Source organism: Pristiophorus japonicus, chromosome 12 (assembly GCF_044704955.1).
Source record: "Pristiophorus japonicus isolate sPriJap1 chromosome 12, sPriJap1.hap1, whole genome shotgun sequence".
NCBI classification, from domain to species: domain Eukaryota; kingdom Metazoa; phylum Chordata; class Chondrichthyes; family Pristiophoridae; genus Pristiophorus; species Pristiophorus japonicus.
This window is the reverse complement of record NC_091988.1, coordinates 28,243,495-28,315,583: the sequence shown is the minus strand read 5'-3', so window position 1 is coordinate 28,315,583 and position 72,089 is coordinate 28,243,495. Positions and strand designations below refer to the sequence as shown.

At 45.6% G+C, this 72,089-nt stretch overlaps 1 long non-coding RNA gene across 3 annotated transcripts; it reads right to left on the bottom strand.

Annotated features, from left to right (window-relative positions):
* Positions 1 to 27,816: 27,816 nt before the first annotated feature.
* LOC139277157 (uncharacterized) lies at positions 27,817 to 62,608 on the bottom strand. Of its 3 annotated transcripts, none has more exons than XR_011596043.1 (5): positions 62,566 to 62,608; positions 59,603 to 59,730; positions 45,951 to 46,043; positions 29,044 to 29,203; positions 27,817 to 28,756 (listed from the first exon to the last, which is right to left on the bottom strand). It is a non-coding gene; the product is annotated as an uncharacterized lncRNA (long non-coding RNA). The 3 variants fall into 3 exon arrangements; XR_011596044.1 differs by lacking the exon at positions 62,566 to 62,608 and adding an exon at positions 62,063 to 62,150; XR_011596042.1 differs by lacking the exon at positions 62,566 to 62,608 and adding an exon at positions 60,611 to 61,048.
* Positions 62,609 to 72,089: the final 9,481 nt, after the last annotated feature.

The window sequence follows — 72,089 nt, the reverse complement described above, 5'->3', positions numbered from 1 at the left end:
AAGAGGAGAAGAAGAAGAAAAGGAGAAGAAACACCATCACTTGATTTGACACTCCCAGCCACTAGCTCCTCAAGGTCAACTAGCAAGGCCATTGTGTCCCCCACTGAAAGTCAGCAGCCTTCCACCAGCCATGCTGCAGCCACTGGGATAGTACTGCATGAGATCAGCAGGATAGGCAAAGGCACACACAAGACAGTCACTATAGGGAATGCATAAAGGTGATGTATTGATTTCTTGATGTCATATTGGATGGATAGATTTTTATAGTTGGATTGGAAAGCTTGCTTTTATTTTAGCATTGTGGCCAAGAGGATGCTGTAATTGTCAGTAATAGAGGGAAGGTAAGGTGTGGGCCAAATGTTAAAAAGAGAATTGGGGTTGCGGTACAACAGCCAGATAATTTCATCCCAGATATCCCGGCCGGAAAGGGGCTATCTGGGTTGCATCCTTCCTTTTGCTTCTTCCTCTTCCCTCTGCAAGCAGGTTCTGTAAATCTTAAATAAAAGCATAAAATGCTGGAAATATTCAGCAGGTCAGGCAGCATCTCGAAGTTAGACATAAATTCTGTTTCGCTCTCCAGAAATTATGCCTGACCTGCTGAATATTTCCATCATTTTCTGTTTTCTCAGAAGTCTTCCTTTACCATCCAAGGCCTTGCAAGCATCCAGCAGCACTCCCTGCACACTTAAAAAAAGACATTTAACATGTATTGCACCAAGCCACTACTTAAATATTATTTTAAAAATCAAGTCTTAAAGCTTAAATGCAAACTTATCTGAAAGATGTGTGTGTCCCTTTAAGAGGTGCTGACAGCGCCTCTGTCAGTCTGCTGAATGCTGGGTTTTCATGGTAAGTTTAGGACCTAGCATTGATCTCAGCGCCATGGTCTAAGTTCGTTGAGGTGTTGTTAAGTCGGTGAGGCTCGCCAAATGACGTCACCATCTCTTAATTTACATTTCCAGGGCCAGCGCTGCTATGGGCAGTGCTAAGGCCAAAACCAAATTGGTGGCTGCCGAATCCCACGTCTCAGAAGGGGGCTAGAGAGATGGCCGCCATTTTTAAACAGGATCGCGGCAGTGACTCATGGCAGTAAGTGGCCCAATTTCCAGGCCTATATTTTCCCTCCTTTTACATTTTAATAAGTAATAATAGTTTTTACCTTTCCCAAATAATATCTGTAATCATTATGTTAAATGAGAAAATCTTGAAGCCTTCCCATGGCTAAACTGTACCTGAAAGAACTAAGGCCATAGAACGTATTCCCGACTAACTGGGACACCAAGGAGAATCATTGGCATTATAGATTAACAACATTAAGCAGTAGACAGAATACTCTGTATTTTATTTTTGTCATTTTTCTTCTGGGCTCGTATTGCTTTTGTTACAAGTTTATGGCAATGATTTTTTTGCAGCAATTGTTTTCCCTCCAACAATTCTATGTTCTAATTACAGCAAACATCTGTTGACTTTTTATCTTGCATCATAATTTCCAGCAATTCATTTTTTATAACATTTTGACAAATGAATTTCAGAAACCCATCAACATAGCTTAATTACACTCTGCTCCGTTTATTTGAATTGCAGTGTATTTTTGGATGATTTCAGAAATAGGCTGTATGATGGTTTTGAGCCTTCAAACCTCAGGCGTAATGAAAAATTCAAGAATGTATGCACTAATTTGTCTTGCGAAGCATAGCGCACATAAAATGGTGCAGGATATGGAAGAAAACATGTTTTCACTAGCTATTAATCAAAATGCATATTCAATTATATCTGCAACAAACACTCACTAGAATTTTATAATGTCAATGTTATCCTGAGTAGATCCTTAGTAATAGTATTAGCCGATGCATTAAGTGTGCCTGAAACACTCCGAGAGTAAATTAGAAATATTCTGTAACTCCTGACAGCTGATCTATTGTAAGATGAAGTAACAGCTTGCAATGAAGAGTATTTGTTTAGTTAACACTCTGATGAGAAAATGTCACAATTGCACCTCATCTGAGAATTATCTTTCTAAAGAACAACAGAAAATAAAGTAGGGGATAAATAATTTGAAAGCATGACAAGTAATCAAATAATTATGATTATAAACCTGCTTTTACTATTTTGTGTTACAAAATGTCAAAAGATGATTGAGTACCTGTATAGTGATTCATTTTGATTTGAGATTTTTGAGAAGGTTTGCAACTGAACAAAATAACAACAAAAGCAGCCGCATGGATTTGTGTCATGCCTTTAACTAAATAAAATGCCCTAAGGAATTTCATAGAGAAGGGAAATGAACCAAGCGATGGTAGAATAAGTAGCAGAGTTGGCTGAATGCACAGTCGAAAATACAGGTTTTGAGGTGACTGTTAAAAGCAGAGAGGGAAGTAGCAAGACAAACTGGGTTAGGGAGGGAATTCCAGAGGATAGTACTATGATGGCTGAAAATCATGCCACTGAGTGAGGAGTACTGGGAGGGTGCTACCAGGAACATAAGAGGTTGCAGTGGGAGCACAGGGCAGGCCCATGGACAGAATTGTAAATAAGGACAAGGATTTCAAATTTGGTGCACTGGAGGATAGAAACCCAGACGAGGTTGATGAAAACAAGGGAAGCAGGCATTTTTGCAGGACAGGATGAGCGTTTTCAACAAATTGAACTTTAGTTAGGGTGCAGCTTGGGATGCTGTTAAGGAGCACATTGAAAAGGTAACAAAAGCATACATAAAGATTTTAGTGGAGGTAAGGGTGGAGATGGGATGTAATGTGGAGGCGAATATATGTAGACATAATAATAAATTGGATAAGGGATTTGAAGCTCAGCTCAGGGTCAAACAGGGCACTTATACATTGGCTGGAGTTGACCTCAGTAAGTAACCAGATGGATTGAGTTTTCCTAGGATGATGTTCTGGTTTATCTAAGACATAATATAAGATAAGCACACTGAAAACGCAAAGCTGGTCATGGAATCAAGGATAATGCATGCAAGCAGGGTGTCATCAGCACACAAGTGGAAAGTGACTCTGTATATGTGGATAATGTTTCCATGAGGCATCATGCAAATGAGGAAGAGGGGAAGACCAAGGATGGAACCTTGGGTAATTCTGGAAGTGATAGTGTGATAGTGAGAGGAAATACCATTGCTGGAGATGAGCTGGTTCCTTTAAATTATTCATTCATAGAAATAATTGCAAACCAGAATGTTGGTGCATGTAGATCCTCGAATCAGTCTCCCTTCCCGCTAGGCTGCTCTGGTGTGGTCAGTGGCAGGAAGTGCCTCAGTGAAGCTCCACAAGTAAGGCACAGCTTAACAGCCACTCACCCAGGAGCCATGGTACTCGACATGATTGGGGATACTTCTGAAAGCACCAAGAACTATATGTGCGATACTGTGCTGGATTTTAGTTTACAAATTTCACCCGTATCAATAGAAATAAAACTAAGCGAGGATGATTCCCCCCACCCCACCCCACCACTGAGATAGGCCGCAGAGGGAAGACGATGAATGAGGATCAAGTGGTCAATCATTTGAACACTACTGACAGGTCAAGAACAGGGAGGAATAAAGCACCAGGATTGTAGTCATAGACCATGTAATTCATGCCGCTGACTAGGGTGATCTTGAACAGGGTAGATTGAAGGAATTTAAAAGGGAATTTTGGAAGAGGCACCAACACATTTAAGGATTTTGGAGAAGAAAGGGAGGTTAGAAATGGCATGGTAGTCAAAAAGAACAGAGAAATCAAGAGTGTTTTTTTTAAGGAAGAAGCTGATGATGTTTTCGAAGGAAAGGTGCAAGGTGACTGAGCAGAGATGCACTTTATGATGTCAGTGATCATTAGGGCAAAGGAAAGTAGTTGAGAGGAGATCTCCCTGGTGAGGGTGTTGGTTTGGGGCATGTGAAAGATTGGAGAGGGGTTGGGGGGAAGGTACAGAGTGATCTGAGTAAAGCCTCAGGTGAGGGCAGAGACTGGGAGGTGATAGCAAAGAGGAGAAAGCAGCTAAGGTGGCCACATGGTGGTTATCTTAGGAACAAAGAAGTCCATAATCTCATCTCGTAGGATTGGAGGTAAGACTGGAGTGAGGGCTAGGAGGTCAGAGGAATTGGTTGGTTGTTGCAAAAAAGATGCCCACGTCCCAGAACAATTTATTTTTTAAAGTTCCCCTCCAAGGCACACACCATCCTGACTTGGTGCCAATCCTTCATCGTTGGTTGGCAAAATCCTGGCACTCTCTCCCTAATAGCATTGTTGGAGCACCTTCACCATGACTTTCTCAAGGGCAACCAAGGATGGCCAATACAGCAATTCCCACATCCCAAGAATGATATTTTTAAAAGTTATAATTGAGAATGAATTAGAATCAATGCAAAAGGTGCATTACAACTATTCCATAACACTGGCATGCAATGACTTGCAATAATTGCATTGTAACATATAGCATGTAACAGAGAAAGTGCTAATGTTCTAGAATTGTTTGATGGAGCCAAGCAAAATCTGAACACTATCAGAGAGTACTGCACAGAGGGGTTCCTGGACTTCAAATGCAATGCTATTTTAAAATATCTTCATTTGCTAATACATTAACAGTATCAACAGCTGTAATCTTGTAAATCAAAATTTGTCATACAGCAGAAGTATAATATGTAATAAACAAATTTATGAAAAAGGAGCATGGTTCATCACACTGAAAATTATGCAAATAATTGGGAAATTGACTGCATTATAGTTCAGATCATTGTCAAAGTAAATATCCATCCTAACATAGGAAAAAGGCAAATGTGAGTCCTTTAATGAAGCTGCTTGTATCAGTTACTGAAGCATGTACTATATTTGATGGACAATAAAGTACTGACTTACCTATAAAATGCTACATGATTCATTTGAAGACTGTTAGGAATTTACAAGTATACTTTTTGCCTTGGGGTAACTTTAACATATATTTTTCCAAAATGAAGTCCCAGTTATTCTAAAAAAAGAGTTTCTGCAAAATGTACTTTATGATTCATGGTAACCATGTTATGCAGTGAACATAATGGGTTTATCAGTGTATTCATTGACCTGCTGCCTGATTACCATTTCAGAGTTCCAGCAGCCACAGTATCTTGCTTTTGTGCTTTTGTATTAGTTTATTTTACATGTCATGGACGGGCATCTCTGTGTGGAACAGCAACTCTGTAAATATTTTATTTATAATTAATGTGAAAGAGTTAAAATTTCAGCATTGTTATTAAAATGTTTCATTTTCCAAAGTATATTTTCTGTTAAAGCTAATTGTGAAAGAATCATGGTGATAAACATCACTGTTTTTGCTATATAAAAAAGGTATTATTGCTGAATTGAATTAAGTCACGGATCATTTATACATTATAATTGTTTGTGGCTGTCAATCACTCTGACTCTATTATACTGATACCATTACTGGATGTTCAGCATTTCAATTCATGTATTCAGTAGTGGCAGCCATTGCATTATGTGACACTAAAATAATGCAATGAATTGTGATAGGAAATCTCACCTTTCAAAGGTAGAGTTAATGGGAAAAAAAGCTCCACATGTACTATCACAAAGAAATATCATTAGATGAAAATACTGCCAATAGCTGAAATTATTTGACATGCAATTGCCACAATCTAGTATAGCCTTGTGGACAGTGGGATTCACAACTGTGGTTTATCCAAAGAATTTGGACATATTTTCAAGTGAATAAAACATGTTCATGAGGGAATCAAACGCTGTAGACATCGGGTAAATATTTCAATGGTGTTGAAGAGGTTTCTCTATGTGGCCGTTCCACTTTTAAGCACTCTTACTGCAGCCACAGATTCATGGTAAAACTCGTACATAAAAAAGAAATATTACCTTGGCATTTTCTGTACATTTATAAATCCTGATTATAAACCCACAGTTGCTCTGTACTATCCAACATGGCAGCAGACTGAGTCCCTGGCAATCTATTTAATATCTTTAAGTCTAAGGAGATTAAGTATAATCTTCAGATATCAGCTATTATTTGGAACTGCTATTTAGAACTATTGACAGTTTCATGACACTGGCGTCATGCTGCATATCAGGGTCACTGTCGGCAACAGCTTGGGCTGTCCTGAGCTTTTATTATCAATCACTCACCTTTTGATGGGACTTCAGTATCCATTCAGATCCTTACAAATGATTTTGATTACTTCTGAGCTGTTGAGGTCACCATCATTTGAGGAGAACCAACTTGTCCTGTAACTCCCATCTCTCTTTACTACCATAGGACCGGTGTCGTGTTGTGTTCGAGGAGAATACATGTAACAGATTGGCATCAGAGCGGTCAGTTATGCAAATGTCCACTTGCACTGGCATTTGCAACTCATGTTCTCATGTACTTCACACATTGCCCTAGAGCTTGAATGGGGGAAAAACAACATTGCTCTACAGATTATGGCACTTAATCTGAAAAACATTGTTCTTTGTAAATGTTTCTCTTCAATCTTAAATGTGGCATGGAAATATTTATAGCTTTTTCCTGCTATTAAGAAAAAAACAATTTTTAACAAAGGATATTATATCTGTGCAGAGTTTGATTGAAGTCTGCAGTGCTACTGCAGCCAGTGCAGGGGAAAAACATAGTGCAAGATCAACACTCAGAGGTGACCTCATTTACTCCTTTTACAATCCTATTCGCCATATAATGATCCTTGGGACCAGATTTACATAGACAGTGATGTGACCCAGTTCCAGAAAATTAGTATAACAGGATTGATATTGCACCACTTGATGCTATAACATCAGAAGAAGTCTTGCATTCCAAGGAAAGATGATGTGCCAATAACTTAGAAACACTGAGGAATGAAATGGGAAAACCGATGCTGAAACTTCACAATCCAATATGCTGCCGTCTTTGAGTCTTTCGGAATATGTGACTACTTCACACAATTGAAGTTTTGTTTTAATACAGTCTTTTCTTTAAAAAAAAGGAGGGAAAGAGAATGAATTAAAAAAATACTTTTCTTCAGATGTTGGCTTGCTTACAGTATAAAGGCATTCACCCACATGGAAATCTGAAGGACACTTCAAAAAGCTAATCTGGTTTTTATTTCCACAAGTAAAGTGATAAAAGAGCAAATGAGTTATGGACAGTGTAACCAGTGGAAATAAAATTGATATTGCAAGACTTCTGTGAAGTATTGGCCCGAACTTGCGGCCGTGATGATGGTGAACTGGCAGCCTTCGCCATCATGTGGCCTTTGAAACTGACCGCACCTTCAGGATTTAGCACATGCGCAGCCGAACACTGAAATCCTGAAGTTGCGGTCTGTCATTCACTGCTTCTCCACAGGCTGCTCTGTGGATCACCACCTCCCCGCCCCTCACCCCAGAGTCAGCAATCAGTGAAATCACTGATCTGACAAAAACTTCCCCTTTTCCAGACAAATATCACTGTGAGGAACCCCATAACAAGTAAGACCCATTCAAGTGAGGTGTAACTGGGTTTTTAACGGCGATATGAGCAGTAGCTACTGATAAACAACTGTTCTGGCCCTGAAAATATAATTTTATTTTGGTGGAATGTCAAATTTCTCCGTTGAGTTAAAAATTATTCGATTTTAAAATTAATTAAAAAATGTTAATCTTGTTTTTAAAGTTTGTTCATGATATTTCAGCTTCTACCTTAATTCCAATCTTTATTTCACTCTCTGTAATTTTTTTTTTTAAAGTGATTGATTATTAGTGCTTTCCTGGTTCCAAACAAATTCTGAGAATTCTGCAAGTGATTGGCTGCTTTGACGTTACAGCAGCTCACACGGGATTCCCACTAAACTATGTTGATTTCAACTGCACGTTGGCAAAGCTGAACTTTTCGCCACAGAGATCGCGAGATCTTTGTGGGAAGCTTACTTGTCAGCTTAAATGTCAGCTGTTGCTCAGTGGGTAGCGCACTCCAGGTGGGAGGGGCTAGGAGTGAGCAGGTGCTGCTGACTACTGCAGAAGTTGGAGTGAGTTTGTAAAAAGTTGATGGTTGGTTTTTGGATTGTTTTTTTTTCAGATTTTAGGGCCTTTTTGGCCCATCAACATCAGCCAGATGGCTGCTGAGGGGCCTACAGTGCCGGGCCTCTCAGAAGACAATGCTCTCAGGATGAATTTAATTAGGGGAGAAAAGATTTGGGCCGGTATCCCAGGAGGCTTGGAAAAGAAAACACGGTGGTGGTTCACTGCCAGGATAAGGAGCTATGAGCTTGGGATATCATCCAGGCAGTACATGAGGAATCCCATGAGAGAAGTTGCGTTGCTTGCTGACCAAAGCCCAATGTTGAATTCGAAGTGACGGTCAGTGGCCAAGAGGAGGTGGAAAGACTTTTATTGAGCCTGAAGGTTGGTGAGAAGTTCTTGGATGTATCTCTGCTGTATTCTGAAGAGGTGGTGATCTCATTCTCTTAAACCTGCCAATTTATGTTGATGTGCTGATAAAAAAGTTGGAGCTGTGGGACATTAAACTTTGCTCAGTAATAAAGAGGAGATACTGTCCAGGAACGCGGGTAGCCGATGGAACCCGGTATGTAAAGGTGGGGTTCCCAGAGGGGGTGAAGCAATTGCCCTACAGCATGAAATTCGAGACAATGGAAGGAGTGCAGTACTTCTGGATACTGCATGATAACCAGATGAAGGTTTGCTATTACTGTCTTGGACACGATCATCTAGTAAGAAACTGTCCAGACCTGTACTATAACTGTGGCGAGTCTGGACACATTGCTCGGAACTGCAGAGCAGAGAGAGCTGTGTGGTTTGTCACCTGCTGTCAGTGTGAGGCAGATGGAAGTGACAAGGTGATGGGAGAAGGAGCAGGTGATGTGAGTGGAGTGGCCAGACGAGCGGAGCAGGCGGAGGACACAGCTGACGAATGAAATGAGGAAAGAGCGCAAGAAGAGGCAGAAAATTGCGGAGCAGAAAACAGGATGATGATGGTGGAAAACACACCAAGTATGGTGGAAAAGGACAATGTCAGTGGAGGACATCACGGGTTAAGGACATAATATGGCTCACCTCTCCCTAAAGAATCAGGTGTCCGTGGGGGGTGCAGAGGCCGGAGCGGGGTGCAGGGTAAGTGTAAGTACACGAAAGAAAGAAGGGGAGTCATACATCTCGGGGAGCAGGAGGGGGCAAGAGGCAGGAGCCGTAAAGGTGCAGCAGGATGGGAGCGGGGAGACAAAGACTCCAAAATGGAGCAAGATGAGTGGAGATGCGCCATTATCCCAGAGAGAGAAGAAACGGAGAGCAAAGGTCAGCAGTGGAGGTGAGGCCAAAGAGAGTGGCACTGTTGGAGAAACCATGTTAGCAGGAAGACTCTCTAAGGGAGATTCTGTATCTGATGGGGAACATGTTTGGAGATTACAGAAGAGCGCGAGAGTGAAGAGTCAGAGGAGGATGGAGACATGGAATTAGGGGGTGGGGCGGCATCATGTGGAAAGGGAAAGGTTAGTGAGGGGCAGAAGGAGGGAGAAGGGGCAGCTCCGTGGCCTAAATGTAATGTTAGGAAGAGGCTGAAACTGCAGGGAAAGTTCAAACTGAAGGTGAAAAAGAGCCAGAGGTTGCAGGAGAAAGCAACAGCTGCCCAAAAAGTTGGGAAGGAGCATGACGGGGGGATTATCGGGCACACTTATTTTATTAGGAGCAACGATTATATTGGTCTCAATCAATATGAACGGACTGAGGGGGAGAAGAAATTACAGCAGTTGTTGCAGTGTTTTAAAGGCACTGACCTGTTGTGTCTGCAAGAAACATTTTGAGATGAGGATATACCAGAAAGTGTTCGGAAGGTTTGGAAGGGAGAAGTGTTTACAAGTTGCGCAAATAATAACGGTAGAGGGGTGGCTGTTTTAGTGAGTTCATCCACAAAAGAGAACGTTGCTTTGGTAGACAAGGACACTGAGGGGAGATTTTTATAGCTAAAGGTACAAATGGAGGAACTGAATTGTGATTTCTTTAATAGCTATGCGCCGAATGACCATTGCAAGCAGCGTGAGTTTTTCGGTGGCTATTCACAGAAGTGGCAGAGGCGGAAAACCCTTGTAAAGTGAGGGATTTTAATACATTTTTATCTCGGATGGACAATTCAGCTCAGATGATCTTTAAGAATGGTAACTGCACAGGTATGATTGTAAAAATGATGGCAAATTTAAATTTGAGAGACTTATGGAGGGATTGGCGCCCCATTAAAAGGGAGTTCTCCAGAAGAGGTTGTGTGAGTGATGTTTTAAAACAAAGCCGAACAGGTTTTGTTTTAATGCAGGAAGGGTTAAGTTCTGAGGTGATGGCGATTTATTATAAAAAAGTATTTTTAGTGACCACCCGGCTTTGGTTCTTAAAATTAGGAACAGCAGAGTTAAGAGGGGTGTGGATTTTAAATAATCAGCACCTGAAAGAAATTGCTTATAAAGAAGGGATTTGAAAGATAATAAAGAATGCTCAGAAGGTACCTTTATTCTTGAAAGAAAAATAGAATTTGGTGGGACAATTTCAAATATGTGGTAAAAGTTTTTTCGATATGTTATGGGAAAGAAAGAGCAACAGCGAATCGGCGTCGAGAAGAGAATATAAACAGAAGGTTTACAGATATCTGTAAAGCAGTTGACAGAGGGGATAAGGGAGCAGAGACTAAGTGGAAGGTTTTAAAGGAAGAGTGAGGATTATTGCACACTGAATAATGCAAGGGGACCATTTTCCGTGCAAAGGCGAAAGATGCATTGGAGGGAGAAAGATGCATTCGATATTTTCTAGAGCAAGAGAAGTTGTGACAAAGATTATCATTAATTGGAGAATTGAAGGTTGGGGAAAAGATCATTAATGAAAATGTGAAGATTATGGAGGCGGCTAGTAGCTTTTATCAAGAGTTACAGTAAACTCTCGTTTACTCGGATTGTTTGGGGATTTGGCAACTCCAGGTAAATGAATTTTCCGATAGGGCGAGTTTACATAAATCGCAAAAAAAACTAAAAGAAAAAACAATCACGTTTACCTTAGGACGGCATTACTTACCTCTCTGCAGTCAGTATAGGTTGGACCGCCCGTATTTACAAGCGGTCACTGCGGGGCGTACGGGTCGGGCAGGACTCAACCAAGGGCATTGCACACCAGCGCAGCACTTCCAGGTGGTACTGCTCAGTGCCGTCGCAAAACCGGCACCAGAGCCTCCCGCGGGGCGCCTACCCAGGAGACCTCACTGCCGTCATTGCCGCCCCTCCGGGACAGAAAATGGAACATGAAAAATCAGAAGATCCGCCCCATGGAGTGCTGGGTGGCTAATCATGATTCAGTAAGAAGGTAAGTACAATGTATAGTTTGCACAGCTTAAAGCAAGTAATAATGTTCATTGCTGCTTGGATTTGTTCTGTAGCCAATGATCCTCTCATTTTTGTTTAGTTGCCGAATCTCGCAATATTTGAAATTCCGTTACGGCGGGTTTTCCGTTACATTCGTATTCGGGTAAACGAGAGTTTACTGTGTATACAAAAGAAGACATTTCCAAATTGGCGATGGAGAAGGTTAGTGCTTTTATTGAAGAGGGTTTAAAGGAGGATGAGAGAAGCGTGTGTGACAAAGAAATAGGATTAGCAGAACTAAAAATAGCAATAAGTGGAATGAAGTGGGGAGGGGGGCAGAGCCCATGATCCGATGGACTAAGTGCAGAATTTTATAAAGAATTTTTAGAGATTTTAAGTCCATTGGTCTTAGAGGTTTTTAAAGAGATTAAAACTGAGGGAAGCTTGGCCCCTTCTATGAGGAGAGGTATCAGAAGCTTAGCTTATAAAAATAAAGGGGATAGAAGGGATCTGAAGAATTGGAGGCCCATCACATTATTAAATGTGGATTATAAGATCTTTGCCAGGGTTATGGCAAATTGTATGAAGGAGGTGATGCCGCAGATAGTTTCGCTCTCTCAGTCCTATGGAGTCATAGACCGGGACATCGATGACTCTGTGGTCTAAATCCGAGATGCAATAGAGCTTATGGAAGAGAGTGGGAGGGAAGCTTATGTGCTAAAAATAGATCAAGAGAAAGCCTTTGATACAGTCTCTCATGATTTTTTATTGATGGTTTTGGAAGCATTTGATTTGGGGAAAAATTCCATTTAGTGGATAAGGATTTTTTTTATTCATACATATTTAGCTGTATTAAATGTAATGTTTTTTATCGAAGTATTTTCCAATACAGAGATCAGTGAGGCAGGGTCGTCCCCTGTCCCCATTGTTGTACACATTGGTAGCAGAACCATTAGGTTACATGATGCGAAAGGAACAAGGTATAGTCGGGATTGCAGTTCCCAGTGTGTCGGTGATACACCAATATGCAGATGACACAACCTTAACATTGAGAGATGGTGAGTCAGTGAGGAAAGCTATGGGAGCGGTGGAGGAATATTGTAGAGCTTCAGGAGCCAGAGTGAATTATATTTGTTATGTCTCGAATAAAACACTGTGACTGAGTACTGTAGACGTGAGTGTGACCTTAGTCTCTTTATTTTAACTCTAGAGTGTTGGTACAGCATGGGAGACCTGCTTATATACAGTGCTCCCAAGGGGATGCTGGGATCCCTTGGGACTCCAACAGGTACGCCCTCTGGTGGCGGTAGAATGATGGTTACATAGTGTTGCAGACATAACATCACTCTCTCCTAAAGTCAATAGTGCATTGATTTACAGGGTGAGACGATCTGTTGCTTTCCGCTCCCTAGTTGATCGTCTCACCTGCAAGTGCAGGTGAGTTGGTTGGTTCTTCGCTGGGCTGCTGCATAGCTGGCCTTGCTGGGCTGCTGGGGATGATGAGTTCAGCTTCGTGGTCAACTGTGATGTCGGTTGCCACTTGTGTGTGTGTCAGAGGGTCGAAGTTGGTGGTGTCCTCTTCAGGTTGCTCGTGGCTCTCTGTAAATTGCAGTTTGGTTTGGTCCAAATGCTTTCTGCAAGTTAGTCCTTTTGCGAGTTTGACCTCAAACACCCTACTCCCTTCTTTGGCTACGACAGTGCCAGCAAGCCATTTGGGACCACGTCCATAGTTGAGTACAAATACAGGGTCATTGGCTTCAATATCGCGTGACAAATTTGCGCGATCATGGTACATGCTTTGTTGATGCCTCCTGCCCTCGACATGACCATGGAGATCAGGGTGGACTAGGGAGAGCCTTGTTTTGAGTGCCCGTTTCATGAGCAGTTCGGCAGGGGGAATCCCGGTGAGCGAGTGGGGTCTAGTGCAGTAGCTGAGCAGCGGGTCTGCAGGGAGCCTTTCGACACCCGTTTTAAGCTTTGCTTGATAGTTTGGACTGCCCGTTCTGCCTGGCCGTTGGATGTGGGCTTGAACGGGGCAGATGTGACGTGCTTGATCCCATTGTGGGGTCATGAATTTCTTGAATTCAGCGTTGGTGAAGCACAGCCCATTGTCGCTGACAAGGACATCAGGTAGTCCGTAATTGGCAAACATGGTTCGTAGGTTTTCGACGGTGGCAATGGATGTGCTTACAGACATTATTACACACTCAATCCATTTTGAATGGCATCCACAACAACCAAGAACATTTTGCCTAGAAGCGGGCCAGTGAAGTCAACGTGGATCCTAGACCACGGTTTGGAGGGCCATGACCACAAACTTAGCGGTGCCTCCCTGGGTGCATTGCTCAGTTGAGAGCAAGTGTTGCATTGGCGCACTCAAGACTCCAAATCTGAGTCGATGCCGGCCACAACACATGGGATCTGGCTATAGCTTTCATCATTACTATGCTTGAGTGGGTACTATATAGGTCACATATGAACATTTCCCTGCCTTTCTTGGGAAAAACCATGCGATTACTCCACAAAAGATAGTCCGCCTGTGTGGACATTTCGTCTTTGCACCGCTGGAACAGCTTGATCTCTTCATGCATCTCCGGTGGGACGCTGGACCAGCTCCCATGGAGGACACAGTTTTTACAAGGGTCAGTAAAGGATCCTGGCTGGTCCAGGTCCTGATTTGGCGGGCCGTAACGGGTGACTTTTCGTTTTCAAATGCATCCATCACCAAGAGCATGTCTGCAGGCTGCCATTTCCACCCCGGTGGTGGGCAATGGTAGCCGACTGAGACCATCAGCGCAGTTCTCTGTGCCTGACCTGTGGCGAATTACATAGTTATATGTAGACAGCGTGAGCGCCCATCTTTGGATGCGAGCAGAGGCATTGGTGTTAATACCTTTGCTTTCTGAGAATAGCGATATGAGCAGCTTATGGACAGTTTCTAACTCGAACTTAAGCCCAAACAGATACCGGTTCATTTTTTTTTACCCCATAAACGCATGCCAGAACTTCTTTTTCAATCATGCTGTAGGCCCTTTCGGTCTTGGACAAGCTCCTGGATGCATAAGCGACCGGTTGCAATGTTCCCGATTCATTTGCTTGCTGTAACACACACCCGATCCCGTACGATGATGCATCGCAAGCTAGCACTAAACGTTTACATAGGTCATACAGAACAAGCAGTTTGTTGGAACATAACAGATTTCTGGCTCTCTCAAAAGCAGTCTCTTGTGATTTCCCCCATACCCAGTCATCTCCCTTGTGTAGCAACATGTGTAGAGGTTCTAGCAAGGTGTTTAACCCGGGTAGGAAATTACCAAAATAATTGAGGAGTCACAGGAACGACCGCAGCTCCATCACGTTCTGTGGTCTCGGCGCGTTCTTAATGGTCTCCATCTTGGTGTCAGTGGGTCTGATGCCATCTTCCGCGATTCTTCTCCCTACAAACTCGACCTCTGGTGCCAGGAAAATACACTTCGAGCGTTTCAACCTGAGTCCCACACGATCTAGCTGACTTAGAACCTCTTCCAGATTTTGCAAGTGTTCAATGGTGTCCCGACCTGTGATCAATATGTCGTCCTGGAAAACCGCAGCGCACGAAACCGACTTTAGCAGCCTCTCCATGTTCCTTTGAAAAATAGCCGTGGCCGATCGAATCCCAAACGGGCATCTGTTATTGATGAACAGACCTTTCTGCGTGTTGATGCAGGTGAAGCCTTTCGAAGATTCCATTAGCTCCTGCTTCATGTAGGCTGAGGTCAGGTCCAACTTGGTGAACATCCTGTCAGCATCGCAAATAGGTCGTCGACCTTGGGTAGCAGGTACTGGTCCTGCAGCGAAAAATGGTTAATCGTTACTTTATGATCCCCATAAATTCTGACCGTGTCATTGCCCTTGAGAACTGGAACAATCAGACTGGCCCACTCGTTGAACTCAACCGGTGCGGTGATCCCCTCTCGTTGCAGCCTGTCCAGCTCGATCTTCACTTTCTCTCACATCATGTGTGGCATTGCCCGTGCCTTGTGGTGGATGGGTCGTGTGCCGGGAATCAAGTGGATCTGCACCTTCGCCCCAGAGAAATTTCCGATGCTTGGCTCAAACAACAACGGAAACTTGCTCAGAACCTGGGCACATGAGGCGTCGTAGATGAACAAAGGCACTCAGATGTCGTCCCAGTTCCAGTGGATTTTTCTCAGCCAGCTTCTGCTGAACAGTGTGGGACCATCTCCTGGTGCAATCCATAGTGGTAGTTCTTGCACTGCTCCATCGTAGGAGACTTTTACTGCTGCACTGCCAATTACAGGGATCAGCTCTTTCGTTACGTTTTCAGCTTGGTATGAATAGGGTTCAGCTTGGGCCTGTGTGCCTTGTTGCATCACAGCCTATTGAAGGCCTTTTTGCTCATAATGGACTGACTCGTGCCCTTGTCCAATTCCATGGACACTGGAATTCCGTTCAGTTCAACTTTTAACATGATCGGTGAACATTTTGTGGTGAAGGTGTGTACCCTGTACACTTCTGCCTCCTCGGTTTGAGTCTCTAGTTCAGTTTGATCCACCATGGTCCGATGTTCCTCTGCAAGGTGGTGGTTTGCAGGGTTTGCAGCTCGTCTGCACATTCGCTGGAGATATCCCATTGTTCCACAGCCTTTGCATGCATAGTGCTTGAAGCACCTCCGCAGCGCCAACAAGGTGTTAATTACCTCGTATTAGCTTTTGATGGCGGACTCTGGGTCATCTGAGGTCGTGCAGCTGCAGGCGTGTACGTTCTGCCATATGCATTCCTGCCTGAAAACGACGTTACCTTGTGTACAGTACTTGCCGAAACCTCGTTATGCTGCATTATTTGTTTGGTGTTATCGCTGATGGACATAAATGCCTGGGCTATTTATGGCTTTGCTCAGGTTCGGTGTTTCAACAGTCAATAATTTGCGAAGTATCATCATCATAGGCAGTCCCTCGGAATCGAGGAAGACTTGCTTCCATTTCCAAAGTGAGTTCTCTGGAGGCTGAAAAGTCCAATGCAAGAGCCACTGTCTCTGTCACAAGTTGGACAGACAATCGTCGAGGGAAGGGGTGGGTGGGGCTGGTTTGTCGCACGCTCCTTCCGCTGTCTGCGCCTGACCTCTTCACACACTTTGCGTTGAGACTTGAAGAACTCAACGCCCTCCCGGATGCACTTTCTCCACCTCGGGCGGTCTTCGGCCAGGATCTCCCAGGTGTCAGTGATGATGTCGCACTTTACCAGGGAGGCTTTGAGGGTGTCCTTGTAACGCTTCTGCTGCCCACCTTTGGCTCATTTACTATGAAGGAGCTCCGCATAGAGCATTTGCTTAGGGAGTCTCGTGTCTGGCATGCGAACTAAGTGGCCTGCCCAGCGAAGCTGATCAAATGTGGTCAGTGCTTCAATACTGGGGATGTTAGCCTGGATGCAGACTCTGATGTCGGTGTGCCTGTCCTCCCAGGGGATTTGCAGGATCTTGCGGAGAAATCATTGGTGATATAGCTCCAGCAACTTGAGGTGCCTCCTATACATGGTCCGTGCCTCAGATCCATACAGGAGGGCGGGTATTACTACAGCCCTGTAGACCATGAGCTTGGTGGTAGATTTGAGGGCCTGGTCTTCAAACACTCTTTTCCTCAGATGGCCGAAGACAACACCAGCGCACTGGAGGCGATGTTGAATTTCTGCATCAATGTCTGCCTTTGTTGATAAGAGGCTCCCGAGATATGGGAAATGGTCCACGTTGTCGAGGGCCGCACCATGAATCTTGATGATTGGAGGGCAGCGCTGTGCGACGGGAACAGGCTGGTGGAGGATCTTTGTCTTATGGATGTTAAGCGTAAGGCCCATGCTTTCATATGCCTCAGTGAATACATTGACTATATCCTGGAGTTCAGCCTCAGAATGTGCGCAGATGCAGGCATCGTCCACGTACTGCAGCTCAACGACAGAGGTTGGGGTGATCTTGGACCTGGCCTGGAGGCGGTGTAGGTTAAACAGCTTCCCACTGGTACTGTAGTTTAGTTCCACTCCAGTGGGGAGCTTGTTGATTGAGAAGTGGAGCATGGCAGCGTGGAAGATTGAGAAGAGGGTTGGAGCGATGACACAGCCCTGTTTGACCCAGGTCCGGACGTGAATTGGGTCTGCAATGGATCTGTTAGTAAGGATAACAGCCTGCATGTCATTGTGGAGCAGGCGAAGGATGTTGACAAACTTTTGAGGGCATCCGAAGCGGAGGAGGACGCTCCATAGACCCTCATGGTTGACAATGGCAAAGGCCTTTGTAAGATCGAAAAAGGTCATGTATAAGGGCTGGCGCTGCTCCTTGCAGTTTTCCTGCAACACTCGCGCTGCAAAGATCATGTCTGTTGTGCCCCGTAGGGGACGAAATCTGCACTGTCGCTCCGGGAGAAGTTCCTCAGCCACAGGGAGAAGACGGTTGAGGAGAACTCTAGTGAAAACCTTCCCAGTGGCTGATAGCAGGGGGATTCCTCTGTAGTTGCCGCAGTCGGACTTGTCCCCTTTTTAAAAAATGGTCACAATCACTGCGTCTCTGAGATCTCCCGGCATGCTCTCCCCCCTCCAGATGAGAGAGATGAGGTCATGTATCCGTGCCAACAGCGCCTCTCCGCCATACTTTAACGTCTCAGCAGGGACTCCATCTTCACCTTGTAATTCTTCAGCTGTTTTATGGCTTTGCCTACCTCGTGCAATGTTGGAGTTTCACTGAGTTGGTGGCGGGTTGCATGCTGCGAGATGGAGTCGAGAACACTCAAGTCAAAGGCAGAGTCTCGATTGAGGAGATCTTCAAAGTGTTCCTTCCATCGGGCCCTTGATGAGTGTTTCCCCGTTCTTGGCCAGGAGTGGGGTGGGGCCTTGGGAGTTTGGACCTTAGGTGGCCTTAACTGCGATGAAGAATCCTCGCAAATCATGGCTGTCGGCCAGTTATTGTATCTCCTGTGCTTTCTCCATCCACCACCTGTTCTTTAGGTCCCGGGTTTTTTGTTGGACCTAAGCCTTGAGCCGTCTATAATATTGTTTCACAGCTCCCGAGTTGGGTTGTTGTTTGAGGCTCAGAAATGCTTTGCACTTGCGATCTATTAGTTCTTCGATCTCCTGCAAAGGATAACCTCATGGCCAATGCCAAGCACAAAAAAGTCTCTTAGCATTTGCTCCAGGAATCCATCGAATTCACAATGTCCTGCAAGGCGCCTTAGATCAGCGATGTAGCTCGCCACTTCCTGGCCTTCAAACCGTTGACATGTGTAAAATCGATACCTTGCCATCAGAACGCTCTCCTTCGGATTTAGGTGCTCCCAGACCAGCGTACACAGTTCTTCATACGATTTGGTTGTTGGTTTCACCGGAGCGAGAAGATTCTTCATGAAGCCATAAGTTGTTGCCCCGCAGACGGTGAGGAGGATTGCCCTTCATTTGGCAGCATTCACGCTCCCTTCCAGCTCGTTGGCCGCGAAGTATTGGTTGAGTTGCTCCATGAAGGCCTCCCACCGTCCCTTTCTGAGAATTTTTCCAGGATACCAACAGTTCTCTGCATTTTCGCCTGATGGTTGGTTTGTTATCTCGTCGCCAGTTGTTATGTCTCGAATAAAGCACTGTGACTGAGTACTATAGAAGTGAATAAGTGTGACCTTAGTCTCTTTATTTTAACTCCAGAGTGTTGGTACAGCATGGGAGGCCTGCTTGTATACAGTGCTCCCAAGGGATGCTGGGATCCCTTCGGAGTCCAACAGATATGCCCTCTGGTGGCGGTAGAATGCTGGTTACATCGTGTTGCATACATAACAATATTAAGTCCCAATGTCTGGTTGCGGAAAGGAGTAGGGGGGACTGAATGGAGGAAAGCCCTTTTAACATAATGGAGGTTTTGGAATTTCTGGGGGTGCATATGGGGTGCAAGAAGGATAGGGATGAATTGGATCAATTAAATTGGGAACCGAAGGTTCGGAAAATAAAAAGATTTTTGGAAAATGTGAATAAAGGTGGTTGAAAGTTCAAGGAAGAGTGAGAGTGGTGTCTGCTCTCCTACTATCTAAACTATGATACCTATTGAATTTGGAGGATATTCCTGAGTGGGCGGAAAGGTCCATCCCAGAGGTTGTCAAGCCCCCTCAGTATCTTGTATGTTTCACCTCACATTCTTCTAAACTTCAATGAGTATAGGCCCAACCTGCTCAACCTATCATCATAAGTGAACCCCTTAAAAAGTGTGTAAGCACAACAGGAGGGATGAAGGAGTGACAAGAGTCTTTACAGTGAAGTGATCGGGGCCCAAGAGAGGCGTGAATCTGGGACCCAGAAGAGGCGAGGGCCCAGGGGCAGCACGGGCCAGCCCACTCTGTGATATCTGTGCACACTAGGTCCATGCAGCAGAGCTGGTCTCCAGTTAGTCTTGGGTAATCCTTGCCACTGGACCAAGACCTAACTCTGTCAAGCCCGTGTGGTGGCTGGTGTGCAACGGCCACCACACGTTAAAAAAATCCAAGGCATTTTCCACCCTTCACGATGTAATTCGGGATCTGGAACATTAGGTCCTTCATTGAAGCACCTGTGAACTCATCCCTTTTTGGCGTGGAAGCAAGTCATCCTCACTTCGAGGGACTGCCTATGATGATGATGTGCAGTTTATGCCCAAAGGTGCTGAGGAATTTTTAGAACAGCCCTTATTTTTGAACAGGTGGGTCAACATTGAAGGAGGGATATTATTTAATCAAGTTTTTATATATGCATTATATATGTGAAAGATGTATTATATGAGGTAATTAGTTGCCGAAAGCGGTGGTGAGGGATATGGTTGGGAGGAGGATCGGGAGGTAGAGGAAAAGGCAATTATGATCATGTATGAGAAGATTGTGCGGGCAATGCCACAGGATTAGATGGAAGAAATAAATTCACAAATCTCCCAAGGAGGTGTAATACGTCCTGCTTTTCCAAGCTGTCTGCTGGAGAAAGGGGAGGAGTTGGTCCAATTTGACAACTCGAGATTTCTATGGGATATTTAGAGAATGGAGATTCAAGACACCTGTTGGTCAGGAGTGTTGGCAGAGTATATGCCCACAGCTGGACTTCAGCAGGATTTGGAAGGGAGTTTGGGCCAATTTTAAATGTCCAGAGTGGATTGAACTGGATTTCAAATCGGCTCATAACTGGATTTTTACCACGATAGTCTTATGTAAGATTGGGCCAGTGTGTGGGACGTAGGATGAGACTCTGTCCCATTTGCTGGTGTTATGTCTGCAGTTAAAGGATTTTAAGTGCTATGTTCGACAGATGTGTGAGGTTTTCTTGCTGGGTGAGGATCGAAGAGCAAGAATGGGAATCCCGTGGGACTCAATTTTGAGATGGAGATTGCAGGAGAGTCTGTCCGAGTCCAGCGGAGCGACAATTAATTTAATGTTCAGTTTGGCTAGATTTGTGAATATGCAATGAAGGACTTCTCTATTTTTTAAGGGGAGGAGAATAAACCTAAAAGAGTATTTTAAGTATAAGTTAAACAATATTTTAGCTCTGTGGATGTTTTATTCAGAAAATAATTTAAAGATAGTATTTTATAATCAATTTGTAAAGTACAATAGATTAATATATGTTGCAGGAGACAAATTATACTTCAGGTATTAATGTTAATATGTGTTGGAGGAACAGCTGTGCAGAGGGGTGGAATGGATTTGTATAACACAATGAAATGATCACCATGTTGTTAATGTTCAATAAACATTCATTTTTTAAAAAGTGAGTAGCACACCTGCCTCTGAGTCAGAAGATTGTGAGTTCAAGTCCCACTCCAGGGACTTGAGCACATAAATCTAGGCTGACCCTCCAGTGCAGTGCTGATGGAGCGCTGCACTGTAGGAAGTGCTGTCTTTCAGATGAGACGTTAAACCGAGGCCCCGTCTGCTCTCTCAGGTGGACGTAAAAGATCCCATGACACTCTTTTGAAGAAGAGCAAGGGAGTTATCCCAATATTTATCTCTAAATCAACATAACCAGAAACAATTATCTTGTCATTACCACATTGCTATTTGTGGGAGCTTGCTGTGTGCAAATTGGCTGCCGTGTTTCCCACATTACAACAGTGACTATACTCCAAAAGTACTTCATTGGCTGTAAAGCGTTTTGAGTCGTCCAGTGGTTGTGAAAGGCGCTATATAAATGTAAGTCTTTCATTTTGCGAGTCCAGGGCGAACACCTTTGCTGACCACAAATTATGGGCCACTATATTTACAGCTCTTGTGCTTTGTATTTTACTTAAAAGAATTATCTGTACAATTTTTTTGACTGGGTAAGAAGAAAGATAAGTGATTTCACTGTTTTTGATCTTGTTTACTATTATGTCCTTGGATGCTCTGATAATGACACCACGAGGCAATGTGTTGTACTTGAACTGAAGTGACCTTAGTACTTTATTGATAACTCCAGAGTGAGGATCACACCTGGTGGCCTGCCTTTTATACTAGGCCAGGCACACCTGTACAGGTAACCTGCAAGTCTCCCACTACTGTGCCCTCTGGTGGCACACCTTGTGATAGTACAAACAGTAGGATACATGTAGGATACATGACATCACTCTCCCCCAAGCTTTTAGTGCAAGTGGCCTCTGCATTGACAATGCTCTGGGCTTAGCTCTACCTGGTTGACCCTTGGCATGTCGTTTCAATCTTGGGTGAGTGGTTGGTGTTTCGTTGGCAGTAGAGTGCTGGTGGTGCTGTTTGTGTGTGTCCCTGACCATTCCATTCTCCCCCCGCCCACATATAGATTATGCCGGACGCTCATTTCATTCATATACAGTCAAGTCCAGAAAAACAAGTTTGCATTACATTTGTGGTTCAGTTGTGAGATAAATACATTGCTCTTTCAGGCTCGTGGTGGTTTTTGCCATCAGGTACCTGAGAGGCAGAGCCGATCAGAGGCAGGGTATCAATACCAATGACAAAAATGCCCCGCAGCGCTTCGGTGAGGTGTTCGCCGAAATCACACGGTGCCGCCAGCCTCCTGAGGTCTGCAGCATATGTCGCAATTTCCTGGCCTTCGGGCCGTCGGTGGGTGTAGGATGCTCTCCTTGGGCTTGAGTTGCTCATGGATCAGTGTTATGAGCTCCACGTACGTCTTGGTCATTGTCTTCGCTGGTGTCAGCAAGTCCCTGACGAGGCCATAGACAGTGGGTCCACAACTGGTTAGCAGGATAGCTCTGCGCTTATCAGCAGTGTGGCCGGGTTGTCTCCTGCCAGGTTGTTTGCTGTGAAGAAATGGTCTAGCCTCTCCACAAAGGCGTCCCAATCATCACCATCGGCGAACTACTGCAACGTACCAAGGGTAGCCATTTTCACGTGAAAGTCCGTAATCTCATCGCCAATTGTTATGTCCTTGGATGCTCTGATAATGACTCTACGAGGCAATGTGTTGTACTTGAACTGTAGTGACCTTAGTCCTTTATTGATAACTCCAGAGTGAGGATCAGACCTGGTGGCCTGCCTTTTATACTAGGCCTGGCACACCTGTACAGGTAACCTACAAGTCTCCCACTGCTGTGCCCTCTGGTAGTACCAACAGTAGCCATGTAGGATACATGACATTTACATTGTGGTGCTAGTATATAATTCACAACATTGTTGGGTGAAAATTTTGTTTTTCCCTAATTGTAGTAAAATTCTAAGTGAGACGATAAAGAATGTATTTATGATTCACATAAATGATGAACAGAGGAAGTCTCCCAAGTGCCCTCACTTAGAAATTGAATGATGGACAATTCACAGTCAACAAAGGTATTGAGTAGGATCATTCAACAAGATGTACACCACTGGTGCCCATGAGCAGGGACAAGGAAGAGCAGCTCTTCCATGAGTTCTTCTGGGGTGGGGGGGTTGCACAATTTGTTTTAGTTTTATTTACATCATTTACCTGCAGGTACAGAGTCCCACTCCCTTGCTCTTTCCCCATAGCCCGGCAATTTTATTTCCTTTTCATGTGTTTCCTTTTTGAGAGTCGCTATTGAATCTGCTTCCAACACTCTTTCTGGCATTCCAAATCATAAAATGTTTCCTCATCTCCACCCACTAAAAATAAGATCATTCTTAATTGCATACCATATATGCTGTTTGTCTGGCCAACTAAAGCACAATATTGCAACTCAATGTGGTTTGGGATATCGAAAGGCCCGAAGAATAAAGGCCATATGCTAATGTGAAATCACCGGAACCCAGTGGATCACTTCTCAAAAAATTATATTTGGACAAAACAACATTGGAATTCTTCCATAAAATACCACAAGGAAGTTCTGCTTGTATTAATTGAGTGTAGCCCTTATTTGAGAACAGAAATGACAACTTTCAGAAGAAATCAGAAATTAAATGGCAAGTTACCACAATTGTTGTAAGCTTTCTCAAAATAACGTCCGGCAGCTCAGTCGTGTATAAACAAAATGGATAAAAATAGATTTGAAGAAGAAGACCATTGACATGATTTTTTTTAAGCTCTAGGAATGTATTTGCATTGATCAAATGTATGAAAAAATTAGTGTCAAAAATAATCACCAATGTAAAAATGAGAGACAGATGTTCAATAATTTTGGATTCTAGCCAACGCATCCAATTAACATGCTGTAAAGCCACTAGAATTCTTTGTTAAAGCATTCACTTGTGCTCACACAAGTGGAGAGAATCTAAAGGAAGAAATTAAGAAAACTACGCAGTGTCATGGAATAGACGTCCATAACATCATTGGACAAAGCATGGATGGTGCAGGAAAAATGCACGGAAAGCTCAAGACTCTGAAATCTTTGATTCAAGATAGCTCTAGACACCTGGTGTTCTTCACATCACTTTTCTTTAATTGTTGAGAAATGTATCAACGTCTAGCCACTGCTCAAAGATTTTTTTGATCTTCTAGAACAGTTATATGTATTGTTTTCCGCTCACAAGCGGCATCACAAATGAAATGAAAGCTTAAGCAAGCCAAATGCAAGCCGTTGTCTAAAGCAAGTCCAGAAAATGAAGTGGACTGGCAATGTGGCTGCAGTGACAATGATTTTACAGTGTTATGAGGAACTCATTGCGATGCTTCGAGTTCTTGTGGAAGAGAAAGGAATGGAGCCTGAAACAGTTGAGGGCACTAATGGTTTGAAAAAATGTCTTGGAGATATGGAAATAATCACAGCGATGATAATCTGCCAAAACCTATTCACAATATTATCACCAGTTACAATTTACTTACTAGGAATAGGAATTGATTTGGGGGTAGTTTCAGGTCCCATCAGTAATACCAGGAGCAGTAATATCAAAACCTTTATGATGACACATGCTGGAAAGTTGTAGAAAGAGCAATCCACGTTTTTATAAACAAACATGACATTGAAGTTTCGGCTCCAAAGAGAAACAGAAAATAAAAGCTATATTTCAAGAAGCTTGGTGTTGTTATACCAATTACTGATAAATTTTGGCGACTAAAGATTGACCTGTATTTCTGATCAGTTGACTTGCTTATAATGCAACTGAAAGGTCACTTCTCTGATCAGTGAAATGTGCTTCCTAATCTCAAACAATCCATTGAGAAACAAAAGAACAGAAATGGAGTCTGATGACCGCGAGCTGTGTATATAAAGATCTTACCATCAAAACATCAAATGGAAATTGATGTTTCATTCTCAAGCTGGATCAAATATGGGTTTATCAAACCAGTTAAGCTTGTCAGTCAACTCTCTGATGCAGAAACCAGGACACCCATGGAAATTGACACTAGTGCATCTGTGAGCGTAGTACCGGAATCGCTATATCGCGACAAGTTGAGTGATTTTCCGATGGAGAAGTTGAAGATAGAGCTGTGAGGTTACTCAGGAGAGCAAATCCCTGTGGTAGGACATATCGCCGTACCAGTGAAATACAAGCATCAGTTTCTAAGCTTGCCCCTCTCAGTAGTGGCAGGAGACAAGCCTGCCTTGATAGGTAGAAATTGGTTGGGATCACTGAAGCTAGATTCGAATGAGATTTTTCATGTTGAAATGAGATTTGCATTGAAAAATGATGTCATCAAGAAGTATCCGAAGGTGTTCTGTGAAACAAGCAGTCTGATCCAGGGCTTCATGGCGAGTATCAGAGAACAGAAGGATGCTAGGCCAGTTTACTGAAAGCCACATCCCGTACCATACGCACTCAAGGAGAAAGTTGAGCAAGAGCTCAAAAAAACTAGAAACTGAGACATTATTTCTAAGGTGGATCTAAGTAATTGGGCTACACCTATTGTTGTTGTACCTAAGTCAGATGGTAATACGGATGCTATATCCAGGTTGCCATTCCCATCACATGTTACACGTAATAGGGAAAAGTGTTTTATTTTTCATACATTGATGAACTGCCAGTCACAGCTGAAGAGATTGGTAGAGCAACCAAATGAGACCCAGTTATGTCAAAGATGTATGATTACATAGCAAATAGCTGGCCAATCCAGGTATCAGAGAAAGATATTCATCCATACTTCATTCGTAGGAATGAATTGTTAGTGGATAAAGATGGTATCATGTGGGGTGTAAGAATGGTTATCCCGAATAAGTTCAGATCCAAATTATTAGGAGATCTTCTTCATAACCAGCAACTGGGAATGTCCTTGACCAAGAGTTTTGAATGGTGGCTAGGTTTAGATAAAGATATAGAGTACATCATGAGTCAATATACAACATGCCAATTGGTAAGCAAGAAACCACCATCAGTACCATTATCAGCCATGGTGTGGCAAAGGTTACATGTAGATTTTGCTGAGCTAGGACAACAATTGTTCATTATGATTGATAGCCATTCAAAATGGTAGAGGTGCTTCCGATGTGGAAAATAAGAACGAGTAAAACGATCGACAATTTGCGAAGATTGTTTTCTTCATATGGCCTCCCAGCAGAAATTGTGTCTGATAATGGGTCGCAATTTTGTTCAGAAGAATTTGCATAGTTCATGAGCAGAAATAGTTCTACCGTACTACCTTCCTTCAAATGGTGCACAGAGCACAAAATCCAAAGAAATGGCATTTGTTGTTGGACCACAAATTGGTAAATTTTCTGATTACTTATCATAATACTCCTCATACAACTACTGGTAGAACATCAGCAGGGTTATTTCTCAAACGACAACCACAAAACCAGGTTCACGTTGTTAAAGCCAAACTTGGCACAGTCAGTAGAAGAGAAACAATTAAGACAGAAAGAGAATCATGATAGAGGTAGAATAAGAGAGAGAAGTATGCAATTGAATCAAAAGGTTAGAATGAAGAACCATCACCATAAATAGTTAAGGTGAGTACCAGGAAGAGTGGTGAAGATATATGGTTTTCGTACATATTTGAACAAGATATTTGATCATGGACAGGTTATGTTTGTTCACATTGATCATATTTTACCTACAGATGTGGAAGGAGCTGAAAGTTGGAATGATTCGATTATATCTGATGAGTCAGATAATCTTGTTACAAGTAGAGTACCAGTAGAAAATCCTATATCAGATGTACTAGAAACAAGTCAAAGAGAAAGCAAAATTTAAGTCTGAGTCCGAGTGAGGCAGACAAACAGTCTGAAGTTGTAGAGAGTTCAAATGTCGATCAAGGGCATCCCTTGGAGAAAAACTCTCCTCAGGCTCATCCTAGAATGAGTCTAAGCTTGACACCAAGTTTGGAAAGTTCTATTTGAGAGCGAACCTCTTCGAAACAGAAAGCCAGTGATTCAGTTTGATTGTAAATATGGCAAAAAAAGTCCATGGGCTAGAACCTCCACTTTTTTTGTATGCTTAACACCCACTTAACGCCCATTTTACCGCTAAAATGACATATAACGGCCATTTGGCACAAAATGGAAACTGACGGGCTTTTTTAGGAGACTTATTGCCGAGCGTTACTTTCCCCATGTGCTTAATGCCGGAAAAAATATTATAGCCTGCCCACTTTTTTTGGGCGGAATCAGCAGAATGGGCGAAATCAACACCAATAATATCGATGAGTGTTACTTTCCGCATGTAATTAACACCAAGATTCAATATGAATGCCCGCCCACTGTTTTTTATCGTAAAGAGCATATTTACCCAAACTAGCGGCCATGGAGATCGCCCGTCGTCAATTTCACTACCTCGCACACCTATCACCCAGAATATTGCTCGCTCAAAAAATCACCCACACAAAGTGGAACTAACCGGAATGAATGCCAGCAGTGTGGCTGGCATTTGTTAAATCTCACTCTTACATGAGGAGCTGATATCGGAAAGATTTGCCTGAAAGAGCGCTGATGTGAGTGACAACGCTGACACACTGCTGTGTGTGAGCAGCTCAGACATCAATGGTGCCCTTCACCTTGGTGCTAGTTAAAGTTTACGTTGATTGAGGTTAAGTTGTATTTAACCCTTTCATGGTAAGGAATCACCAGTGTGTAATGGTCCAGCTATCTGAGACAATGCGCAACAAGGTTATGTTCAATAACAAAAGTTTAATACCAACATTGGTGTGAAATCATAAGTATCACAGCCAATAACACCCAATCCCCGCCCACATCCCACTTTTTCCACTATTGACATAAATCACATGTTCAACTTGTCCAGCAACACAGAATACAAAGGCAAAGCAGGAGTGTGGTCCCCAGCCCCCAGACATTGCAACAAATTGCATACACCCAGATGGAGATATAACACAGCCATCACCTGCGCACATGCACCTAACTTTCCTCCCCCCTCTCCTTCTCCCCACCTCTACCCATTCCCCTCTTCGCTCTACGGCGCCTGGCCGAGGAGCTCCTCAGGCGGTACCTCATTGGGGGGATGAAGACAGCTGCAGTCGTTACACGGGTACGGGAGCGGGGGCTGCCGAGGGGGCAACATTCTCTGATGCAGAAGCAGGATCTTGGTCCTTGCTCTCATCTGTCGTTCGCAGTGGTGGTGTGGAACCTAGGGGTGGAGTGCCGCATTCGGGGACCACTGGGAGGCCTGTGGCAGCAGTGTTCCTGGCTATCGCATCCAGGGACTCCGCCATGCGTGGAATGTACTCGGTCATGGTGGCCAGCTGTCGGGATATGACCCCTAATGCTTCGATGAGCTGGTCATCAAGGTCTACAGTCCTCCTGGACAACTGTATCATCTCTCCGCTGTCATGTCGTGCTCGTGTAACAGACCTGCCACGCCCATGAGGCCTCAGCGGGGTCGGCGCCATCCTGGGGACAAATGGTGTGCCCTGTGGAGAGGAGCTTGGGGCCGGTACCTCCAGAGTGGAAGCGGGAATGACCGAAGGACCACTAGATGGCCTTGGGGTGGAATTGCTTCTGGAGCGTGGTGATGCAGGGTCTTCAAAGTTCGCGCTCTCAGCCATCGAGAACAGACCCAGCGGATTGACGGACGAGAATCGGAGCTCCTCAGCACCAGATGTAGTAGGATCGTCTGCTGACTCCTGCCCCACCTTCTGGCCTCTGTGGTCTTGCCTAGGGCCGTGCTTCTGGCTGAGCTGCAAAACACAAATGAGGTTATTAGAGGAGAAGGGGGTGCTAGGGTGACAAGGTGAGTCCAGCGCTACACACAGCATATGCACAACAAAAGCACCACCACTCTCAAAATCATCGCAGACATCACATTTCATGACCATCAACACATTGTGCATTGCAATGATTTTCATTAGGCCAGCATTATTTCTACGAAACTTTTAAAAAACATCTATCATATATGATTGTTCGGATATGAGTGGGTGTGGCATCTATAGACTTTACATGATGCAATGATGTAAGTTTTACTCACGTGGCATCACTTCAGAATCTGCAGATGCATCCGTGGCGATCCGCGGGTGCTTCCCCACGAGTGTGAGCACTCTTTCCTATATCTCAGTGATGTCGCTGGTGACTGGTGGCCCCCCCATCATTGATAGATTCTTCACGGACCTCATCGTTGATAGCTTCTTCTGTAAAAGGTGACAGGACGACATGGCATGAGATCATTGCTGATATCATTGCTAGGTACTGTCACAGAGACTGATACAACAAACAATCGACAGATGTAATCATGATTATTATGATTATTATCATTCTTTACCTAAAGACGTACACCGTGACCGCAGGCTTTGAGTAAAACATTCCCGCTAAAAGTGCAAGACCTCACATCTACTGATAGTCACTCATGACTGTTACAAATCAAATTATATAAATATCTAAGTACATGTAAATCAATGTAATATTTACTTTTGCGGATCCTACAAGGTCGTTCCATCGTTTGCGGCATTGGTTGCTGTCACGCACCTCGTTGGCCGCCGACGAGACCACCTCTGCTATCTCGGTCCATATCCTCTGGTAGGCCTTTGGGGTGGGCTTTCCACGCCCTCCCTGTGTCAAATCACCCCAGCGTAACTTGACCTCCTGCAGGAGGGAGGCATTTGCCTCGTCCGAGAACCTCCTGGCTCTTTTGCAGCCTCCAATGTGCTCCTCTCGCACCTCACTGCTCTCTCCAGCATCAGCCTCCACAGAGTGCTGTGATGCCTCCTCCCCTCTTTCCATTATATAGGGAAAATTCAGTCAAATATGTGGCTGGTAACAGCTAATTTTTGTTTGCTTACTGGCTGTGAAGCTTTAAAGTCTTCCTCCTTCCTCCCAAAGCAGCCATACCACACCCAGCCACACCTTCATTCCCTCTGAGCTCCCTCTCTCTCTGTCTCCTCTTCTGCGCATGTCATGGTGACCCTTGACCTCCTGAATCGCGGGAATCGATGTTGCCATGCCGTTGTTAAGGACGGCCACACTTTACGGCAGAAGGTCAAAAAAATTTAACGCTACCGCCCATTTGATATCGCTCGCGGTAATGCCCATTTTCAAAAATGTAAACTAGGTGTTTTGAGAATGGGTGAGAATCTGCCAATCTGAAAATCCTTTTTTAACATCCATGCTGGAAATAACGCCCATTTTTGGGCAATGAGCACAAAAATGGAGGTTCTAGCCCCATATCTTTTATGTATAACCATGCAAGTTATGTATAATGATTATTTTGTTATAATTACTTCTTCATTAAGGAGGGAGAAGTGTAATATAGTTGATTACTGCTACACCTAGTGGACTATAGTGGTAATGCAGCTGCTGATGTATAATAATAAAAGGGTCATGTGTAGATCACCTGACCCTTTCAGTAGAGCCATCTTGTAGTCTGTGCATTTATTATGTCATAAAGAAGATATCACAAGAGCAAATCTTTAGGGCCTCAAAGTTCAAACTTTTAGCGTCGGCCATTATGACCAGTTTTAAAGAATCGTGGAATATGGCCGCCGCCAAATTGGGCAGGTTGGCAACACTGCCGTTGCCTGCGCTCACCGCAATTATTTTAATTACCAGATGCGTGATGTCACGACACACGGTCAGCGATTTTGGACATTGCCACTCCTCTCACTGCCCTCTCCAAAGCACGCCCATGCGTGTAGCTGTTAACAGCATGTAGAGCCAGGAAAAGGTGGCGGTGAGCTATAACCTATACAGTAAACAGCTGCTGGGATAACTGGTAACAATGGAGAGCGCAGACTATGTAATTGAGTGAAAAATGCTTCCAATGAGAGGCATCAAGTCTCCCCCTGGTCAGTCGAACATTACAGGTGGTAAATACCTTTAAAATAAACCGTACTGTACGACAGTTATAAGTATCTCAGAAAAAATAAATCAAAACTGCATTTCTTTCCATTTTATAAATTGGGTTTTCTAGTTTAGGAACTGATGAAATAATATGCAAAGCTTTGAAGTTTCTTTTTAAAAGGCCAAGGGCGGGAACCTCCACTTTTGTGCTTTTTGCCCCAAAATGGGCGTTATTTCCGGCATGGGCATTAAAAAATGTTTTTCAGATCGCCGGCTTCTCGCCCATTCTCAAAACACCTAGTTTACATTTTTGAAAATGGGTGTTACTGCGAGCGATATCGAATGGACGGTAGCGTAAAATCTTTTTGACCTTTTGCCGTAAAGTGTGGCCGTCCTTAGCAACGGCTTGATTCCCGCGATTCAGGAGGTCAAGGGTCATCATGACATGCGCAGAAGAGGAGACAGAGAGAGAGGGAGCTCAGATGCACTGGAAGCATGTGTGGCTGTGGTGTGTTCTTGTCTGGCTGTTGTGGGAGGAACGACGGAGATTCACCAGTCGGAAAAAACTTACTAAACACCATGAATATAGTTGGCACTGAGTTTTTGTCCAACAAATAAGATATAACATGGAAGGGATGGAGGAGGCCCTAGAGCTGGTAGCCAGGAACACTGGTGGCAGAGGGCTCCCAGTGGTCCCAGAGCGCCGCACTGCACCCCAAGGTGCCGCACCCCCATTGCCAACCTCACATGAGAGCCAGGAGCGACATCTTGCTTCTGGCTCGGAGCACGTTCCCACCTCGGGACCGTCCTCTCCCGTATCTGTCCAAGCAGCGGTTCGGCCATCGCCCCCCACCCCCCCGCAATGAAGCAACGCCTGAGGACCTCCTTGGCCAGGTGGCTTGGAGTCAGGAGGGGGAGGGGAAGGGGTAGAGGTGGGGAGGAGAAGCGGGGTGTGAGTGGGGGGGGAGGGGAAAGGGTTGGCTTGCACAGGAATACTGATGATTTCAGACTAATGTTTGGTTTAAATGTTTTTTATTTAACAAAACCTTGTAGCTCATTGGCTCAGATAGCTGCACCATTACATGCTAGTGATTCCTTTACATCAAAAGGTATAATCACAATTAACTTCAAACAACTTAAACTTTAACAGTCATCAAAGTGATGCCCACCATTGATGTATGACCTGCACACCCAGTACTGTGTCAGCCTTGTAAATAACACCAACGTTCCTTCAGGCAAAGCGATCATTGATGAGCTCCTGATGTAAGGCTCTTGCAGCTATCATGCCACCATGGGCCCTTTCATGCAGTCTACAGGGGTCGGGGGCATGGCTTCAGCATCAGCCTGATTGTCTGGGCCGATGTCAGCGTCCGCCTCCTTGTCCTCCTCTTCCTCTCTCTGGTGAGGTGGACTGTCAGACTCATCAGGCAATTCTTGTCCCCGCCCCAGTAGCCAAGTTGTGTAGCATGGAGCACACCACCACGAATTGAGCTACGTGCTCAGGGTGGTATTGGAGCTCGCCTCCTGAGTGGTCCAGGCATCTAAAGCGTTGCTTCAGCACTCCAATGGTTTTCTCCATGATATTGCGAGTTGCTCTGGCTCTCGTTGTATTGCCTCTCGGCCTTGGTGTGGATGGCGGCAATTAAGGACGGTTCTCCTCACCGTTTGTGGGTCAATAATTTATGGCCTTATCAAAAATCTACACTCACTGACTCGACCAATGGATAAGACTTACGATGAATTGTGTACACTGGTTCGGAATCACTTTAAACCAAAGGAAAGCATCACCATGGCGAGATATAATTTCTACATGCACAATCGCTCCGAGGGCCAGGACGTGGCGGAATTTGTCGCTGACCTGAGACGTCTCGCTGAGCCGTGCAACTTCGGAGCTACATTGGAGGAAATGCTGCGGGACTTTTTCGTGCTTGGCATTGGCCAAGAGGTCATCCTTCGAAAGCTGCTGGCTGCTGAATCTCTAGTCACGATCGCTCAGGCATGCATGTCCACAGACGAAAACTCAAAACAGATATCTTCCCAGCATCGAAACTCACCGACAAGTACAGTGCATAAAATAATATTGTCGGCAGGCAGAGCTGCACATGGCAGGGCCTACTCGTCCGCGTTCGTACGACCTGTGAAACTCCAACGCTGCACGAGGTAGGCAAAGCCATAAAACAGCTCAAGAAGAACAAGGCTACAGGTGCGGATGGAATTCCTGCTGAGGCGCTAAAATATGGTGGAGAGGCGCTGTTGGCGCGGATACATGACCTCATCTCTCTCATCTGGAAGGAGGAGAGCATACCGGGAGATCTCAGAGAAGCAGTGATCGTGTCCATTTTTAAAAAGGGGAGCAAATCTGACATCGGCAACTACAGGGAAATCTCCCTGCTATCAACCACTGGGAAGGTTGTCGCTAGAGTCCTCCTCAACCGGCTTCTCCCTGTAGCCGAGGAGCTCCTCCCGGAGTCACAGTGCGGATTTCTTCCCTACGGGGAACAACGGACATGATCTTTGCAGCACAACAGTTGCAGGAAAAATGCAGGGAGCAGCGCCAGCCCTTATACATGGCCCTTTTCGATCTTACAAAGGCCTTTGACACTGGTCGACCGTGAGGCCTTATGGAGCTTCCTCCTCCGTTGTGGGTGCCCTCAAAAGTTTGTCAACATCCTTCGCCTGCTCCACGACGATATGCAGGCCGTGATCCTTACCAGTGTATCGGTTACAGACCCATTCCACGTCCGAACCGGGGTCAAACAGGACTGCGTCATCGCTCCAACCCTCTTCTCAATCTTCCTCACTTCCATGCTCTACCTCACTGTCAACAAGCTCCCCACTGGAATGGAACTAAACTACAGAACCAGTGGGAAGCTGTTTAACCTACGCCACCTCCAGACCAGGTCCAAGGCCACCCAAACCTCTGTCATTGAACTGCAGTACGTGGACGATGCCTGCATCTGCGCACATTCTGAGGCTGAACTCCAGGATATAGTCGATGTATTCACTGAGGCATATGAAAGCATGGGCCTTACACTTGACATTCCATAAGCCAAAGGTCCTCCACCAGCCTGTTCTCGCCGCACAGCACTGCCCCCCAGTCATCAAGATTCACGCGTGACTCTCGACAACGTGGACCACTTCCCATACATCGGGAGCCTCTTGTCAACAAAGGCAGACATTGATGCGGAGATTCAACATTGCCTCCAGTGCGCCAGTGCAGCCTTTGAACGTCTGAGGAAAAGAGTATTCGAAGACCAGGCCCCCAAACCTACCACCAAGCTCATGGTCTACAGGGCTGTAGTAATACCCGCCCTCCTGTATGGATCAGAGGCATGGATGACTTACAGAAGACACATCAAGTCGCTGGAGATATATCACTAACGATGTCTCCACAAGATCCTGCAAATCCCCTGGGAGGACAGACGCACCAACATCAGTGTCCTTGCCCAGGCTTACATCCCCAGCATTGAAGCACTAATCACATTTGATCAGCTTCGCTGGGCAGGCCACTTAGTTCGCATGCCAGACACGAGACTCCCCAAGCAACTGCTCTATGCGGAGCTCCTTCCTGGCAACTGAGCCAAAGGTGGGCAGTGGAACCGTTACAAGGACACCCTCAAAGCCTCCCTGGTGAAGCGTGACATCACCACTGACGCCTGGGAGACCCTGGCCGAAGACCGCCCTAAATGGAGAAAGTGCATCTGGGAGGGCGTTGAGCTCTTCGAATCGCAACGCTGCGAGCATGAAGCGGTCAGGTGCAGGCAGTGGAAGGAGCATGTGGTAAATCAGTGCCACCCCCCTTCCCCTGACGAATAGCTGTCCCACATGTGACAGGGTCTGTGGCTCTCGTGTTGGACTGTTCAGCTACCAAAGAACTTACTTTAGGAGTGGAAGCAAGTCTTCCTCGATTCCGAGGGACTGCCTATGATGATGATGATGACGACCTGTAACTGCTCAAAATCCGCCATCGACAGTGAATCAAATCTCACCTTGTTGGCGTTACGGGGGCTATCATCGGGCCCATCAATACCAATTCAAGCAATATGTGTGCAAAGGCTGTGCAACAACGGAGCATCTTCAGCGAAAGTGTCCGCAACCGAGCAAGCGTGCTGCGACACACCACTTGGCTGAGGATAATCGATCCAGCGTGGATCAAGCAGCACAGGCAACTCAACCCAAGGTACAGGACGAAGAAGTGTATGGCGTACATTCTTTTACCAAAAGTCCTCCGATAGTGCTGGAAGTTAAATTAAATGGGTTTCCAGTATCCATGGAATTGGACATGGGTGCGAGTCAGTCAATAATGAGCCAAAGGGCTTTCGAAAAGCTGTGGGACAAAAGGCAAAAAGACCCAAACTGAGCCCAATCAATGCGAAACTGCGTACCTACACCAAAAAGCTCATACCAGTCATTGGCAGCGCGGCAATAAAGGTATCGTACCTTTGCATGATTTATCATTATGGATCATTCCAGGCAATGGCTCAACGCTGTTCGGCAGGAGTTGGCTTGAGAAAATTAAATGGAACTGGAACAATATTAAAGCCTTATCTTCAGTGGATGACACTTAATGTGCTCAAGTGCTGAGCAAGTTTCCCTCGTTGTTCGAACCAGGCATCGGCAACTTCATGGAGCCAAGGTGCAGATCCACCTAGGCCTTCCCATCACAAGGCTCGGGTGGTTCCGTACATGATGAGGGAGAAGGTCGACATCGAACTGGACAGACTTCAACGGGAAGGAATCATATCGCCAGTTAAGTTCAGCGAATGGGCCAGTCCAATTGTCCCAGTGTTGAAAAGTGATGGCACGGTCAGGATCTGCGGTGACTACAAGGTAACGATCAACTGAGTCTTGATGCAGCATCAGTACCCGTTACCCAAGGCTGATGACCTGTTTGCAGTGCTGGCAGGGGGGGGGAGAAGTCGTTCACCAAATTGGACCTGACCTCCACTTACATGACACAGGAGCCGGTCAAATCGTCGAAAAACTGACGTGCATCAACACGCACAAAGGGCTGTTTATATTCCACAGGTGCCCTTTTGGAATTCGCTCGGCAGCAGCTAAATTTCAGAGAAACATGAAGAGTTTGCTGAAGTCCATCCCGAGAACCAAGATGACATCCTGATCATCGGTCACGAAGTCACCGAACACCTGCACAACCTGGCAGAGGTTCTATGTCATCTGGACAGAGTGGGACTCAGGCTAAAACATTTCAAGTGCGCTTTCATGGCACCAGAAGTTGAATTCCTAGGGAGAAAAATTGCAGCAGATGGCATCAGACCCACCGCCTCGAAGACAGAGGCCATCAAGAATGCACCCAGACCCCAGAGTGTGACAGAGCTGCGTTCGTTCCTGGGTCTCCTTAACTATTTCAGTAACTTTCTATCTAGTTTGAGCACATTGCTAGAGCCCTTGTACATGTTGCTGAGAAAGGGTAAAGACTGGGTTTGGGGCAAATTTCAAGACAGAGTCTTTGAGAAGGTCAGGAACCTGCTATGTTCCAATAAATTACTGGTACACTATGACCCATGTAAGCGGGTAGTGCTGGCCTGTGACGCCTCATCATATGGGGTCAGTTGTGTGCTCCAGCAAGCTAATGTATCAGGTAAACTCCAACCAGTTGCATACACATCCAGAAGTTTGTCTAAGGCTGAAAGAGCCTTTGGTATGGTAGAGAAAGAGGCTTTAGCATGCGTGTATGGGGTTAGGAAAATGCACCAATACATGTTTGGGCTTCGGTTTGAGCTTGAAACAAACCATAAACCGCTCATTTCATTGTTTTCTGAGAGCAAAGGTATAAACACCAATGCCTCATCCTGCATCCAAAGATGGGCACTGATATTATCTGCTTATGATTTTGTAATCCGCCACAGACCAGGCACTGAAAACAGTGCTGATGCACTTATAGAAACATAGAAAATAGCTGCAGGAGTAGACCATTCGGCCCTTCGATCTGCACCACCATTCAATAAGATTATGGCTGATCATTCCCTCAGTACCCCTTTCCTGCTTTCTCTCCATACCCCTTGATCTCCTTAGCGTAAGGATAGAATAAAAGGAAAAGGAGGTGGGGTAGCATTGCTGGTTAAAGAGGAGATTAATGCAATAGTTAGGAAGGACATTAGCTTGGATGATGTGGAATCTATATGGGTAGAGCTGCAGAACACCAAAGGGCAAAAAACATTAGTGGGAGCTGTGTACAGACCTCCAAACAGTAGTAGTGATGTTGGGGAGAGCATCAAACAGGACATTAGGGGTGCATGCAATAAAGGTGCAGCAGTTATAATGGGTGACTTTAATATGCACATAGATTGGGCTAGCCAAACTGGAAGCAATACGGTAGAGGAGGATTTGCTGGAGAGCATAAGGGATGGTTTTCTAGACCAATATGTCGAGGAACCAACTAGGGGGGAGGCCATCTTAGACTGGATGCTGTGTAATGAGAGAGGAATAATTAGCAATCTCGTTGTGCGAGGCCCCTTGGGGAAGAGTGACCATAATATGGTGGAATTCTGCATTAGGATGGAGAATGAAACAGTTAATTCAGAGACCATGGTCCAGAACTTAAGGAAGGGTAACTTTGAAGGTATGAGGCGTGAATTGGCGAGGATAGATTGGCGAATGATACTTAAGGGGTTGACTGTGGATGGGCAATGGCAGACATTTAGAGACCGCATGGATGAACTACAACAATTGTACATTCCTGTCTGGTGTAAAAATAAAAAAGGGAAGGTAGCTCAACTGTGGCTATCAAGGGAAATCAGGGATAGTATTAAAGCCAAGGAAGTGACATACAAATTGGCCAGAAATAGCAGCGAACCCGGGGACTGGGAGAAATTTAGAACTCAGCAGAGGAGGACAAAGGGTTTGATTAGGGCAGGGAAAATGGAGTACGAGAAAAAGCTTGCAGGGAACATTAAGACGGATTGCAAAAGTTTCTATAGATATGTAAAGAGAAAAAGGTTAGTAAAGACAAACGTAGGTCCCCTGCAGTCAGAATCAGGGGAAGTCATAACGGGGAACAAAGAAATGGCAGACCAATTGAACAAGTACTTTGGTTCGGTATTCACTAAGGAGGACACAAACAACCTTCCGGATATAAAAGGGGTCAGAGGGTCTAGTAAGGAGGAGGAACTGAGGGAAATCCTTATTAGTCGGGAAATTGTATTGGGGAAATTGATGGGATTGAAGGCCGATAAATCCCCAGGGCCTGATGGACTGCATCCCAGAGTACTTAAGGAGGTGGCCTTGGAAATAGCGGATGCATTGACAGTCATTCATTCCATTGACTGTGGATCAGTTCCTATGGAGTGGAGGGTAGCCAATGTAACCCCACTTTTTAAAAAAGGAGGGAGAGGGAAAACAGGGAATTATAGACCGGTCAGCCTGACCTCAGTAGTGGGTAAAATGATGGAATCAATTATTAAGGATGTCATAGCAGCGCATTTGGAAAGAGGTGACATGATAGGTCCAAGTCAGCATGGATTTGTGAAAGGGAAATCATGCTTGACAAATCTTCTGGAATTTTTTGAGGATGTTTCCAGTAGAGTGGACAAGGGAGAACCAGTTGATGTGGTATACTTGGACTTTCAGAAGGCTTTCGACAAGGTCCCACACAAGAGATTAATGTGCAAAGTTAAAGCACATGGGATTGGGGGTAGTGTGCTGACATGGATTGAGAACTGGTTGGCAGACAGGAAGCCAAGAGTAGGAGTAAATGGGTACTTTTCAGAATGGCAGGCAGTGACTAGTGGGGTACCGCAAGGTTCTGTGCTGGGGCCTCAGCTGTTTACACTGTACATTAATGATTTAGACGAGGGGATTAAATGTAGTATCTCCAAATTTGCGGATGACACTAAGTTGGGTGGCAGTGTGAGCTGCGAGGAGGATGCTATGAGGCTGCAGAGTGACTTGGATAGGTTAGGTGAGTGGGCAAATGCATGGCAAATGAATATAATGTGGATAAATGTGAGGTTATCCACTTTGGTGGTAAAAACAGAGAGACAGACTATTATCTGAATGGTGACAGATTAGGAAAAGGTGAGGTGCAACGAGACCTGGGTGTCATGGTACATCAGTCATTGAAGGTTGGCATGCAGGTACAGCAGGCGGTTAAGAAATCAAATGGCATGTTGGCCTTCAAAGCGAGGGGATTTGAGTACAGGGGCAGGGAGGTGTTGCTACAATTGTACAGGGCCTTGGTGAGGCCACACCTGGAGTATTGTGTACAGTTTTGGTCTCCTAACTTGAGGAAGGACATTCTTGCTATTGAGGGAGTGCAGCGAAGGTTCACCAGACTGATTCCCGGGATGGTGGGACTGACCTATCAAGAAAGACTGGATCAACTGGGCTTGTATTCACTGGAGTTCAGAAGAATGAGAGGGGACCTCATAGAAACGTTTAAAATTCTGACGGGTTTAAACAGGTTGGATGCAGGAAGAATGTTCCCAATGTTGGGGAAGTCCAGAACCAGGGGTCACAGTCTAAGGATAAGGGGTAAGCCATTTAGGACCGAGATGAGGAGAAACTTCTTCACCCAGAGAGTGGTGAACCTGTGGAATTCTCTACCACAGAAAGTAGTTGAGGCCAATTCACTAAATATATTCAAAAGGGAGTTAGATGAAGTCCTTACTACTCGGGGGATCAAGGGGTATGGCGAGAAAGCAGGAAGGGGGGTACTGAATTTGCATGTTCAGCCATGAACTCATTGAATGGCGGTGCAGGCTAGAAGGGCCGAATGGCCTACTCCTGCACCTATTTTCTCTGTTTCTATGTTTCTATGTAAAGGCCATATCTAACTCCCTCTTGAATATATCCAATGAACTAGCATCAACAATCTCTGCGGCAGGGAATTCCACAGGTTAACAACTCTCTGAGTGAAGAAGTTTCTCCTCATCTCAGTCCTAAATGGCCTACCTCTTATCCTAAGACTGTGTCCCCTGGTTCTCGACTTCCCCAACATCTGGAACATTCTACCGCATCTAACCTGTCCCGTCCCTTCAGAATCTTATATGATACCCGCTCATCCTTCGAAACTCCAATGTATAAAGGCCCAGTTGATCCAGTCTCTCCACATATGTCAGTCCAGCCATCCCGGGAATCAGTCTGGTGAACCTTCGCTGCACTCCCTCAATAGCAAGAACGTCCTTCCTCAGGTTAGGAGACCAAAACTGTACACAATATTCCAGGTGAGGCTCACTAAGGCCTTGTGCAACTGCAGTAAGACCTCCCTGCTCCTATACTCAAATTCCCTAGCTATGAAGGTCAATATACCATTTGCCTTCTTCACCGCCTGCTGTACCTGTATGCCAACTTTCAATGACTCATGAACCATGACACTCAGGTCTCGTTGCACCTCCCCTTTTCCTAATCTGCCACCATTCAGATAATATTCTGTCTTCGCGTTGTTGCCCCCAAAGTGGATAACCTCACATTTATCCACATTATACTGCATCTGCCATGCATTTGTCCACTCACCTAATCTGTCCAAGTCACCCTGCAGCCTCTTAGCGTCCCCCTCACAGCTCACACCGCCACCCAGTTTAGCATCATCTGCAAACTTGGTGATATTACACTCAATTCCTTCATCTGAATCATTGATGTATATTGTAAAGAGCTGGGGTCCCAGCACTGAGCCCTGCGGCACTCCACTAGTCACTGCCTGCCATTCTGAAAAGGACCCATTTATCCTGACTGTCTGCTTCCTGTCTGTCAACCAGTTCTCTATCCACGTCAGTCTATTACCCCCAATATCATATGCTTTGATTTTGCACACCAATCTCTTGTGTGGGACCTTGTCAAAAGCCTTTTGAAAGTCCAAATCCACCACATCCACTGGTTCTCCCTTGTCCACTCTACTAGTTACCTCCTCAAAAAATTCCAGAAGATTTGTCAAGCATGATATCCCCTTCATAAATCCATGCTGACTTGGACCGATCCTGTCACTGCTTTCCAAATGTGCTGCTATTTCATCCTTAATTATTGATTCCAACATTTTCCCCACACTGATGCCAGGTTAACCGGTCTATAATTACCCGCTTTCTCTCTCCTTCCCTTTTTAAAAAGTGGTGTTACATTAGCTACCCTCCAGTCCATAGGAACTGATCCAGAGTCGATCGACTGTTGGAAAATGATCACCAATGCATCCACTATTTCTAGGGCCATTTCTTTAAGTACTCTGGGATGCAGACTATCAGGCCCCGGGGATTTATCAGCCTTTAATCCCATCAATTTCCCTAACACAATTTCCCGCCTAATGAGGATATCCTTCAGTTCCTTCTTCTCACTCGATCCTCGGTCCCTTAGTGCTTCCGGAAGGTTATTTGTGTCTTCCTTCGTGAAAACAGAACAAAAGTATTTGTTCAATTGGTCTGCCATTTCTTTGTTCCCCATTATAAATTCACCTGAATCCGACTGCAAGGGACCTTCGTTTGTCTTCACTAATCTTTTTCTCTTCACATAACTATAGAAGTTTTTGCAGTCAGTTTTTATGTTCCCGGCAAGCTTCTTCTTGTGCTCTATTTTCCCGCTCTTAATTAAGCCCTTTTTCCTCCTCTGCTGAATTCTAAATTCCTCCCACTCCTCAGGTTTGCTGCTTTTTCTGGCCAATTTATATGCCTCTTCCTTGGATTTAACACTATCCTTAATTTCCCTTGTTAGCCACAGTTGAGCCACCTTCCCTGTTTTATTTTTACTCCAGACAGGGATGTACAATTGCTGAAGTTCATCCATGTGATCTTTAAATGTTTGCCATTGCCTATCCACCGTGAACCCTTTAAGTATCATTTCCCAGTCTATTCTAGCCAATTCATGTCTCAAACCATCAAAGTTACCTTTCCTTAAGTTCAGGACCCTAGTTTCTGAATTAACTGTGTCACTCTCCATCTTAATAAAGAATTCTACCATTTAATGGTCACTCTTCCCCAAGGGGCCTCGCATAACAAGATTGCTAATTAGTTCTTTAGCCGGCTACCATTGCCCACAACTGGGGTGGAAATGCCGCAGCTCGCAGACTTACTGCTGGTCATGGATGCTTTCGAGAGTGAGTGGTCACCCGTCACGGCTCGCCAAATTAGGACCTGGGCCAGCCAGGATCCTGTACTGTTAAGCGTAAAAAGGTGTGTCCTAAATGGAAATTGGTCTGTCATTCCCAGGGAAATGCAGGATGAAATTAAGCCTTATTCGCCGCCACAAAGATGAATTGTCTATTCAATCTGATTGTCTGTTATGGGGTAATCATGTTATTATGCCAAAAAAAGGCAGGGAAACTTTTGTGTGAGATTTGCACAGTACCCACCCAGGCATTGTCATGATGAAGGCCAGTGCCAGGTCTCACGTTTGGTGGCCTGGCATTGACTCAGACTTCAGTGCAACACTTGCATGCAACTGAGTAATGCACCTGTGGAGGTTCCGCTGAGCCTGTGGTCATGGCCATCCAAACTGTGGTCAAGGATCCACGTAAACTTTGCCGGCCCCTTTCTCGGCAAAATGTTTATAGTGGTAGTGGACGCTTACTTCAAATGGGTTGAATGCATAATCATGTCATCCAGCACGTCGACAGTCACTACTGAAAGACTCCGGGCCATGTTTGCCACCCATGGCCTGCCCGACACCGTTGTCAGCGACAACGGACCGTGTTTCACCAGTTCGGAGTTCCACGAGTTTATGACCCGTAATGGCAACAAGCATGTCAAGTCTGCCCCTTTCAAACCCGCGTCTAATGGTCAAGCGGAGCGGGCTGTCCAAACCATTAAGCAGAGCCTAAAACGTGTGACTCATGGCTCCCTACAGACCCGCTTGCCTCGCATTTTGCTCAGTTACCGGAAGAGACCCCACTCGCCCACTGGGGTCCCTCCTGCCGAGCTGTTAATGAAGAGAGGCCTCAAAACCAGGCTCTCCCTTGTACACCCAGATCTCAATGATCACGTTGAAACCAGAAGGCAATGGCAGCAATGGTAGCACGATCGCGCTGCCGTATCACGTGACATTGCTGTTCATGACCCTGTGTTTGTCCTGAATTATGGTCGTGGTCCAAAGTGGGTTGCTGGCACGGTTTTGGCCAAGGAGGGGAACAGTAGTCAAAGTGTTAAATGGCCAAACGTGCAAGAGGTACATCAACCAACCAAACTGCAATTCACAGACAACCCAGGACAAATTGAAGATGACATCATCATTGGCCAACCAACACACATCCAACCATTAGTTGACCCTTGTGTCATTCACGAAGATGAACCTACCATCCCCAACAGTCCTGTCAGACCGACTGCTCCGCAATGCAACAATTACTAACTCACCCAAGCTTAGGTTTGAACTGAGAAGATCAACCAGGGAGCGGAATGCCCCGGACTGTCTCAAATTGTAAATACAACCTGTACCAAGGACTTTGGGGGGAATGATGTTATGTATGTAAACTGGGTTTTACCTGCCACCGGAGGGCGCGACTGTCGGAGTCCTAATGGTCACTGGCAGACATGTGCAAGCCGTGTATATAATGTTGGCAGCCATGTTGAATTCTCACTTTGAGAATAAATAAATTGGAGTAAGGTCATGCCTGAACTAGCTCACCGTACTTAGCCTCGTGGAGTTATTCGATACTTAATAGAAGAGACCTGGAAGAGGCCAAGAGAAGAGTATTTGGGGCCGTCTTCAGCTGCAATCAAGGACGGGGTAAGATTTTTTAAAAGGAACTTTCGAGCCATTTAGTGACTCCGTTTTCATTCTGGCGACTGAAATGGGGAACTTATAATTCAGTGTTTATCAAAGGATTTTAAATCTATATTGCATTAAAAGACATTGGCATGGAAATTTGGTTGCGCTTCTGTTGCGACGTTAATCCAGACGGAGCGGTAAATTTTGCGCCGGGAAATTGTTTGTGTCTCCAACCGCAAAATTCACCAGCTGGGCCTCAAGTGTGGAGTGGAGTGCTAATGGAGGCTTTCCATACCTCTTTTCAGGCGCTAGGCTGGCTGAGCATCTGAAAATTCCGAGCTAGACAGCCGGCCTCAGAGCGCCCGAAGAGAGGCTTCTGTGGAATAAAGAAAATCTAAAAAAGCCTACCAAAAACATTCCCAATACATTACTGACGCCACATCAACATCAATCGCAAAAATAAACAAAATAAAAATCAATCATACTTACCTCAGGTCAACATTGCTTCCCTCACTGCAGCCGGTACAGCTCCGACCGCCAGCTTTCACAGGAAGTCCCACTAGGGGGCGTTGCGGGGCACTACGGATCGGGCGAGTTTCAAATTTCGAGCCAGTGTTGCAACCAGGGGCGTTGCACACCGGCTCGCCTCTCCCGAGCGGTACTGCTCCGTGCCCCCACAAACCCGGCACCCAATGGAAGCTGGCCGCCCGCCCGGAAATGCTTTCCGCCGCCATTACCGCCGCCTCCGGGGCAAAAACAGAGGTGACGATGAACTGAAAATCCAGCCCTTTGTTGAGCTTGCCTATTAATATTAATTAAGATTTTAAAATTATGCGATATAATTCATTTTATACCTGACATTAAATATAATTTTTGCCGAGAAGGTTAGCAATCTTGCGCACAAGATATCTGAATGTTTGAACCTCCCTCACGAAGTTAGACCTGGCTTTCATAGACTAACCAGAATCACAACGGCAGTCCAAAATGAATATATTGAAGACTAACTGTTTCAGCACAAAAGGTACAGCATTTGACCTCATTGCTGATATCCTGTATTTTCAATAAATGGTGTTCTGTTACTTTGGTTGTAATTTAAAACCTTTCCCCTGTGCTGTGACTTTCACAAAGTGATGCTTAAGGTCCTGCCTACTGATTCTCCACAGTATTATACACAAGATTTAGTGTTTGTGTAAAGCAATATCTATCATTATAACCACCTTTCTGTGAACCTTCAACATCTTAAGCCTCTTGTCTGTGATAGTTGTCCTGACTGTTCATTCAATGGGATAGATCCATTTATCCAGCAAAGGGCTGTAAAAAACTTGTGTTCTGAGCCAATTTAAGGGTTACCTTCAATATTATACAATCATGATATTCATCACAGAATGCTCAGTGGACTGAGGCTGGAAGGTGATCCTGAGCACGGTCAAAAATGGAGTATTCATTAAGCATGAACAAGGTCCAAATATCAGTTATAAAGTTCATAAATCCCCTTCTATTACTTTTATCAGTGTAAGCAATTTATTTTCTACAATGGAATCCACATTTAGAATAATTGGAAGTGAAAAGTCGTAATTTTAATTCCCATCACAGGAATTGCCATCGCTTAGTTTCTCACCCAAATATCAAACCATTGCACTCTTTTTAAGAATGTTGCCTAACTCTGCTACTTCTATGAGAATCTCCTCTCGTGGACGGAGCAAAGCTGGTGGAAGGTTGCTGTTGCTCACATAGGAACCCCTCAAATGCTCATGGCCAGTGAGTTCTGGATGTTCGAGCCTAAAAAGACCCGGCTGCAGACTGCTGCACCTCAGTTGCTACCAGATAGTCGAGCCCAGCTGCCTTGCTGGCACCATAGCGGGTGGGTATTGTTTAAGGGTGTGCAAAGGAGTTATCGTGCTGACATCCTGAGAGAGCCCAAGATGCACCTACTCTATGTCACCACTGACACTCCTGTGGGGCTGAGGCTCATCACTTCCACTCATCTGTGGGAGAGCAGACTGTAGAAGATCAGTGGCTCCTTCAAAGCCCTTGTCTATACGGTTCATCACCTGACAAGGTGGATGTCACTCTGCAGTGCACCGAAACTGACTACACTCTCAATGGTATACTGCAGGTCGCTGATGGCATGCGAGATGACGCACAGGCGGGAGGCGATCTCTTTCATACTCAGCCATGGTGCTTTCTTAATTTCAGGCCGGCTGTCCAATACATTATATAACTCTTTACGTGATGCCCGTAACTTGCTTTGCATCGCTGAGCCCCTGAGCTCCTCAACTGTGTCCTCCTCAACAGAGCTGGGAGGGGGGCCTCGCCATCTGACAAGCTCCTTCCTGGGCTGCCCCTACCATCAGTACCTGCTGCTGTTCACTTATGCTCGGTGTGTCCCCCCACATGTCGTTCCCCCTTCTGCCTGACTATCTAACCCACATGGAGTGCCAGCGCCTAAGGTGGTACCTGGGAAGGGTTGAGTGCTTGACAATGCATCCTCAAGAGGACGTCCCTCTTTCAAAGTGTCCAGCGGAGGAAGGACTTGCTTCTGTGATGGACCTAGATGAAAGAGTAAAATGTCAGAAGTTAGTATGGCTGAAAGAAGCTGGATATTTGGAGGTGGTAGTGAAACTTTGCTGAGTGGAATGAAGGGTTACAGGCAACATGCAGACACCCTGCTCAAGGACATCCTCAAAGCCTCCCTGATAAAATGCAACATCCCCACTGACACTTGAGAGTCCCTGGCCAAAGGCCGCCCTAAGTGGAGGAAGTGGAACCGGGAGGGTGCTGAGCACCTCGAGTCTCATCGCCGAGAGCATGCAGAAATCAAGCGTAGACAGCGGAAATAGCGTGCGGCAAACCAGTCCTACCCACTCTTACCCTCAACGACTATCTATCCCACCTATGACAGAGTCTGTGGCTCTCGTATTGCACTGTTCAGCCACCTAAGAACTCATTTTAAGAGTGGAAGTAAGCCTTCCTCGATCCCGAGGGACTGCCTATGATGATGATGATGATGATGTACACCACCAACATTGCCTTCCCCAATGATCATAGCATCCGGGTCACTGACATCTGTGGCTTTCTGTTCTGCTTGGCTTAAGGCAATGATGTTGTGTGTTGCTCCTCAGGTCATCTTCTGCTCCTTTCGTGTTGTGTGCTGTAGTGTTCTGCAGAAAGAGAGGATGCAAGTTAGTGTCTATTCAGAAGGTTAGTGGAAATGTGTGGGGTTTGTGCAAATAGTGGATGTGTTAAGAGGTGTAGAAGAAGCAAGATGGAATGAGGATAGGAAGGTGATGAATGTAAAGGGAAGATATGTGTGATATGAAGTGAGGAAGGAGTGGTGGGAGGAGTTGGCTGTTGTGCAAGTGGCAGTATGTGAGAATGGTGTTCGTATGTGGGAGGAGATGAGTGCTTGTAATGAGAAAAAGAGGTGTTGCAGTGTGCCCTTGTAATAGGAAGTTGGATAATGTGATGGAGGGGAGGGATTTGTTGAGAGTGGTGGAGAAGGGAGTGAAAACAGTATTGTGAGAGAGTTGGAGAAGTAAAGAGGTGTACTCACCCTCGCGAGGTCATTGATCGTCTTCCAGCATTGCCGCCATGTCCTTGGGGCAATGCCGGTTTATGCTGACCTTGTCCATGACCTCTATGCAGACCTGGACCACTGTTGCCCTGGGGATGCTCCTGTAATTGGTGGAGAAGAGAATCTCCCTCCTATCTCCTCAATTAAAACCTCCAGGGAGGCATCTGAAAATCGGGTAGCGGCTCTTCTGCTGATCTATGTCTATCTGTGTCTGCCAGGTACTGCTTTCTCCCAGACCAGTAAAATAAAGTTGCATAATGGTAACTGCAAACAGGGATGCAACCTTGCAGTTAAAAGTTGCATCCCTGCTTTAAATATTTTTGGACCTGGAAGCGGTGCACACAAGTCTGGAGTGCTGCCCGATTCTGATGTGGATCAGGTGGGCAGCCCACCATGCATATTTAAATGAGGTCCAGGAATTAAAATGACCCGGACCTCCCCTCGGCGAGCTTGACACTCGACCCACTGGCCCCACCCACATCGTCCGCCCCACACTTGTCACTGGCATGGAGTTAAAATTGGGGCTTGTGTGTAGCATTAATTGAAATAATTTCAATTAACACTATATCAAAGATAACTATATTTAATGCATAAAATATAGTAGCTCTTTTGCTAGCGAACACTTTAATTACATCATTACAAATCTACTAGCAATCCTTTATCAGCATGTGTGAGTGTTAGCAAGGGGCAAGGCTCCCAAGTGTCAGCCGTGACTCAGTTGGGAGCACTCTCGCCTCGGAGTCAGAAGAGTGTCGGTTTGAGTGTTGCACTGTCGGAGGTGGCGTCTTTCGAATAAGACATTAAACCGAGGCCCCCGTCTGCTCTCACCGGTGCATGTAAAAGATCCCATGGCACTATTTTGAAGAAGAGCAGGGAAGTTATCCCCAGTGTCCTGGCCAATATTTATCTCTCAATCAACATCACAAAAACAGATTATTTGGTCATTATGCTGTTTGTGGAAACGTGCTGTGTACAGATTGGCTGCCGCGTTTACTAGATTACAACAGTGTCTACACGTCAAACTACTTAATTGGCTGTAAAGCACTTTGAGACGTCTGGTGGTCATGAAAGGCGTTATTTTTTAAATTTCTTCCGGGATGTGGGTGTCTCGGGCAAGGCCATCATTTATTGCCCATCCCTAATTGCCCTTGAGAAGGTGTTTTTTAAAAAAAAAATTTCATTGCCAATCTTTCCAATTCTTTGTCAAATCACAAACGCCAGAGGTCACCTTGCACACATCAAGGATCACTCTGCGCCAATGCTCTTAGCCAAAAGGCCGAGAGCCACTGCACCGTTCCTGGAAGTACTGCAATACCAGGTTCGTGCCATGGAGGTGGATGGGTCAGGCCCCCCACACACCTCCGTGGAGATGGATGGGTCAAGCCACCCCACCCACCGCCCTTGAGAAGGTGGTGGTGAGCTGCCTTCTTGAACCGCTGCAGTCCGTGTGGTGGAGGGGAATGTGCAGGTGATGGTGTTCGCATGTGCCTGCTGCCCTTATCCTTCTAGGTGGTAGAGGTCGTTAGTTTGGGAGGTACTGCTGAAGAAACTTTGGTGAGTTGCTGAAGTGCATCTTGTAGATGGTACACACTGCAGACACGGTGCGCCGGTGGTGGAGGGAGTGAATGTTTAAGGTGGTGGATGGGGTACCAATGAGGCGGGCTGCTTTCTCCTGGATGGTGTTGAGCTTCTTGAGTGTCGTTGGAGCTGCACTCATCCAGGCAAGTGGAAAGTATTCCATCACACTCCTGACTTGTGCCTTCTACATGGTAGAAAGGCTTTGGGGAGTCAGGAGGTGAGACACTCACTGCAGAATACCCAGTCTCTGACCCGCTCTTGTTGCCACAGTATTTATGAGGCTGGCCCAACTAAATTTCTGGTCAATGGGTGACCCCCAGGATGTTGATGGCGGGGAATTCGGCGATGGTAATGGCGTTGAATGTCAATGGGAGGTGTTTAGACTCTCGCTTGTTGGAGATCATCATTGCCTGGCACTAGTGTGGCGCGAATGTTACTTGACACCTATCAGCCCAAGTCTGAATGTCATCCAGGTCTTGCTGCATGCGGTCATGGACTGCTTCATTTCCTGAGGTGTTGCAAATGGAACTGAAGACTGTTCAGCGAACATCCCTACTTCTGATCTTATGATGGAGAGCAGGTCAGCTGAAAATGGTTGGCCTTAGAACACTGCCCTGAGGAACTCCTGCAGCAATGTCCTGGGGCTGAGATGATTGGCCTGCAACAACCACAATCTTCCTTTGTGCTAGATATGATTCCAGCGAGTGGAGAGTTTTCCCCCTGATTCCCATTGACTTCAATTTTACTTGATGCCACATTCAGTCAAATGCTGCCTTGATGTCAAGGGCAGTCACACTCATCTCACCTCTAGAATTCACCTCTTTTTTTCATGTTTGGACCAAGCCTGTAATGAGGTGTGGAGCCAAGTAGTCCTGGCGGAACCCAAATTGAGCATCGCTGAGCAGGTAATTGGTGAGTAAGTGCCGCTTGATAGCACTGTCGCGACACCTTCCATCACTTTGCTCGGGTGCGTCTTTGCCGGTGGGACAGGACATACCCAGGCATGGCGATGGAGGAGTCTGGGACATTGGCTAAAAAGTATGATTCTGTGAGTATGACTATGGCAGGCTGTTGCTTGACCAGGACATGTCTCCCAATTTTGGCACAATTCCCCAGATATTAGTGAGGAGGACTTTGCAGGGTCGAATGGGCTGGGTGTGCTGTTGTTGTGTTCAAGGCTGGTGCCTAGATCGATGCTGGGTGGTCCATCCAGTTTTATTCTTATAATTGTTACAACTGCTATTTCAGAGGGCAATTAAGAGTCAACCACATTGTTGTGGGTCTGGAGTCACATATCGGCCAGACAAGGTAAGAAAGGCAGATTTCCTTCCCTTTAATAAGCCAGGTAGATTTTTATGACAATCCGGTAGTTTCATGGTTACCATGCAGCCATACTAGCTTTTTATTCCAGATTTATTTAATTAGCTGAATTTAAATGCTCCAGCAGCTATGGTGGGATTCGAACTCCGTCTCTGGATTATTAGTCCATGCCTCTGGATTACTCATCATCATCATAGGCAGTCTCTCGGAATTGAGGAGGACTTGCTTCCACTCTTAAGATGAGTCCTTAGATGGCTGAACAGTCCAATACGATCAAGTGAACAGTGAAGAATGATGCCTTTGAGACTCTGCACCCTATGGCAGAACAAGGCAGTCTTCATCAATTACACTTCTCGCCCTTTGAAAAGCTGTGAGCATTTAATTTGTTTTTAACAAAACATCTCATCCTTAGCTTCACGAAGGCTCTTCTTTTCACAGCTTTTATAGCACTACAATATTTTCACTCTGCATAGTATCTACCTTTGGCTCTTCAAGGTTGATATTGTTGAATCAATAAATGCCAAATTCACAGCAGGTTTGTCGAATAGACTGTGTGGGAATTGGACTGAGACTGCCAGAACGAATTCTATAAAATGCAGAATTTCATTTTCCCCATTTTGTTGATGTAATTTAAATCCTGGGCGTTGAGGTGAAAAGATAGTATAACAGTGTTCTGATACGTTCCCTAGGACCCCATGGCAAAAGTTTATTAAACTTTGAGATGTTGCATATATTTTTGAGCTTTAAGTCCATTAATTAATGGAACAGAAACAATTATCACTTAACATTCAATGCCATAGTTTTCCTGGAGCAAAAGACAGGGACCGAACTTGGTCAATGCCAAAGCTCGCCCAAGTGCCACTCAAAGGACCGGCGAGAGATCTGGCGGTACTTTGGCAGGGAGATTCCTCCAAAAGATCTGCAAAGACCGCCCGGTGGCAAAAAAACAACTTACGCTGTGAATCTGGGCAGCAGCGGACGGGAGCTCCCAATCTCGACAGAAAATGCAATCCTCGCCAAGATGCCGCCGAGGATTGAGTCGGGCCCAGGGAGGGGGGGAACACATAACAATAAAAATTTGCACCGAAAAGGAATCATTGGAAAACATTCAGGGGACCCTATCCAGATGAATCGCTGCAAAAAAAAAGTTCACAAACCTTTTTTTTGCAGGTCTTCATGCTTACCGTTGGGGTTAGACCTGCCTTCCCCCTGCTGTCGCTGACTCCCACCTGGAGGAATCTGCCAGCTCGGCGGACACTTACGCTCCTTGCTGCTAGCGGCCGTCAGCGGACGGTTCCCAGCGGTCCTTCCCTCTCGTCGGCGGGAGGCCTATTGGAAACTGGCACCGAGGGGAAACTGCCCAAAAAAATTGGTGGCCACCAAGTTTGGGCCCATAATGGTTGAAATTGTCCAACTCCGGAAGCGAGGCACACCTACTGTTTTCGATGTGTTCTGGTCACCTCACTGCATGGGTCGGCCTAACCGTCGAAATTCAGCACCTTGGGGATTTTTTGGAAGCGGGGCGGAAGTGGCCTCATCATGGGGGCAGAGGTGAGGGCAGGGCGGGTTGGAAGTGGGGGCAGAGTGGAGTGACTGACGCTGTCAGTCACCAGCGCCGCAATGATGACGTCATCGCCCTGGCGTGTCACAACATCCCTCCCCTTCAGTTAAACGGGAGGGCCGCTGCAAATTCTGCAGTCAATTTAGTGGCAAACACTGGGCCACCAGCAAGGGTTTTGGCCAGGCCAGTGGCCTGGCGCCTGTTGGCGGCCCAGCTGAACCCCGCAGCCATAATTGTCGGCCTGACCTGGCAGTCGGCTGACAAAAAAATTTAAGATGGCGTTGCCGGCAGCAACACTTTTACTTTAAGGGTGGCCGCGCTGCCAAGCCACAGAGTATGTACCGACAGCAAAAGCTGTCGGGGGAATAGATCGGTGGTGGCTCTGCTCCTGCAGAGCAATACCGGGAAAGGGGCAATTTCCCCAGGGGCAATTTCGCGATGGGGTCCCCACCAGGCGGTAAGAGGTCAACACGTGCACGCTGCAGCGGGAAAATGGGTGGAGCGATCCCGGACACTGCTCCAAACCTGATGAAGGGCAATTTTTAAATCTGCGGAGACTTGGCGGCCATTCTGCACTGACGCCTGGCCACCGCTTTCAGGCAGCCAGTGACCTTACAGAAAGGGACAATTTCGGCCCCTAAGTTACAAAACAAAATTAATGAGTGAATGATTCTGCCTAAAGAAAACATCTGCAGTGCCTATTTTATAGTCAAGTCAGGAGATGAAATAAAGATTTTGAAAACATGGCCATTGCTACATTAAAATAAAACAACAGTATTATAAATATCCCAAAGATATATTTACCTCAAAAAGTATTTCCTTTTGCATGCAGCATAAGTTTGGTACTTATATCTTGCACTGTATTTTGAGAACAGATTCAGCACTAGCATATATTCTACCTATAATAATGCTCATTACTTATCAGTTTGGCTCCATAAAGTCTTTGGATAACATTGGTTGAATATGGCTTACATTACATCAGTTTTGTGGTATTATGGTGAATACTGCTATCCAGACAGACCTAACATCAGATTCCTGAAAGCACTCTCATAAAACACTTTCCGCCAGCATCAAATAAGCTTAATATATTACTATAAATATTAAACTCATATATGGGCTAGACGTTCCACTATGGTTGCTATCGCCCAAAAATGTGCGATATTTCCAGCCTTAGTGCTTTTTTTATTTTTCAGGATGGCTGGAATATCGCCCATTTTAAAAACCGTTAGTTTAGCCTTTTTAATTTGGGCGATAGCCTTAGCGATGTGAAATGGGCCTTAGCGATGTATTCAGTCATGCAAAGTTGGCGTCCATAGCAACAGCCATTCTGCGCATGCGTTTTTTTTCAGGCGGGGGTTGACAGAGAGAACAGGCGACCTGGTCACCATCAATAACATTATAGAACCTTTCTTTTATTCTAGCCCCTGTTGCTTTATAAAATAAAATCTATCAGCTGACTGAGGTGAATTCCATTTCCTTCCTCATGGGATGACATACCCTAGTTCTGTGGACCAGAGGGGGAAAAAAATCCATGATTAATTTAAATTACAGCTGTGTACTTGTATGTAACCATTCTCATTTTATTCTCCTATCTCTATTCTGCAGCCTGTAAGTAGTGATCAATACTGCTTGAGAAATTACAGGACCCCCCCATCATTATAAATTGCTATAAATGCCCTTAATTTGTCCTCAACAAATACAAAGTGATTAGATGATTGGCAAGAGTCAAAAAGGCCGCTAAAATCACTCACAAATTGATTCTCCTGACAGCCTTTTATTACAGATCCTCCCCGTAGTGCCGAGTTATTGCAGCTTTTCTTCAGCCTATTTTTGGACCAGCGATCATTTGGGCGAATTGTGGGAGAATTGTGGGAGAACTCAGCGATAATCTGGGCCATAATTGGGCACAAGTTTCCATTATGAGCACTATTCTCGGCCTTGCACAAGGATGACGTCATTTTTTTTTAAGTAGGCCAGCGATGCAGCTCATTCAGCAGTGTCCAAAGTTGGGCCAGCGATAAATGGGCTATAATCGGGCGTTAGTTTCCACTTTTCAGCAAATATGGGCGATAGCCTGCATCTCAGCTCTTATATGGGCGCTAAATGGGCGATGATGTGCCGAAAGTCTAGTCTACTCTTCATCCCAGTGAAGGGTGTTAAGTATATGGAACTGATTACTAGCGTGGGTGGTAGAACAAGAAACCTTAACTGGTTTCAAGAAGGAACTAGATAACTTCTTGCCAACAAATGGGATTCAGGGTCATTAGAAATGCACCAAGGGAATACTGTGGATAGGTGGGCTAGATGAAACCAAGGTCTTCTTCTGCCTGAAACTGTTCCAATACTACCATGTTACTTGGGACCAATTAAAAACATCAAGTTCAACAGAATTCTGGTGTATCTGTTTCATACTTTCTACAATATATATCACAATATCAAGAACTTGTGCTCACAATAAAGTCTTGGAGCAATTGCTTTACACTATAAATATATTTGCATATGTTCTTGAAATAGGAGCAAATTTCAATTTATATTCAGTTTTATCTATATCTATGAAGCTATAATTAATAGTCAGAAATGACCTTGCTTGAATACAGTGTTCCCAGTGGGAGAAAAAAAATAGAATGAAAGATCTGTTGACTTCGTGTGTGTTCTGGAATAAATTGTTTAATGATCATTCCATAACAGCCAATAACTCAAAGCTCACTTGGGGTACCTTCTCTCTCAACAGCCAGAACATATTTAGTTATTTATAGTCTGCAATAAATGTAACATGGATACCAAAACTGTGAACTAATTAGTAGGGAATGACCCCTGTATAAATAACAATCCACTCTACACAGTACTGTAATCTGAAGTAAAATCTATCGAATTCTCCTATTCTCAAGATCAAAATGTGAAAAATAACTTTAGTCAGCTCTCACTAAACAATATAATGTAATAGATGGCAATTATCAAATGCTAGTTTCAGGTTTGAAAAACTCAATTGCAATGCTGCAGATAATTCAGAAAACCAAGACCTTTCCCTAAACAAACCAGCCCAGGTGGCATTGCAGGACCCTTCTAATACAGAAATGTCATCAGTCTTCTAATTTAAAATACAATGCCACAGCGCCTTTTAAATTGGAACTAAGTTATTTTCAAGGGCTCAGACAGCTTGTAGATTGTCTAAATCTTGTGAGTGCATGCACAAGTTGCCAACCCATTTCCTTGGCCTATTTACCATATATTGATTTCAGCAAAAGACATTCCCAAAGTTAAAAGCCACTTTATGACTATGAAAATCAATACACTGCCAAATAGGCCCCTTAAAAAGGTTATGCACTTGGAGTTTTGCCATTCTTTTCCATAAGAAAACGTTCTTTTTTAATTGTGTTGAATTAAATATAACAGTGCTATAGTTTCCCATCTGGTAAATTTAAAGCAAACTGAAATAACTCATCAAAATATTAAAAACATTAGTGTTTATTCAGTGCAGCTCTGTACAATCTTAATTTTGGTTATGGCCCAGAATGCTCCAAATGACCCCACCCCAACAGGACCCATTTTAGCAGGCAAACCACCGCCTGATAGTCCACTATCCTTGAAATTATGGAGATTGCAGGAACCTGGCCAAATCTAACAGATTCCATGTCTCGGGAATGGGATTCATCTTGGCAATGGGAAGCCAGAATTGACCCAGTCAGTCCCAATTTTCAGCAGAACAAGGCAAATGCAAAATAAAAGTTATTGTCCCAGATTTTATGGTCAGCGGCGAAGAAACAGTGGTCAGCGGCAAAGCTCGCCGTTCACCTTGAAAAAGCTTCCCACAAAGTTTCAGCTGGCTCTAGAGCACAGATTTCCACTTTTCTGCCGTCAGTTTGAATTTGGCCCCTTCTTCAGGGGATCTATGATGCCCATCAAAAGGGCAGGCAGCAGGGAAACTGATCAACCAATCAGACTGAAGAATTCACACAGATGGCAAAGCATGAAATAAAAAGCAGGAAATGTAAATTACGTTTAAATCATTGTACAAAAAGTGAACTAAAGATTGGGACATATACATGGGATTAAGGGGAAAACATAAAAAGAAAAACACAAACTATAAAAATATATATTTTTAAATCTGCAACATTTACATTTTCTTCAGAGGGAATGAGATTCCTCACTTCTAAAATTATTTTTTTCAGGGCCAGAGAGGTTGTTCAGCAATAATTATGTCTTAGTACACTGTTAAAAACTCAGTTACTCCTGACTGACTAAGGCTTAACTTCTTCATTGGTCTTTACAGAGAGAATAGTGAGTTAATTAGTTTAAGTTCATGCCAAATCAGTGATCCATCGGCAAAGACTGCAACAGCGCACACTATGGAAGAGCAGGGTATCTCGGACAGCAGCTTCTGGATTTCCGCGTTTAAATGCGTATGTGTGGAAGTCAGAAGTTGCTGTCAGTTTTACCTAGCAATAGCGACAGGGGCAGACAGCCTCACCATTATTGCTACTGCAAATTCTGGGCCAATGCACCGTTAAAGTCTGAAGAAGAGAAACCCTAAATGATGCTTTACATGTTAAAGATACTGCAGTAAACAAGACAACGCAAACAAATGCTAGCTCCTCATCCACTGCTCCATTTTTGAAATCTTCCCTCCTTTTTAGGACTTTTTGAGCTACACTGATTCACCAACTGAAAGGCAGTCAACTTTTTCCAGACCTTTTGAGCTAGCTGCTTGGAGGTATGTGAGAGAAGCTGGGAATTAATGTTACCAGCTCTTTGTTGATGATGGAAAACCATCATGAATGGATGATCCCTATCGGCCTCCTCCTGAGGTCCTCACCATCACAGAAGCCAGTCTTCAGCCAATTCAATTCACTCCACGTGATATCAAGAAGCAGCTGAGAGCACTGGATACAGCAAAGGCTATGGGCACCGGCTGTAGTGCTGAAAGCTTACACTCCAGAACGAGCCGTGCCTCTAGCCAAGCTGTTCCAGTACAGCTACAACACTGGCATCTACTCGGCAATGTGGAAAACTGCCCAGGTATGCCCTGTCCACAAAAAGCAGGACAAATCCAATCCGGCAAATTACCGCCCCATCGGTCTACTCTCGATCATCAGCAAAGTGATGGAAGGTGTCGTCGACAGTGCTATCTCACCAATAACCTGCTCACCGATGCTTAGCTTGGGTTCCGCCAGGACCACTCAGCTCCACACTTCATTACAGTCTTGGTCCAAGAATGGACAAAAGAGCTGAATTCTAGAGGTGAAGTGAGAATGACTGCCCTTGACCTCAGCCTCACCAATCTACGTGTCGCAGATGCATCTGTCCATGACAACATTGCTAGCAGTGACCACCACAGTCATTGTGGAGACGAATTCCCATCCACAAACTGAGGGCACCCTCCATTATGGTGTATGGTACGACCACCGTGCTAAATGAGATGGACTCAAAACAGATCTAGCAGCTCACAACTGGGTATCCATGAAGTGCTGTGGGCCATTAGCAGCAGCAGAATTTTATTCCACCACAATCTGTAATCTCATGGCCCGGCATATCACTCAATCTACCATTACCATCAAGCCAGAGGACCAACCCTGGTTCAATAAGGAATCCAGGAGCGGCACCAAGCGTACCTAAAAATGAGGTGCCAACCTGGGGAAATTGCAACACAGGACTACATGCATGCTAAACAGCAGAAGTAGCATGCTATAGACGGAGCTAAGCAATCTCACAATCAATGGATCAGAACAAAGCTCTGTAGTCCTGCCACACCCAGTCATGAATAGTGATGGACCATTAAACAACTAACGGGAAGAGGAGGCACAGTGAACACCCCTATCCTTAATGATGACGGAGCTCAGCATGTAAGTGCAAAAGACAGGGCTGAAGCGTTTCCAACCATCTTCAACCAGAAGTGCTGAGTGGATGGTCGATATTGGCCTACTCCTGAGATCCCCACAGAAGCCTGTCTTCAGCCAATTCAATTCACTCCACGTGATATCAAGAAATGACTGAGTGCACTGGATAAAGGCTATGGGCCCCGACAACATCCCGGCTGTTGTGCTGAAGACTTATGCTCCAGAACTAGCTGCGCATCTGGCCAAGCTGTTCCAGTACAGCTACAACACTGGCATCTATCCGACAATGTGGAAAACTGTCCAGGTATGTCCTATCCACAAAAAGCAGGACAAATCCAATCTGTCCAATTACCACACCATCAGTATACTATCAATCACCACAAAGTGATGGAAGGTGATCGACAGTGCTATCAGGGTGACACTTACTCACCAATAACTTGCTCACCGATGCTCAGTTTGGGTTCTGCCAGGACCACTCGGCTCCAGACCTCATTACAGCCTTGGTCCAAACATGTATAAAGGAGCTGAATTCCAGAGGTGAGGTGAAAGTGACTGTATTTGACTGAGTGTGGCATCAAGGAGCCCAAGTATAACGGAAGTCAATGGGAATCAGCGGGAAAACTCTCCACTGGCTGCAGTCATACCTAGCACAAAGGAAGATGGTTGTGGTTATTGAAGGCCAATCATCACAGCCCCAGGACATCACTCAGGAGTTCCTTGGTGCAGTGTCCTAGGCCCAACCATCTTCAGCTGCTTCGTCAATGACCTTCTCTCCATCATAAAGTCAGAAGTGGAGTTATTTGCTGATGACTGCACAGTGTTCAGTACCATTCACAGCTCCTCAGATAATGAAGCAGTCCATGCCTGCATGCAGAAAGACCTGGACAACATTCAGGCTTGGGCTGATAAGTGGCATGCAACATTCGTGCCGCACATGTGCCAGGCAATGACTATCTCCAACAAGCGAGAGTCTAACCACCGTCCCTTGACAATCAAAGGCATTACCATCGCTGAACCCCTACTATCAACATCCTGGGGGTCACCATTGACCAGAAATCTAACTGGACCGGCCACATAAATACAGTGGCAACAAGAGCAGGTGGAGGCTGGCTACTCTGCAATGAGTTTCTCACCTCTTGACTCCCAAAAGCCTTTCCACCATCTACAAGGCACAAGTCAGGAGTGTGATGGAATACTCTCCACTTGTCTGGATGAGTGCAGCTCCAACAACACTCAAAAAACTCGACACCGGACAAAGCAGCTTGCTTGATTGCCACCCCATTCACCACCTTAAACATTCACTCCCTCCACCATCGGCGTATCGTGGCTACAATGTGTACCATCAACAAGATGCACTGCAGCAACACGCTAAGGCTTCTTCGGCAGCACCTCCCAAATCCAGGACCTCTATCACCTAGATGGATAAGGGCAGCAGGCACATGGGAACACCATCACCTGCAAGTTTCCCTCCAAGTTACACACCATCCTGACTTGGAAGCATATCGCAGTTCCTTCATCGTCACTAGGTAAAAATTCTAGAACTCCCTCTATATGTGGGAGTATCTTCACCACACAGACTGCAGTGGTTCAAGAAGGCGGCTCACCACCACCTTCTCAAGGGCAATTAGGGATGGGCAATAAATGCTGGCCTTGCCAGTGATGCCCACATCACATGAACAAATTTAAAAAAATAATATTACCAATGCACTATGTCACCAGTGCACACATATTAAGTAATGTACACTCATTTCCTGGTCAATTTCTATAATGAAATGCCTTTCTTAGTACAGACAATGGGTATCACAATTATAGCTGATTTACTTGATACATACTGTATATTAGGCATCTTAAATGATTATCCTTAAAAAGGGTCAAGAGGGTAACGATGTGCTCAGAGCAATGATGAATTTAATCATCTTGACTTTCTGAGTATCATAAATCTAACACTGAGGATTTCGACTGAATTCTAAAGGATCATGGTGGCCATTTGGCTCAGTAGAAACTTGTTCTATACCGCATAGTTCCAATTGTTGATTTACTCAGAATTAGAAGAAGACATACACAATGCTTTGACTAATAAGAGATGGACAGTGCCACATATGGCTTGATGAATCCAGTGATAGAGTATATTTAACACATTTGAGCAGTTTAAATGTATTTACTGCACAAAACCCAATTTTAACTCTTGTATACTTTATCTTCTTAATAATATAACAGTATAAAAAAAAAGTTTTAAATATACTTATTCTCATGAGAGTTCATCAAACCCAAGTGCCAATGGTGACAAGGGCTGGAATTTTCTTTATCATGACGCATCCGGTGCAGTCGGTATCTGTGGCGAGTCTCTATCCCGCTGCTGGCTCCATCCCACTGTAGAAAATGAACTTATATTAATAGGGTCTATTAAGCTCACCCTGCACATTACCCGGCCCAATTAGACGCGTTTTAAGCCATTATCCTTAAACGGACAATGGCCACATTAAATTTTAAGTTTATTATAACATAGTGAGTGTTGAAACTTTCATAGAATATAATAAAAATTATATATGAGTGACAAAGAAATATTAAGTACTATTATCCTTAAGTAATATGACTCCATCTTCAAATACAATCAAGAACATAATTTAAAAAGTATATTAATTGGTAAGTTATTGGTGCTTTAATCACAAATCTAGACTTTTGTATCAGTAACTGGTATAAATAAACGATGTGTGTGTATAGGCAATACATAAAATTAAGCAGATTTAAATGTAATTGTAAAGGGCTGGATTTACAATCGAATGCAAATTCAGCGGAAGAGCTGCGGAATCTGTGACAAACAGTGTAAGTGATGTTCACAATGTGTTTCTGGGATTTCTGCAGCTCTTCCGTTGAAGTTAACAATGGACAATAGAGAGAAATTCAACTGAAATTCACCCTAAAGTCTCAGACTGAAATATTAAATTAGTCACATTCAGGGACTGAAAGCAAATTGAACCAATGGAATGAATGATGAGAATGAAATTGTTACGGTTGATGACTTGATTTAATGTGTAACTGGACAATCACAGCATACTGTGCGAAAAATCTGACCAGAAACAACACAAAAATTTATTTAAATGGTATATGTCATTTTTTATAGCGCAGATCAATTCACTGCAATTACTGTTGAGTTGGAAGGCAACAAGTGAGAACATCATGAGAAAAATGTATTTCCCTCCCTCAAGGGTAGCATTTACATCCCTTCAGGAATTTTTGAATTAACTTTTACCAGTAGCTTTTCAAGTTGAACAGAATCTCCATCAATCTGTTAGCTGATATAATGAACAAGTTTTTATTTCAATTTGTTTTCCATGCTGTCAAATAATCAGCTGGAGCAATGGCCACGGAACTCATGCCTTCGGTTGACAGACATGGTTCCTGAGTTGCGTGAATCCTGTGGACATGCATGGAAATATAAAAAGGGCGCGTTTATTTGTACTGCCAAAATGGCCACCATACTCCACCCTTTGTTTCTAATTGGTCCCCTTAGAGGATAAGCCATACCCTGAAGTTTCATAGGAATGTGTAACTGTAACTGCCCATCCCAAGATCTAACTGACTTTGCAAATTGTAACTCGATCCACTACGACTTCCTGAAGCGACAGAGGACAGAGCTCCACCAAAGACAACAAGGGTTTTACCCCAGTCCAAGTGCATGCCTCCTCCAGCCGAAGTGCCTTACCCAAGCGCAAGTGCATCCTCCACCCCCCCACCCCCGCACCATAGATGGGGCATTGTGTACGGATCCTGAACAGGTTTATTAGGTGTGAAGTGAATAGTGACAGTGTCGTGACTTCCGGATATCATCCACTCCAACGATGCCCCCTGTAGTGGGTTGGAAGAACGTGATCCGTCTTCCCTGAGTTCCCTCTCTCCCCTCTAATCCTGTCTTCCCCCCATGTCTCTCTCTGTCCCCCCAGCCTCTCTCACTCTCCCCCCAACCTCTCTCTCTCTCCCTCCCCCCAATCTCTTTCTCTCTCTCCTCCCCCCCAAGCACCTCTCTCTCCCCCCCCGCAGGCTCTCTCTCTCTTCCCCCCCCCCCCCTGTGCCCCAGCTCTCTCTCCCCCAGGCTCTCTCTCTCACTTTCCCCCAAGCTCTCTCTCTCTTCCTCCCCCAGACTCTTCCTTTACCACCCCCCCAATCTCTCCACCCTCCTTCTCCCCAATCTCTCTCTCTCTTCCCCCCCACCTCAGGCTCTCTCTCTTCCCCCTCGCCCCCCGGCCGCCCACCGCCGCCGCTCGTGACTCGCGGCTCAAGGGAGGCTCGGGGCTCAGCGACAGGGTCGGAGTCCAATCGGAGGCTCCTGTTCGGGGCCCCACTTCTCTCTTTCTCCCCCAGCCTCTCTCACTCCATCAGCCCCCTCCTGCCTCCATCGGGCCCAGGCCTGCTGTGGGGGGGTGGGTGGGGGGGGGTGCGGGGAAAGATTCGGAGCCTGAAGTCCTGCTGCTCGGCACCACGCGCATGGAATGATTCAGCCGTGGGGGGGTGGGGGGGGGGGGGAGGTGGTGGTGGAGCTTGACAGAGAGCGGGGCTTGTTGCCTGTCGGTCAAAAAAGTGCATTATGGGCAGGGGGGCGGGGGGGTTCTGGAGAGATGCCTGTCTGTCAAAAACAGTACAGTACAAATAGTTAATCCCATATAAAAAGTAGCGGGAAAAAGGCTAATGTGTGCCAGTAAAGTACCTCACAATGATTTCAATTGGCTCCTCCGCCGCTGCAGGTCAGATCGCCTGTGGGAAAGGCACGTGGGAGTACGATGACAGTGGGTTCCTGATCCGCAGTCAAAAAAATCGTTCCCATCCGACTCGCCACTGATCGCGCCCGCTAACATGACGGAAAATTCAGCCCGAGAATTGAGTTGGCTAAGACAGAGGATGTACGCGTCAGGTATGTCTCAGCAGGCCTTGAACTAATTTAACCAGAATAACCCTTGTTGTGGTCTCTTTCAGTGTCCTAGGGGAGAAACTGTTGTGTGCCCCATTTGGGGCACGAATGTTTAAAACATTTGGCGCTTGTGCTCCAGGAAGGAAGTGGAGCGCTAAATCAGGGTCTCCACTTCCTTCCCGGAGCGCAATCGGCAGCAGACAAAGCGGTGGATGGAGCAGTGCTGCCAGGTTGAAAGGCTCCTTCCCTCCTTTAAAGGGAAGGGCCATCGCTGCAGGCTCTGCAAAGGAAAAAAAAGTTACCTTCTCCACGACGGCAGCCGCGATCCCGCCCGAAAAGCCTGGCACTCAAGCAGAATGCCGAGCTGATCGATCGCTGACAGGAACCTGCAAAGAAAAACCCGCAAGAGAGAAGCTAAGTGTTTTGTTTACTTACCTCGGCCACCTCACCTTTAAACATCGTCCCCGAAGCGACCAGCCGCCCAATACACACCTCCTGCAGCTGTCGGTGTTTTTGTCCGGTGATGCTGCAGGGGCGGAACGCAATTTTGGGTCCAGGGCGCTGTCGAGGTGTTGCGCACGGCGATGATGTCACGATCTCCGGGCGATGGAGATTGGGGCACAACGCCGTACCGCTGTCGCAAAACTCCCGCCGAATATGGTGGGAGTCGCTGATCTGGCTGCTCCCGGTTGCAAAACCATTTGTGCCCTGTTATCACCCTCTGGAGGCGCTAATGAGAGGTCAAAGGAACCCAATTTCGCCCCCCCTAGACTTTCAATTATTATGCTTCGAGGAGGATCCACAACATACTCGAGATATGAATGTGATATGGTGATATGATTAAAACAACTAATACAATCGGTCTATTGGCCAGTTTGTTTATATCTACAGAAAATAGTGAACAATTGAAATCTCATTCTATGTCATTGAGAGGGCATTTTTCCATGGTTTTAGAATGTGCCATTATCTGTGAAACAAATGACATGCCTGGAGCATGGCACAGAACTTCCAGGCTCAAATATTGGCAAACAGATAATGGAAGTGACTTTGGAATAGACCTCCAGGTGTATTCAGTTTGTTGGCTGCTAACAATGTTCTGGGAATTGTCACATCACTGCTACATACAGCATATGGTTTTCAGCAACCACTCAGAAAATGCTGTACCAATGCATACCACTTAACTGCATTGTATTTCAAGGAATGGCTGCCAGAGCTAAGCCTACTAAGCTATGCACTGGGTGGCTGTGGGATTGAAATCATGCCACATATACATAATTAAAACTCATCTCTAAAACTGTGAAATTTTTGATTTTCCAGCAGTTATCCCTCTTCAGTAAAACTGATCATCATCATCATAGGCAGTCCCTCGAAACAAGGATGACTTGCTTCCTCGCCAAAAAAAGGATGAGTTCACAAGTGTTTCAATGAAGGACCTAATATTCCAGACCCTGAACTACATCCTGAAGGATGGAAGATGCCTGTGCGTGGATTTTTTTTTAACATGGGGTGGTCGTTGCACACCAGTCACCACACGGGCTTGACAGAGCTAGGTCTTGGACCAGTGGCAAGGATTAACCAAGACGACTGGAAACCAGCTCTGCTGCACGGGCCGAGTGCGCATACATATGGCAGTGTAGGCTGGCCCGTGCTGCCCCTGGGCCCTCGCCTCTTCTGGCCCCGAACTCACGCCTCTCCTGGGCCCCGATCACGTCCCTCTACAATCTCTCACCGCTCCTTCGCCCCGACCTCGCTGCTCCAGCTGTATCGGCCCACGCTCCAATCACCGACCTGGACTTTGGTGACGTCCCTCTTCGCTGCCGTCACCCTCCTGCACCAGCTCGCGCTGTACCTTGCCGTGGTACGCCGCCACGCTGCCCATGGCCGCCGCTCACTGCTCCTTTTATCACAGTGTAGCCAATCCAGGAAAGCTCTGATGTCAACCAGGGGTATTTGCTGGGAGCTTCCCAATAATGAGATCAGTATAATTGGCATTACATGTAAATTTATTAATAATGTTATCAACAGCTTCTCCGCAGAGAATTGAACAAGAGGATGCACTAACAGGATTGTGAAAACTATAAATTGTTGCTTCAGAGGTACCCGGAAGTGCTTTGTTATATTTCCCTGTCAATAAACTTGTAGGGTATTCTGGAGTGTTCCGTACTAGAAACTAAACAATGGCGACATGGTGATGAATATTTGTTTTACAAGACTAACTTGCTTAATTCAACATTCCTAATTTTACCTGCAGGCTGTAGGCTGTAGGCTGCAACAAGAATCCAAAATACTATCGGAATGATTTGAACCCTGCCTGTTGGCAGAAGCCAGGCAGGCGGGCAGTTAGAAACGGCCCAGGAAACTCACCCACCACTCTCTTCCCACAGGTTTTAAATTAACCTGCTCGTGTGAGCAGGCGAGAGGGACACCTGTCAAAAAGTGGTCAGGTCCTTCTTTAAATATACAGATCTGTGTACAATGGCGTTTTCGCAGCCCAATTGTTATTTTATGCATGAGCTTGAGTGTGAAAGCGTGTGTGGTTTCTCTGCCAGGTCACCCTAGTTGTAAGAGGAGCCGGTGGCGGAAAAAAACCAAAAAGGCCATTCTTTTCAACTTTATTTTAGCATCCTTCTCCTCTGGGCCCCACTAGGAAGTATAGGCGACCATGCCCCAGCTCCTCTGCCGCCACTCCCCCACCCCACCGATCGCAAGTGTAAGATCCCACAGGGACTCTGGTTCCAATTGATTCAAGGTTGAACCACATTGGGGAGGGTGATTTAACTTTATTCAGCAGAATATTCGGGCAGCAGTTTACAGAGTATAATTGAGACTTATATTACCACTTATAGGGCCCAAGTTTCCACGTGATTTGCGCCTGATTTTTAGGAGCAACTGGTGGAGAACGGACTATCTTAGAAATCGCAATTCTCCACATTTTTTTTTCTGCAGTTCTAGTCAGGTAGAACAGTTCTACTTTGGAACAGAATTTTTTCTTCAAAAGGGGGCGTGTCCGGCCACTGACGCCTGATTTGAAAGTTTCCACAGTGAAAACGTACTCCAAACTAAAGTAGAATGAAGCAAGTGAAGATTTTTGTAGAACTGAAAAAACCTGTTCTACACATTAAAAAATCAGGCGCAGGTTACAAATTAGGTGTCCAGAACGAGGTGGGGGGGGAGGGGGGGGAACTCATTAAATTCTATAATAAATCCTTATTTATACTTATACAAATATTATACAAATAAATCCAACCTGAATAAACATTTATAAGCAAAGAAAAGATTAAATAAACCATCTTCCTACCTGTGTGAAAGTGCTTCAGGCAGGCCTTTCGGGACCGAAGGCTGAACGGGCCGGTCCGAAACTTCGGGCAGAGCCCGTCCCCAGCACCAGATTTACAGGTAGGTGGCGTTGGGTTGGGTCGGGTCGAGGAGGGGAGGTTCGGTTCGGGGAGGGGGGGGAGAGAGAGGGGGGGGAGAGAGAGGGAGGGAGGGGGGGAGGGCGGAGGGAGTGAGAGAGAGAGAGGGAGGGGGGGAGGGAGAGAGAGAGAGAGGGAGGGAGAGAGGGGGGAGGGAGAGAGAGAGGGGGGGGAGGGAGAGAGAGAGAGGGGGGGAGGGAGAGAGAGAGAGGGGGGGAGGGAGAGAGAGGGAGGGGGGGAGGTCAGGTCGGATCCAGTCCGGGAGTGGGAGTCGGGTCGGGTCGAGTGGGGGGGGGGGGGGGGGGTCGGGTCGGGTGGTGGGAGCGCGGGTCCAGTCGGGGAGCAGGAACAGGAGCGCGGGTCGGGTCGGGTCCAGTCGGGGAGCGGGAACAGGAGCGCGGGTAGGGTCGGGTCGGGTCCAGTTGGGGGGGCGGGGAGCGGGAACAGGAGCGCGGGTTGAGTCGGGTCAGTCGGGGGGGGGGTGCGGGTGTCGGGTCTGGTCCGAAGGCAGGGGGGGGGAAGCGGGTGTCGGGTCTGGTCTGGTCCGGAGGCAGGGGGGTGGGGGGGGGCGGGTGTCGGGTCTGGTCGGGGGGGGGGGAGCAGGAGCTGGCCGTGGGAGGAGCCTTATTCACGCAGCCCCAGTGAGGCCATTCAGCCAGGGCTAGGGGCTGCGTGCTTCGGGCCCCTCCTACACAGTTCGGTGCCTGGAGCTACTGCACTTGCGTGCCCACTGTAGCGCGCATGTGCAGAGGTCCCGGCACTGTTTTCAGCGCAGGGACCTGGCTCCGCCCCCCCCCAGCTCGTGCTGGCTGCGCCGAGGGCCAGAGGACCTGCAGGTAGGTGGAGAATACCGAGAATTTTTTTAGGCGCACATTGTGGCGCGAAAAACGGGCGTCCAGGTCGGGACTGCGCCGTTCTAGGCGCGTGTGGAAACTTGGGCCCATACTCTGGGTAGAAGCCACAACTGTGAGTAAGCTGCACCCTGTGTCTCTAAAAAGCAGGAATGGAATACTGAAGTTGCATGTTCAGCCATGAACTCATTGAATGGCGGTGCGGGCTCGAAGGGCCGAATGGCCTACTCCTGCATCTTTTTTCTATGTTTCTATGTTTGTCTCTCTTTCTGTCTCCCGGGTGTCTCTCTTTCTGTCTCCCGGGTGTCTCCTGGATTCGACCTGAAATCTTCTACTCCTGAAATCTTCTACAATTTGTGGCTGTTAAGATCCACTTCTTGTACCCTCACTCTAATGCAAAACCTATGGAGTCCTCCTGAACCAATCACTGGCTGACACCCAAGCCCAAAATCCAATCATAAAGATGCCACGTTCATAGTACCCTGGTTTACACAGGCATTTAGTCTTACATAAGAACATAAGAAATAGGAGTAGGAGTAGGCCTCTCGAGCCTGCTCCGCCATTTAATACGATCATGGCTGATCCGATCATGGACTCAGGTCCACTTCCCTGCCTGCTCCCATTAAGCCCTTATTCCCTTATTGGTTAAGAAACTGCCAAGCTCTGTCTTAAATTTATTCAATGTCCCAACTTCCACAGCTCTCTGAGGCAGCGAATTCCACAGATTTACAACCCTCTGAGAGGGTTGTAATCTCTGTTTTAAATGGGCGGCCCCGTATTCTAAGATCGTGCCCCCTAGTTCAAGTCTCCCCCATCAGTGGAAACATTCTCTCTGCATCCACCTTGTCAAGCCCCCTCATAATCTTATACGTTTCGATAAGATCACCTCTCATTCTTCTGAATTCCAATGAGTAGAGGCCCAACCTACTCAACCTTTCCTCATAAGTCAATCCCCTCATCTCCGGAATCAACCTTGTGAATCGTCTCTGAACTGCCTCCGAAGTAAGTATATCCTTTTGTAAATATGGAAACCAAAACTGCAAGCAGTCTTCCAGGTGTGGCCTCACCAATACCTTGTATAATTGTAGCAAGACCTCCCTGCTTTTATACTCCATCCCCTTTGCAATAAAAGTCCAGAACCAGGGGTCACAGTCGAAGGATAAGGGGTAAGCCATTTAGGACCGAGATGAGGAAAAACTTCTTCACCCAGAGAGTGGTGAACCTGTGGAATTCTCTACCACAGAAAGTAGTTGAGGCCAATTCACTAAATATATTCAAAAGGGAGTTAGATGAAGTCCTTACTACTCGGGGGATCAAGGGGTATGGCGAGAAAGCAGGAAGGGGGTACTGAAGTTGCATGTTCAGCCATGAACTCATTGAATGATGGTGCAGGCTAGAAGGGCTGAATGGCCTATTCCTGCACCTATTTTCTATGTTTCTATGTTTCTATTCCATTGGCCTTCACTTGCTGTACTTGCATATTAACCTTTTGTGTTTCATGAACAAGTACCCCCAGGTCCCGCTGTACTGCAGCACTTTGCAATTTTCTCCATTTATATAATAACTTGCTCTTTGATTTTTTTTCTGCCAAAATGCATGACCTCACATTTCCAACATTATACTCCATCTGCCAAATTTTTGCACAATCACTTAGCCTGTTTATGTCCTTTTGCAGATTTTTTGTGTCCTCCTCACACATTGCTTTTCCTCCCATCTTTGTATTGTCAGCAAACTTGGCTATGTTACACTCGGTCCTTTCTTCCAAATTGTTAATATAGATTGTAAATAATTGGGGTCCCAGCACTGATCCCTGTGGCACCCCACTAGTTACTGATTGCCAACCAGAGAATGAACTATTTATCCTGACTCTCTGTTTTCTGTTAGTTAGCCAATCCTCTATCCATGCTAATATATTACTCCCAACCCCGTGAACTTTTATCTTGCACAGTAACCTTTTATGTGGTACCTTGTCAAATGCCTTCTGGAAGTCCAAATACACCACATCCACTGGTTTCCCTTTATCCACCCTGTTCATTATATCCTCAAAGAATTCCAGCAAATTTGTCAAACATGACTTCCCCTTCATAAATCCATGCTGACTCTGCCTGACTGAATTATGCTTTTCCAAATGTCCTGTTACTGCTTCTTTAATAATGGACTCCAACATTTTCCCAACCACCAATGTTAGGCTAACTGGTCTATAGTTTCCTGCTTTTTGTCTTACATCACCTGTTTTTAGCTATCAAGACTTATATCTGGGGAAGTTATGGCAATACAGAAGGAATATGTCTCCACAGCTTGAGATATAACCCCTGCTGATGGCTTTTGTTTTTATAATTCACTGTGGATGTTATAACATTCCAGCACAATGGTAACTACAGATAACCTTGGTTCCCAGGCTAACTGCAGTCTATTCGACCATGGCAATCTCTCTCACCCCAGGTTGACTGGGCACAGCCTACTTACAGACTTTTAAGCATAGGAAAAAGGTTTACATGTTATACATAATTCAGGTTATACTTGCATTCAGTTGATGATTACAAACTTCTACATTTAATCCTTACACATGATTATTACTGATGATTATAAGATATTAATGGAGATAAGATAGTAAAGCAAGTTTTCTAAAAGCCAACTAACATGTAATTCATAACAATCTTACAGTCCCTGCCTCTTATCTTAGTCTCTGGAATTCCATTAATTCTCTCAACTTTTCTCACAGACTGACTGTCGCTTTGGAAACAAGGCAGGGCTAGACTTTCCACTTTTGTGCAGATCGCCTAAAAATGGGCGTTATTTCTAGTGTTGGCGGTAAATATGGGTTTTGAGATCGCCAGATTATCACTCATTTTCAAAATCCCAACTTTCCATTTTATAAAATGGCCGTTACCGCGAGCGATCTTAAATGGGCGTTAGTGTTACATTTTTTGACCTGCTGCCGTAAGCTGTCGGCATCCATAGCAATGCCATGGCAACGGTCGTTTCCCGCATTTCGGGAGGTCAGGGATCATCAATACATGTGCAGAAGAGGAGAGAGAGAGGGAGCAGAGAGAAACTGAAAGCGTGTTGTGGGTGTGTTGTGTGCTTGTTTGGCTGTTGTGGGAGGTAGGAGGGAGATTTACCAGCAGCAAAAAGACTTATGAGCACAAAGAACGTTGTTCCCACAGAGTTATTGGCGAAAAAAATATATTTAAAATGGAAGGGATGGAGGAAGCGAAACAGCATGCTGTGGAGACTGAGGACGCTGGCAAAAGCAGTGAGGTGGGAGAGGAACAATTGGGAGGACGCAAACGAGCGAGGAGATTCTCCGATGAGGCAAATGCCTCCCTCCTGCAGGAGGTGGAGTCACGCTGGGGTTAATTGTGCGTGGGAAGCCCACCTCGGCGACCAACGAGGTGCGTGAGGATAACCAGTGCCGCAAGCGCTGGAACGACCTTGTCGGATCCGCCAGAGTAAGTATTACATTTATTTACATGTACTTATATATTTATATAAATTGAATTGTAAGTGTAATGATTGATTAAAATCAGATGTGATGTCTTGCACTTATACCGGGAATGTTTTATTCAAAAGCCTGCGTTTATGGTGCACGTCTTTAGGTAAAAAATGATAATTATCATAATAATCATGATTACATCTGTCGGTTATGTGTTGTATCAGTCTCTGTGACAGTACCTAGCAAAGATATCATGCAATGATCTCATGCCATGTCGTGCTGACGCTACCTTTCACATTAGAAGCTGTTAGTGAAAATAAATTCACATAGACTCTAGTTAAGTAAGAGAGACAACTTTATTGCTAACAGAGCTCTGGGAGAAAAGTTTGAGATCCCGCGACCTGCGAAGCACCTTCTCCCCGAGTGCCTGGTGCCATGGGCTTATAAGCAGTTTACAGAGGGCGGAATACAATCATTTAAATTCATTTACATACAACCAATCAATCCACATGGCAACGCATAAAATTACATTCTCCCAATCATATTGTTGCACAACTTCTTTAGTCCTATTGAAACCTGATAGCATGACATGTTTGGGGGCCCTTCCTCTTTGTCTTCTTTTGTGGTTAGTTATTCTGCTTGTTTGCAAAGCTATTTATGAAACAGTGGCCTGTACCTGGCCATGAGTCACTTGTTGCTGCAGAGTTCATCTCAGCGGACAGCAGATAGGTTTCTTGGTACAAAGTTCATTTAGTGGAAAAGCAGATAGTTGGCTTATCCCATCATGCTTTGCTATGTCCGAAAATCCATTCCAACAAAGCTTTTGAAGAATAGGGCCGAGCACAGGCAAACGGGTGGCGGGCCACCAGTCATCATCGAGATCACCGACATCGAGGAGCAGGTGCTAGCACTATGGGGAGTCACCCCCGGTCGGCCACGCATGCAGCAGCAGAACCTGATGTGATGCCACATGAGTAAAGTATATACCAATGCGTGATGTAAAATCAATAGATACCACACCCACTCATATCCCACCAATAATATATGATAGATGATTGATAAAAGTGTTATATAAATAATGATGGCCTCATGAGAATCATTGGATGCAGAATTTAGTGATGGTCATGAAATGTGACGTCTGGGATGATTTTGATAGTGGTGGTGCTTTTGTCGTGCATATGCTGTGTGTAGCGTTGGAATCACCTTGTGACCCGAGCACCCCCTTCTCCTCTAATAACCTCATTTATGTTTTGTAGCTCAGCCAGCAGTGTGGCCCCATGCAACACCACCGAGTCCAGAAGCTGGGGGTCCGGGGGCGGAGTGGTCGGACGATTGTACATCTGGTGCTGAGGAGCCCCGATTCTCGCCCGTGGAGCAGCAGGGTGCCTTCTCCACGGATGACAGTGCAGACTTCGAGGAGCCTGCAGTGCCAAGTTCCATAATGCAGTCGACACCCATGATATCTAGTGCATCTGCGGCCATTCCCTCCTCCACCGTGGAGGAAGCGGGCCCAACTACTTTGCCGCAGGGCACTCGAGGTGTCTCCAGGACGGCGCTGACCATGTGGAGGTTGGTTCGACGCAGCAGGTCTGCTCCACGAGTTGCAGATCTGAGAGGCGACATGATACACTTGTCCAGGAGGAGTGTTGACATAGATCAGCAGGTCCTACAGACAATGGAGGGCATATCCCACCAGCTGGCCAGCATACCTCCACCATGAGCGAGTAAGTGCCGCGGATGACGGAGGCCCTGAGGTGATAGCCAAGAGCACTGGTGGCAGAGGGCTCCCAATGGTCCCGGGCGTGGCACTGGACCCCAAGGTGCCGCATCCCCATTGCCAATGACACATGAGAGCCAGGAGGAAGATCTTGCTTCTGACTCGGAGCATGTTCCCACCTCGGGACCGTCCTCTCTCGTATCCATCCAACCAGCGGTTCTGCCGTCATCCCCCCCAATGAAGTAATGCCTGAGGAGCTCCTCGGCAAGGCGGCTTGGAGTGAGGAGGGGAAGGGGAAGGGGTAGAGATGGGGAGGAGAAGCGGGAAGTGGGTGGGGGGGGGGAAATAGGAAAGTGAGGTGCATGGCTGCAGGTGTTGTATTGGTCACAGTATTTATATGTTCTGGTTG